Source organism: Clarias gariepinus, chromosome 15, assembly GCF_024256425.1.
Source record: "Clarias gariepinus isolate MV-2021 ecotype Netherlands chromosome 15, CGAR_prim_01v2, whole genome shotgun sequence".
Classification (NCBI taxonomy): Eukaryota; Metazoa; Chordata; class Actinopteri; order Siluriformes; family Clariidae; genus Clarias; species Clarias gariepinus.
This window is the reverse complement of record NC_071114.1, coordinates 9,370,029-9,439,897: the sequence shown is the minus strand read 5'-3', so window position 1 is coordinate 9,439,897 and position 69,869 is coordinate 9,370,029. Positions and strand designations below refer to the sequence as shown.

The 69,869-nt window shown below is 37.4% G+C and overlaps 7 protein-coding genes across 12 annotated transcripts in view; 3 read left to right on the top strand and 4 right to left on the bottom strand.

Annotated features, from left to right (window-relative positions):
• nwd1 (NACHT and WD repeat domain containing 1) overlaps positions 1 to 7,210 on the bottom strand; it is a 12,557-nt gene extending 5,347 nt beyond the window's left edge. Inside the window, exons 1-13 of the mRNA XM_053512410.1 lie at positions 7,093 to 7,210; positions 6,581 to 6,666; positions 5,557 to 5,673; positions 5,074 to 5,428; positions 3,722 to 4,979; positions 3,437 to 3,640; positions 3,155 to 3,314; positions 2,955 to 3,072; positions 2,711 to 2,875; positions 1,270 to 1,467; positions 940 to 1,062; positions 657 to 859; positions 254 to 532 (exon numbers count right to left, since the gene is read on the bottom strand). Of these exons, the coding sequence (XP_053368385.1) occupies positions 254 to 532; positions 657 to 859; positions 940 to 1,062; positions 1,270 to 1,467; positions 2,711 to 2,875; positions 2,955 to 3,072; positions 3,155 to 3,314; positions 3,437 to 3,640; positions 3,722 to 4,979; positions 5,074 to 5,428; positions 5,557 to 5,673; positions 6,581 to 6,666; positions 7,093 to 7,210 (3,384 nt within the window). The remainder of the gene's footprint in view (positions 1 to 253; positions 533 to 656; positions 860 to 939; positions 1,063 to 1,269; positions 1,468 to 2,710; positions 2,876 to 2,954; positions 3,073 to 3,154; positions 3,315 to 3,436; positions 3,641 to 3,721; positions 4,980 to 5,073; positions 5,429 to 5,556; positions 5,674 to 6,580; positions 6,667 to 7,092) is intronic.
• Positions 7,211 to 11,034: 3,824 nt separating this feature from the next.
• thop1 (thimet oligopeptidase 1) lies at positions 11,035 to 22,381 on the bottom strand. Its single transcript, XM_053512409.1, has 13 exons — positions 22,293 to 22,381; positions 20,403 to 20,609; positions 18,877 to 19,025; positions 16,520 to 16,627; positions 16,309 to 16,411; positions 16,044 to 16,204; positions 15,038 to 15,173; positions 13,910 to 14,276; positions 12,892 to 13,093; positions 12,613 to 12,799; positions 12,359 to 12,487; positions 12,115 to 12,251; positions 11,035 to 12,025 (listed from the first exon to the last, which is right to left on the bottom strand). Exons 1-13 carry the CDS (start codon positions 22,303 to 22,305, stop codon positions 11,864 to 11,866), a joined length of 2,061 nt encoding a protein of 686 aa, XP_053368384.1. The 5' UTR covers positions 22,306 to 22,381; the 3' UTR covers positions 11,035 to 11,863.
• Positions 22,382 to 25,095: 2,714 nt separating this feature from the next.
• Positions 25,096 to 33,693, top strand: sgta (small glutamine rich tetratricopeptide repeat co-chaperone alpha). Its single transcript, XM_053513779.1, has 12 exons — positions 25,096 to 25,166; positions 26,474 to 26,617; positions 26,707 to 26,810; positions 27,052 to 27,142; positions 27,264 to 27,363; positions 27,453 to 27,557; positions 28,131 to 28,269; positions 28,354 to 28,416; positions 28,824 to 28,861; positions 29,016 to 29,111; positions 29,203 to 29,322; positions 32,545 to 33,693. Exons 2-11 carry the CDS (start codon positions 26,518 to 26,520, stop codon positions 29,309 to 29,311), a joined length of 945 nt encoding a protein of 314 aa, XP_053369754.1. The 5' UTR covers positions 25,096 to 25,166; positions 26,474 to 26,517; the 3' UTR covers positions 29,312 to 29,322; positions 32,545 to 33,693.
• Positions 33,694 to 34,710: 1,017 nt separating this feature from the next.
• Positions 34,711 to 42,129, top strand: LOC128543457 (zinc transporter ZIP3-like). Of its 5 annotated transcripts, none has more exons than XM_053513894.1 (3): positions 34,711 to 34,827; positions 35,099 to 35,415; positions 39,138 to 42,129. In XM_053513894.1, exons 2-3 carry the CDS (start codon positions 35,209 to 35,211, stop codon positions 39,876 to 39,878), a joined length of 948 nt encoding a protein of 315 aa, XP_053369869.1. In that variant the 5' UTR covers positions 34,711 to 34,827; positions 35,099 to 35,208; the 3' UTR covers positions 39,879 to 42,129. The 5 variants fall into 5 exon arrangements, with proteins under 5 accessions (XP_053369869.1, XP_053369868.1, XP_053369872.1 ...); XM_053513893.1 differs by having other exon boundaries at positions 34,733 to 34,786; XM_053513897.1 differs by having other exon boundaries at positions 34,736 to 34,786; positions 35,107 to 35,415.
• Positions 42,130 to 43,099: 970 nt separating this feature from the next.
• slc1a8a (solute carrier family 1 member 8a) lies at positions 43,100 to 51,882 on the top strand. Its single transcript, XM_053513003.1, has 11 exons — positions 43,100 to 43,354; positions 43,915 to 43,994; positions 44,089 to 44,304; positions 47,083 to 47,125; positions 47,251 to 47,458; positions 47,541 to 47,640; positions 47,775 to 48,008; positions 48,561 to 48,755; positions 50,480 to 50,614; positions 51,192 to 51,288; positions 51,399 to 51,882. The coding sequence occupies exons 1-11, from the start codon at positions 43,124 to 43,126 to the stop codon at positions 51,561 to 51,563; spliced, it is 1,704 nt and encodes a 567-aa protein (XP_053368978.1). The 5' UTR covers positions 43,100 to 43,123; the 3' UTR covers positions 51,564 to 51,882.
• A 1,444-nt stretch (positions 51,883 to 53,326) lies between these two features.
• On the bottom strand, positions 53,327 to 59,951 carry elavl1b (ELAV like RNA binding protein 1b). 2 transcript variants are annotated; one of them, XM_053513004.1, is made up of 8 exons: positions 59,810 to 59,951; positions 58,925 to 58,984; positions 58,187 to 58,255; positions 57,634 to 57,811; positions 56,896 to 56,999; positions 55,874 to 56,027; positions 55,547 to 55,772; positions 53,327 to 55,124 (listed from the first exon to the last, which is right to left on the bottom strand). In XM_053513004.1, exons 2-8 carry the CDS (start codon positions 58,958 to 58,960, stop codon positions 54,800 to 54,802), a joined length of 1,092 nt encoding a protein of 363 aa, XP_053368979.1. In that variant the 5' UTR covers positions 58,961 to 58,984; positions 59,810 to 59,951; the 3' UTR covers positions 53,327 to 54,799. The 2 variants fall into 2 exon arrangements, with proteins under 2 accessions (XP_053368979.1, XP_053368980.1); XM_053513005.1 differs by lacking the exons at positions 56,896 to 56,999; positions 58,187 to 58,255; positions 58,925 to 58,984; positions 59,810 to 59,951 and having other exon boundaries at positions 57,634 to 57,793.
• Positions 59,952 to 64,637: 4,686 nt separating this feature from the next.
• The window catches only part of si:ch73-60h1.1 (calcium/calmodulin-dependent protein kinase type IV), a 17,504-nt gene continuing 12,272 nt past the window's right edge, over positions 64,638 to 69,869 (bottom strand). Inside the window, exons 8-11 of the mRNA XM_053513368.1 lie at positions 68,547 to 68,622; positions 68,293 to 68,419; positions 67,983 to 68,135; positions 64,638 to 66,517 (exon numbers count right to left, since the gene is read on the bottom strand). Coding sequence (XP_053369343.1) covers positions 66,041 to 66,517; positions 67,983 to 68,135; positions 68,293 to 68,419; positions 68,547 to 68,622 — 833 coding nt within the window. The 3' untranslated portion in view covers positions 64,638 to 66,040. The remainder of the gene's footprint in view (positions 66,518 to 67,982; positions 68,136 to 68,292; positions 68,420 to 68,546; positions 68,623 to 69,869) is intronic.

Below are 69,869 nucleotides of genomic sequence, written 5' to 3'. Positions count from 1 at the left end.
TGGAAATTCAGCTATGGAGACCAAAATCATTTTTGTACCAGGCTGTAAACATGTTTATTTTCTATTATAAAGTTGGGCATTTCACTATGAAGATTAAGTCATTTTCTTAGCCCATAGTGGTCATTCATGGAACTGCACATTTTGGCATTTGCTTATTCAACTCATTTTTTAGAACCGGTGGCATATAAACAAATCAGTGAGAAAAAAATATTATAATAATAATAATGTTGGTAATAATAAAACAGTCTTTTACCATATTCAGTGAGCACTCCTGAGATGCAATGAGGAGTTTTCCATGTCGGGGGAGTGAATGCACACTGGATACAGTGAAATCCTGAACACAGGGTAAGCTTATGGTACCAGTAAGCTTATGGTACGATTTTTCGAGGCCGGTGTCTGAATCAACGATCCAGATTTGGCCATCACTGGACATGACTGCCACTTCCACCCCCAGTGCGCTAAGGATTGAGCATTCCCCTTTTATGTCAACTTCATAAAGAAGCTCTCCAGTGTCCAAATTCCATGATTTGACCTACAGAGTGCAGCAATAGAAAAAGCAAATAAGTGAATATCCTTAATTGAGGAGTACTGTAGCATTTTTACGAGCAACTAAATTGGGGGGTTTTGTATAACAGCTATATGGAAAGATGTCTCACTTGACCCTGTGTGTTTGACAAGACCATTGCTTTAGGCTCAAGCACAAGGATCTGATCAGAAGGCCAGGGTTGTACCGAGACCACAGCTGGAATGCAGTAGAACTGTTTTCCAGTGAGCAGATTCCATTTCCTAATAGAGCCATCAAGTCCAGTAGATAAGCAGTGTTCACCTTTATTTAAAAGCTTCACTGACTGCACTGCACCTGCTCAAAGAAGGTGTGTAAATATCACAAAAGGTCATATTTTTACTTGTTTATGATGAGACGGCTAAAAGACAGCTAACCTGTGTGTCCTGCAATTGTATGTAGCATCTTAAGGCACTTTAGGTCCCAAGCAACCAACTCTCCATCGACTGAACCTGCTATCAGTAAGTCTGTCTGCAAATACAGATCTACTGCAGTAATCCCTTTGAAAAACAAGAAAGAAAGACAGGAACTATGTAGGGCAAGCAAAGAGTTATCAATTATACTGACTGAAGAATCATTATTTTGGATTTTAAAAATAAGTAATCAAAGGTACAGAAGTCATCTAGATCCCTTTGTGCTTAAAGGTATCTAGATATTTCAATCAAACTCAAAATAATAATCAACAGCTTAAAAAATCCATAATGTACCTTTTGCAGAACCACTGAGGGAGTTTATCAAAGGCCCTCCAGGGGGTTGTAAGAAGCCACTCTTGGGCACAAGCACAGGGTCTGCATAGGACGCGAACCAATCATCGCACTGCGAGCATAATCGTCCAATCAGCGAAGGGTACCCAGGAGCTAGAGCCTGAAGCCTGGCAGTGATCTCAGTAAACAGAATCGCTGAGTCTTTAAAAAGATCCGTTTGGGTTAGTGTACAGTAAGCAGAATCTGTGTAGGTTCTAATTTAAAAAGAAACACTGATGCCTGCAGTAAAAAAAATAAGATTACTAACTATAAGTAGGGATTCTTCATTGCTTCCATATCTAATGTCATGCTTATTTAAAATACTCTGTTGTAACATCCAATACCACATGAAATTCACTCTCACTCGCTCATTGTCTATACCGCTTTCTCCTGTATACAGTGTTGCGCTGGGCCTGGAGCCTATCCCTGGATACTTATGACACGAGGCGGGGAATACCCTGGATGAAACGTATACACGCCCATTCACGCACTAGAGGCTATCATTAGGAATATTAGGAATATCAATTAGCCTAATATGCCATGTCTTTTAACTGTGGGAGAAACCTTAGTACATGGATTGGCACCCCATACAGGATGTACCCCACCTTGTGCCCAAGCACAGGGGAACATGCAAACTCCTTACACACACGATCCTGAAGGTTCAAGGTGACAGTGCTAACCATTAAGCCACTGTGCCATCACTATAAAACTGTGTGATGTAAAATATATATTATATAGATTTTTTTTTTTATTTAAGAGGGGGGTGGTAACTGTCCTGGCCTGTCTATGCATAGTTGTTAAAATTAGCAAAAAGGAATATAAATCGAGTTTAGAGCAGGTAGCTGGGAACTGGGAAAACACTAAAATATGCATGGCAAGGGGGTCTTCAAGGATCAAGGTTCAGAACCACTTTTGTGGACAAGCTCTCATATGCATGAGAGCACTACGACAGATGCACTTCAGGTCTATGTATGGCTTGCAATGTGTCAAGGTGCATATTACAGACTCACATTAGTCATCTTGAAACACTCTAAGAAATAGTTTTAAAAAAACCATAATTATCATGATAAAATAAAACCCAGTACAAAAATGTATAGAAAGAAATATATGACTGCAACTAACAAATGGAGCTGTAGTACTCTATGCTTAATAATTTTGGTACAAAAAAAACATGCATAAAAAATGTTTTGGATGCATGCTTAATAATAATAATAATAATAATACTGAATGACTGAAACATCTTTCCATTTTTTTTCACCAGGTTAATATTTTCTAAGCATATTAGCTAGGTATTTCTAGCAATTTTAAAGGTCTGCTTCCTGCTATTATTTTTTATAGCACATCCCCTCGCCATCATGTTTCCTTCCTCTTATAAGCCCTCTTTGCAATCCAAATCAATACTTACCTGTGTGTCCATCAATGAAATCTAAGGTAGGCTTAAGCAGTAGAAAGCAGTCCCTGATCAGCTGGATCTCAGGACAGTCTATGATGTCAACACAGAGTGAAAGATCCTGAATCACGCTGACCACGCCACAGCTGAGAGTCTTACAATACAACCAGTCCAAATTGCCTGGAACACATATAACATATACTGTGAGTATATCTGTAAATTGCTTATTACATGAATCAGAGTCGGCGCTAAGCCTAACCGAGCAGAGAGTGACGCAGTTCCTCCCAGTGGCCTGCATGTGTAAGATGATAAGGCAGTTCATGCAGCATTCTGAGATTGGCTATTCCTTCAGCATACCATATGGGCTGATGAGGGACCTTGACGAAACAAAGTGATCAATGGTTAAATTCAGTTTTAAATTACACACTTTAGAATAATTTACAGTCCAGTGATGAGTACCTTTCTGTCAGCATTCAGTTGGGTACTCAGCGATGACAGAAGTATGGGTTTAAGCTGGCCTTGGCTCCACTGACCTAAGAAATATTCACTGAGTACGCTGTGCATTTGAACTCGGTGCTCCACAGATAAGTACCTTGCCTTCACAATGTCAGTAAACTGCCTACAGAGAATGAAGCTTATGATACTTCAAGTTGCAATTGTTAGACAGTTTTTAATTAGTGCAAAAAAATCACTCTGGCAAGTAATGACCACAGGTCATAACCAAAAGAAACTAAATCTTACCTTTGGAAGAACACTAACACAATAATGCCATTTTCCCAACGTTCCACTAGGTGATCTTTTAGATCATATCTGAGGCGAGCCCAAAGAAGAGGAGGAAAGCGTATTAGTGTGTGGCTCGGGGGAAGCCGGCTCTGGTAGACCTCCGCCAGAACATCATTATCTACAGACAAGATGTCACGTAGCTCTGCCTCTGACAAGCCACGTCTGTGAAGACACAGTGATGCATTGTTTCATTTATTAAACATTTTATTAGAGTAGACCAATAGAATTTTGTCAATAACCAACCTTGATAAGGTAATATAACCCAAAGCATGGTGGACGAGCTTCTCGCCATGTTTTTTTTCCAGTGTCTGGAGATACAATGAAATTAATTCCTGCACCGAGCTGCCAAGGTGAATATCAGATGTGGAGGTGTAGGATGACCACTGCTTTGCCATGTCAACCATAAGCCTTAGATGTAAAAGGCTTCCGCTCTTTTGGAAGCCACCAATGATAGCATGTGCTTGTTCAGGTGCAATTTTTCTCCCAGCAACATTCAGACAGTCATTAATGATGTCCTGCCCTTGATCACAATTCAGCGGTTCTACTTCAAAGAAACATTTATCATCCCGAAGTAAAGCTTTCAGTCTTTTTAAAGGAGACATGTCATGTAGGGTGGACACTACAAAATGTACATTTGGAGGAATTTCTTTAGGTATCCAGTGCAATTTATGGGCATTGTTTGCCCGTGAGAGGTCATCCAATGAGTCCAGGATAATAACTAATGTTTCTCCATCTTCAGACACTTTCTGTAGTATGGCATGGAAGAACATTACCAACTTCTCATGTGTGTTTGCAGTCTGTGGGCTGGGAGCTGCCAGTCCCAAAGCTCCACAAACCTGTAAACAAATTCCCTTTAGGACAGAGTCTACATCTGTGCTGATGGGAGATGTTCCGAGGAGACGGAGAACAACCACAGCTTGTGGATCAAGACCAGTCCGCACCTCATGGGCAAGTTTACACAGTAGAGCAGTCTTACCAACTTCTGGAGGTCCGTAGACTACGAGCGGCACATGCTGTATGTTTCTCGTCTCCCACATTGTGAGGCAGAGCTTTGCTAGTGGACCATCTCTTCCAGTGAAATTAGCACACTTGTATTTGCATAGCTTTGCATGATGATAAAGCTCCTGTTGAAGCCACAGCCACTCTGGAGCTATTGGTGGAGCAGTTTGCATAGCAATCCTGTCCTTAATCTGACATATAATCTGTTTACAGAATCTCTCCAAATACTCTTTGTGCTCCTTACGATTCACATCCATAGCATTTTTACTAAGCTCTAAGGTGAGATGACTTGAACTGGCACTGGAGATACGCAGTTTGAGATTGTTCAAGAGTTCCTGAGCCTCAGTATCTAAGAGACCATCAGCTGTAACATCCAAGAACTTGGCATGCTTATGGCTTTCACTTTTCTTCAAATGAGGTAGATCCCTGACAAAGATGACAGACGTTGTCTTCCTCTGGTCTTGTGAAGACAGAAAACTCTGCTCCATCTCCCTTTCCATCACTGTGGGACATGAAGCAAAGCAAAATCACTTAATGTATTGTGATTGTCATGAGTATTAGTTGTACTTTAACAAACTGACAAAACATTTTCTCACGTGACATGAAGAAATTGTGTTTCTGCTCTGCACTTAAGTCCCCATCCTTCTCAGCTTGCAGAGCTGCACTGCATAATAGTTGCAATAACCGAGCTTCAGTGAGATTCCAAGACAAAATATCTGCATCATGCTGTGGTCTAGCCTCAGGTTTTACGTCATTGTAATAAGGATAGTGTGTGGTGATTGGCTGAAGGACATATTTAGGGGGTACTGAGTTATCGTCCTTGATGAACCATTTCTTAAGTACTGTCAAGCCTTCTTGATCATGGGAAAGTTTTAAGAGCAGTAACTCAAACTCAGTCTCTGATATGAGGCGTGGAATGGGCCTGTGTCCATACTGACTGCCAACCAAAGCCTGTGGTTATAAAGCAAACAAACAGACATGAAGCTGCTGGTTAACGTGAGGCCAGAAATGATTGATTAAGTTATATAGTAAGTTAGTATCTAAGCTCTATATAAGTGCAAATAAATGACCAGACTTACAATAAAACAAGGTCCATGCGACACTTTCTGACATGATTGTATCTCCTGAAGGCATAACTCAGTTGTTAGATGATCAACAATGACTGAATCCCACAAACCCCACCGGAAATCCACAACCTTGCGGAATTTGAAATGTATAAACAGGAGATTTAAATATTTAATTTCTGGATTAATATTTCACAACTTAAAGACGCACTCAATAAAACAATTCTCATTCTTGTACTTTTTATTTTTGGAATTTAATATTTCTCACAATTACATAACTCAGAATAGTCTCTCTCAGCTCCATCAGAATGCGCAGTAAAACATACAGTGGGGTCTGAAACTTCCTTGTCATTAAACATTGGGTACACACTGATAGATTTAATCCAGAATATCAAGATTATAAAATTTTACACAAACTTGCAGGGACTGTACCAGCTCATGTGAACATAAAAGCTAAATAAGGGACCTTACAAGATCCTGACATTCATGTAAATATTTCTAAAATCCTAGTTTTCACTCAAGGAACTGCTTAAAATTAAATAAGAAGCACTTTCACTAGTGATCCCAGATTTTCACCCCTTGTAAATACAAGGAATGTTCATGTCAAACCGGGACTTGTGATGAATTTTTTTATGAATAAAGACATAAACTGATTGACATTTATAGAAGACTTCAAGTACAGTACACTGACGAGACAGCAGTAGCAAACGAATAGCAGTAAAACATTTGAATGGTGCAAACATTAACCAAAAGGATGTACAGCCATGAATAATGATCCTGACTTAGGTGGCTTGGAGCCCACTGCAGTCGTTGCAGTCAAGATTCAGCAAGTGGAACGCATGTTGGGGTGTTCCATGCATGACCTTATGTTACACTACTTGCACAATCAAAAGTTCCGGTTTGACTCGAATGCCCTTGCCCTTAAGGAATATTTTGCCCTTTCACTCAAACTCACAATAAGTTTTGTATTTGGTGTTCCAACCATGCAAAATCTGCAAAGTATTAAAATCTACCAATTTACTTAATATTTATTACAAACCTCAAAGACCAGGCCAAGACTTTGACAGTATCTTTGTAACTCAGGATAGACTTTTTCCCAAAAGGCATTTCGTTCAGTGTTGAGGTCTGGCAAAAAAGTGCAATATTAACAGAAATAATCTTGCTAAATACACTACATACAACAGAAACCCGAAATAAAAAAATGAAAAGCGCAGGTAGTGAAATAGAGCTAAAAAAAAAAAAAAAGATTATGACAAATTGGAAAAAATGTAATGTTAGTAACTAGAAAATGAGCTACCAGTTTTAAAATAAAAAAAAAAGTTCCTTAAATAGTGCAGATAATTTGTTGATACATTTGTGTATCCATTTCTATATCGTAGCCTACAATTTTTATAGGAATAAATTAGTATTTCAGTTTCTATGCTACAATCAATCACCTATTCACCCAAAAAATTGGCAAGTAAGAAAAAACAGGTTTTTAAAACCACTTACCACTTTTGTCAAAATACAAACCACTATAAATAAGAGTAAGTTTATCAGTAAAACCCCTACCTGAAATTGTCGAGCTGATGAACACGCGCACCAGGTTGGATGGGGGGTCCAGAGTGCCTGTGTCATGTCCGCGCAGTGCATCGACTCCCAGAGCCTCCCTCAGCTCCATCAGATCCATTCCTCAGCGCAAGACCTGCAAACTTCCTCCAATCTCAGGCCATTAGCTGCTTGTAGCAGCACTCTATTGCATAAAGACAGTTCTCAATTCAATACTACTCTTTTATTTGCACTGAATAGGCTTATGTACATGTGTAAACCCTAAGAGCTAAATGTAAAGCAGCGTCATTTGCTTATATTTGCATAGAGAAATTACATGCAACCTGGTGGATCACAGTCTGATAAGTACATCAGCAAGTGTTTGTGCTCTATGCTCTTCGTCATTTTATCCACAGAGATCAGGTATACTAGGAGGAACCTTTGTTTACCAGGTCTCCCTGGCTTGGTGATGGCACCCTGGAGAGAGGTAGCAGCTGCTGTTCCATGTAATTACCAGCTGTAGGTTAGATTTGCTAAACATCAATTTAGCACAAAGTGTAGCATTTGCAGGGTAGAAACATTGAAAATGATTTTGTGCTAAGGAATTATTAAGTGCTTAAACAGCACTACAGAAAGTGTACACTGATTAAGACCTTTTGTGTGACATTAATCCCAGTTTCCTTAAAGCCTTAGGACATTAAGCTTATTTTAACCTAATGAAGAGTTCATAAGGAAGCTTTATACTCCACCATTTAATCATTATATCTTTGCTGAAGTGTCCTAAAATTCACAGCTGGTTGGTTTCCTTACATTGGACCATTTAATCCATTGACTTTATTGAATTACTGTAACTGTAAAAGACAAGATGTCAAATAAGCACCCATCTGCTCCTCCATGCACCAACACAACCATTATGTCAATTAACTGTGATCATGAGCAATGTTTGTGTCTCACTCTTTCAGACAAACTCAAAGGTTGTAGTCCCGAGGGAAGCCATCAAGAGACTTAAATTTGTTTTTGAGGGCGTTGTGTGGCAAAAAAAAATAAAATAAATAAAATTTGCCTTACATATTTTTAATAATTAACATTAAATCATTTGCAATAATAGATTTTTTCAATGGACAAAACAGCTAATATACTACTTAAGATAACCAGGATTGTTGTTTATTTACAATTTATTGATGTCTCTACCCTCTTTAACCATTGCCCTTTAAAATACCCTCTTACCCTGGCCCAATCCCATGCCATATGAACATGCAGTCAGCATTTTGTTTGGAATCAAATGCTGGACTTTCAAACACTGTCAAATGATTTTAGAGTCAAACATGTTGATTTGGGTGGATAAAGCTGTGAACATCAGTGCAACTTTCTTTAAAATATTTATGTAATACCCAGTGACAAGAATCGGAAGAGATTGTGATTCTGTGTTTAGAGCAAGACCGGCAGTTTTGAAGTTGTTCTGACCCAGTTCCCTAGCCATCACAATTTGGCCCTTGTCAGAGTCACTCAAATCCTTATGCTTGCCCATTTTTTTCTGATTCCAACACATCAACTTCAGGGAAAAGGTTCACTTACTGCCTAAAATATCCCATTCACTGCCAGCCACCACTATAAAAAAAATATTGAAAATGTAGCTACTGTGAGACGGGCCAAATTGTAATGGTTAGACAACTGGCTCAGAGCAACTCCAAAACTGGAGCTTTTGTGGGATGTTCCAGCGGTCAGAACTGTAGCTCAAATGTTTTCTTTACTTTTGACACCAAGACATGTCAGCTAGACATAATCAGATGGCAAAGTTTGTGCATGTCCCTTTAAGAAGATGTGAGTTAGGTTAACCACGATAAAGTCATGCTCTGGAGCATAATGGTGATTTTACCTTATCCATGTTGTTAATGTAGCAAGGCAAACAAAATTACGAATTAGATGTTAGGTTTTCCTAACAGTGCCAATTTTTGTACATTTTTTATAGCGCAACGTTTCTTTTATTTATGAGTATACTTACTTTTTAATGTTTTTGTTTAGGATTGCTAAGATTTGTCAGAGTAGAAGACTAGACATTGCTTATGTATGTTTTATAATTGTTTGGTATCTAAGGGGCAGATTATTAATCATTACATAGCTGTATTTTGCCTCATTCAAGATCATCAGTCATGTGACCACCAGATATCAATCTGATTGGCTTGAGAGGTATTGATTTGCCAGTATCAGTTTTGTTTCAATCAGTAGATTCAGATCAATTTTCATGAACGTACACACATTGTATACATCACATGGTCGTTGGATTAATGGATGGATGGATGCTTTACTTATGATTCCTACACATAAGTAGTCCATTGTAGGTTTTTAAAGTACACTGTACACATTGATGGGCATAGGCTTTGCACAATTTATACTAAAATGGGAATCGCAATTTTTCTCTATGAGATTTGAAATTATAATCTCACACAGTCATAATTTTTATAACCAAAACCATAATTGCACTCCAAAAAAAAGTGCTGTCTAGGCAGGACTTTCAACTCTCCTGAAACAAAAAAAAGTTGCTTTTCCCTATTTTAGAACTCTTGAAAGCTGTAAACAAAAATAGAACGTTAACAGTAATAATAAAAATAACTAATAACACTTTATCAGTACTTTATTATCGCATGCCTTAGTTTATATAATTAATTTTTTTATTAGCATCAGTTAAATGTCAGGATTTGTTAGGTAGTTATGGTATATAACTTAATTGTTGTCAAAAGGTTTATCTTTTCATTTTTAACATACTTCTAATATACTTTTATGTAGATTTAGAATCTCTGTGTAACAGCTAGTATTAGTAACTAATACAATAAATTACATCCCAAAGTTCCAAAAGACAATCAGAAACAAGATGTCAGAATGTACCCTGCTCCAGATTAACCTGGAAAAAGAATTAATCTAAGGACACAAAACACAAAGGTGTACCCTCTGGTTTTTGGCACCAACTCCACCCAGTAAACTGAATAGTCTCTTTAGGGATGCCGCCTTGTTACATGTCTCGAATAAATGAGGAACTGCGATGAGAGAAGTGATTGAGTTGTATGACTGAACCTTTCGCTAATTTCTGGCCTGTTTGGTGAATTAGTAGTGTTTTGTTTTACACTGTTAAGAGTGACCAATGAGTGTTAGAGCATTTTGGGATTGTTGTAAAGTAAATAAATGAACATGTGAAGGCAGTGTGATTGCAAGGGTATTAAAGCAGTCATTTAGAATCAAGATTGCAGGTTTTTGTTTCTTTTTTTTTCTTCAATTAATCATCCGATCCTAGTAGGCAGGTCTACAGACTACTTTGCACAACTGTGCAAACTGTAACTGCACTCTGTACAGTAACAATGTTTAATCTAATGTAAAAATTGATCTAAGGCCAGGTAACATGCGCGCACACACATACACAATGGGCAATTTGGGAATGCCAGTTAGCCTAATTAGGCATGTCTTTGGACTGTGGGAGGAAACCAGAGTACCCAAAGGAAAACCACAAAATACAGTGAGAACATGCAAACTCCATGTACCAAAGCCCACAGATGAGAATAAAACCCAGATCCTGAAGGTGCAAAGCAACAGAGCTAACCAGTAAGTTACCATGCTGCCTCTTAAAATATACTTGAACCAAAAATAAAGCTATGAAAATTAATTTTGCTGTATCTTAAGATCAATAGAAAAATCCAAACAGTTTATCTGTTTGTTACAGTAATTGCTGAACTTTACATTTTGCAAACATTCAACTACTCGTTCTTGAGATATTATGCTAACAAGAATCTTGGATGGATGGACAGGCGACCCAAGATCATACATAAAATTGTAATTTTTTATCACATCACATCACACTGACTGTGTGGTGAAATATCAATTCGTAGTCTTAACAAGTGTTAAAAACCAGCCAAGCAAAATACTGTAGATTCGAAGATGGACAAACTCTGAACTGTATTCAACAAAAAAAATGCAACCTTGTACACATTGTGGATTTTATTCTTTCCAAGGGATGAAACTGGTGAAAACAGTCATGTCTTACAAGCTCTGTCATGCCAAGATAAAGTATTTCAGGAAAACACCATAAATTGTTCTTTGATTGTTGGAAGAAAACCGTTTTCACTGTTCCTGTTCTCGGAGAAATATTAAGGATGTAGGAAGTTTTTTTTTTTTCATAATTCTTAACAAGAAAACTGTACTGAAACTGAAAACCCTATGCTGGTGTTAAAGCTTGGGCTTTTGCTCACTCTTTCAAATACTGCAGCTATTTTGCTGTGTGCTTTAAGGAGGTCCCAGTTATAAAAAAAAAGAATAATAATTCAGCTATTATTTATACTATAGAAATTCACCAAGATTGATGAATCTTAAATAATTGAGAATTAAATTGTCACGCAAAATGGCATTAAATTCCCAGCTCTAGCTATTAATGTTTATGAACACATCACATCCTTTGACTGGTGTTTATTTTTTCCCCATATAGCAGGTAAAATTAATTAGTCAGATGATTTTTACAGGCGAGTCTTTCATTATGAAGTAACTTGTAACAAGAGGTTGTTAGACCTTTGTGGGTAACTGTTGCACCAGGGTGCACAATACAAAATAAAAAAATGTAATAGGCAGGTTTTAATCACAAAAAAAAAAATAAAAATCAATACTGGTGTGCTTAAGATACATAGCCTTTGATGATTAAAGTGAAAATTTCTGGAAGGTGTTTGACCAATCAGAGTTAATCAGTCTGTACTGCTTGTGTGTTTTAACGTTTCCCAGAGAGACACCAGCAACATTAGTGTAATAGTACTGTAACTCGTCAACAAGCACAAGGCGTGCTTGGCTCCTGCTCCACCGACAATCCTTTGCTCAAGAGGAACGCATCTTGCTTGGGCTCTCTTCCCAAGAACTTCTTTAGCATGTCGGATGCATCTTCTGAACCTCCGGGCTTCAGGATACAATTCCTGTAGTCTAGACCAATCTGAAAGACAGAGAATTTGTCATTATTTATACCTCTGTCACATTTTAACAGATCAGTTATATGTTGCTATTACATGACCATTTACTGACCTTAGGGTTCATGATGCCGTCTTTCTTGAAGCGGGCATAGAACATGTCCATGGAGAAGACCTCGCTCCAAAGATAACCATAATACTGAGCATCGTATCCACCTGCAAGGTGACCAAATGTGGCTGGCATGTTTGTACCTGGGGAGAAATTTAAGGAAAAGCCTTAAACCTAATGGCCCACTGAGGTCAAAAATAGCTCAAAATGAAAAATAACTGCAAGGGCATTTTAGTGTTAAAAGGTTCACCTGGTGTGGCTGGAATTCCCAGGATTTCCTGACACAGCTTCGCATATTCCTCTGCTGGATCCACTCCTGCTCTTGTGTGAAGGGCTTGATCTACTTTAGCTAGCACTATCTGCCTTAGGTTAAACAAACCTTAAAATATATACAGTAGAAGACACTGAAATTGATTGTCATTATGTGTGCTGTGGATTAACTGCAGAGTTAATAAAAAAACTAGCCAAAAAGCTAGTGCTAAGTTTAGGGAAGAATGTTATTACCAGCATTGGCAAGCCTGGACTTGATGAGTTTATCCAGAAGCTCTTCCGGGATTGGACTGCCTGTCTTGTAGTGCTTGGACATTCGCTGTAACGGCTCCTTCTCCCACACCCAGTTCTCCAGCATCTGGGAAGGAGCCTCTACAAAGTCTCTTTCCACATGGGTTCCACTAAACATAGCAAACTCTGACTGGAAGCACACACCAGAAAAACATTCAGCATTTTATTTTGTTGTAAGAAAATGTTAACCTATAAATAATAATATATAACTTGAATAAGGACCTGTGCACAAAGCTGGTGCATGACATGGCCAAACTCGTGGAAGTAGGTCTCCACCTCATCATGCTGCAGCAGGGAGGGAGCATCAGCTGTCGGTTTGCTGAAGTTAGCCACCATGGCTGCCACGGCCATCTGTCTCGTACCATCAGGCAGCAGACAACCAGGCTGCAAGCCGAAACAGGCAGCATGCCCATACTTCCCCTCTCTGAGAAAGGAAGGATGTTGATTTGAATTAAGCTGCTGTGAATCAATTATCGGTCCGAATAATAGAATAAATGGTGACAGTAATTCATAAGTGTTGTAATTAGTGCTACATGATAATGTGCACATGTTGCAGACTACTTTCTTTATTTTTTTAGCCAATAACCAAACTGCTGTAATATAACAAGTGCACAAAAAGTACAGGACTCAACAACAAAAATTCTAAAAACAAAACAGCCAGAACAATTTTAAACTGGGCTTAAGGTATATAATATCTGGTATTCTGCACCTACAAATCTCAACTTTAAAAAATTATAATAATGTTTCACTAAAAATGATGCAGAATTGCATTTGTTTACCTTTTAATATTGCTTAGGTTACATTTCTGTAGAGAACATATTGGGTGAGGAGCCAGGCAGAGGTAACATGCCTAAAGATATCTAATATCTAGCTCAGTGATTTCTTCACACGATTAAATGGTATGCCTAATCAATTCGGTTTGTAATAAATTATCTGATCTGCTTGTGCTGCAGTTAACAAATGCACATTTCAGTAGGCGAAATCGTGCCGTTTTCACAACAATGCTTGGAAAAATTGTCCGCAAAGGTTTTAGTGTGGCTGTAGGGAGCTGATTGGGTAAACAAGTGAAATCAAATGTTGCTCCTGCTTAGCTGGAATAAAGGTTTGCAGCCACACCAGCCCTTTTTTCGATCAGACTGGACAAGATAAAAGAATGCACTTGATACAGTTACAAATAAAATCATACTGTAAATTCATAGCCACACACACATCAGAAGTTCTCAAAGCATTTTATTCATACCTGGGGAAAAGGTCCAAGTAGAACTGACCCACCACCTGACCAGAGGTGCGGTCCTTAACAGAGTACAGAGTGACATCATCGTGCCACACGGGGGCTCCTTTCACCTGCTGGAAGGAGAGGTTCAGCAGTTCCTGGTAGATGTCGAGAAGCCCATTGGTCACCACCTCCATGGGGAAGTACTCTTTCAGCAAATTCTGGTCAACGGCGTACTGAGTCTCCTCCACCTGGGTCATGTAGTAGCGCATGTCCCAGGCGTGAAGCTCGTTGTTGAACGGCAAATTTCTCTTCTGGCACTCTTTCTCCTTCAGCTTCATCATGATCGCCCGCTCTTTCTCACCCAGCGGCTTCAGCTTATGGGACAGCTCATCTAATGGAGAAAGAGTTAAGGCCAAAAAACGCACTTAAACATTCACAATCAGGGCATCATAAATGAGTATGTAAATGGATATGAAAAGGGAATACTGGGTGCGTCTGCTTAAGCATAAATTTTCTGCACTTAATTTAATTACAGTTCAAGATTGCCAAATTTCAGGGAAGCGAGATAATTCCTAAAATGAAAGTTGATAGTATCTTAACTAAAAATGAATCAAATACATGCTTAGAATTGATAGTATAATTAGATAAATTTACACATTTAATGTGTGATACGAATTTATAATTGTAATCTATTTAGTTTATAATGTGCATAATGGTTATTTACCATCAACTCCTCAATTGAACACATTTTAAATACTTTATTTTAAAAAAAGTATATTAAATAAGCAGGCAGTTTAAACATAAAGAGGGCAATTAAGCTGTTATGTGGCCAAACCAATAAAGTCAATAAAGAGTGATTTCCAATTTAAGGTTCTTATTAAAAAAATGACAGTAAGATAAACTCCAAGTTATTATAAGGTGAAAGCTAAATTTCCAACCGATTACTGAAAAACAAATAGTTTTGTTTCTTTAAGCAAATCAATTTGTATTAATGAGTCAACAGCTTTTTTTTATATAACCATGCTATAAACTTATAATATTAATACTATATACTATATATGAGGTTAATATTATTATGATGTAAGTGAATAAGTCAGACATATGATAAACATATTTAACCTATTTAAGAGACCTTTAACTGTATATCCCTACCGAGAAACGTAGCAACCTTCTTGGCCACTTTGGACATGTTCATTTCCAGCACAAAGTCAGCATGAGTGCTGAAGCCCAGCAGAGCGCATTTCTGAGAGCGTAACTCCACCAGCTCCTTCAGAATAACAGAGTTCTCCTGTGAAGAAACAAAACAAATGTTCATGTACCAATTAGGTTTTGTTTCTTTCTCAACAATGTTTTTATTGACTTTAAACAGGGATATAACAGTGTAAACATGTAATGTTTCAATACAGATTTTATAACCCCCTTATAAACATGTGTAAGCCAGCCACTTTACATGTGTAAGAAAGGCTAGACGCCAAGCATATAAAAAAAAGGAGAGAAATAGTTTTGTTTCTTTGATTATGTTTTTGATTTCCCTTTTTGCTTTCAACATTATTTTTCAATGTTTTTTCTTCTTCTACGCTTTTTTTTAATATATAATTTTTAATTACATTTTTTTTTATATAATTTTTTTTCTGTGAAGGGTGAACACTTAACTCATTTACATTGTTTACTTCTCACACTGAAAATAAATGTATAGTGCAAAATTTATTTTAGTTGTTCAGGTGGGTCTCTAGTGTTTATGTATGTACAAAAACAAATAACAACAAAAAAAAAGAGAATTCCTGCTTTTTCCATTTTGTTTACTGTTTAACAAAGCCTATTGGATATTTTACCTACAGTATGTGACCTCATATAAAAAAAGGCCCTCCCCCATCTGGTTGCTCGGCCCTGCTGTTCTCTGGTGGGGTGTGGCTCAGAAGTAAACCAGACCTTTAAACTATGTGTTTGGAAAATTAGTGAAAAAGAGCGTTTGATGCATTTATAAAAAATTAAAAATAAATAAAAATAAAAAGCATTATCTGGGGAGAATTTCCACAGGAGTATTAACAGAACACTTTGGAGAACCTCTGAGAACTGTGTTCACTTGTTAAATAAATAGAACAATATTAGACCTTTAAAATTGTTTGTGAATAACCCCCCTTATTATTGGAAATCTAACCTCTTTACACCGGGAATTAAAAGCCTCCTCCAATTTCCTACGTGTCTCTGAGACATAGCATTTCTTCATGGTGGGGAAATAGTGAGGGTATTTGAGGGTCAGTTTTAGCTTTCCTGTTTCATCCTTCTCTAAGGAGTTGAGGAAATCTTCAGGAAGGCCACCTGTGATAAAGACAGTTATCATATTGCTATAGCTAAGCACATTACAAAGTCAGACATGTTATTAAAGAAGATACAACGTTTTTTCACTGTTTTATACACCGTACCCAGCTCCTCTCGGGTGAAACAGAGATTAGTGGTGTCCTCGTTCAAGTGCTTGCTGAAATCAATACACTGAGTGCTAAGTTTTTTCTTGATCTTCTTGATCTCCTGTTACAGGAAATAAAATCCCTTTTAGGCAATACATTTGCTAAGCTGGTTTTCTTTTACGATTCATAAGTAGTTAGAAGCATATTCGTAAGATGTGTAATGTCAGACCTCTTGTGTCTCCTTGGGAAGATGGAGCCCGTTTCTCTTTCCCAATGTGATCAGTCTCTCCATGTATCTCCTCGCCTCCGCGGTAAGACTTTCACCCTGTAGTTTCTCCTGAGGAAATTAAAGTTGCATAGGAAATTAAATAAATGTTCATCATTATACACTTATAAAACTTATTATATTTATATAAACGTATTATATTTATAATTAAGTGTACAGGTTTGCACACCTTATTGGGAAAAACGATTTAAGTGTAACTTTCTCTTCTCTACATGAAAAATATAATTCCAAAGACAACAAACCAATATGCAAGACAAATTTAACAGAAAAATATGTATTTTTGCTATGACCATCTCAGGTTCTAGACCTGGGTCTTTTCCTTTAAACATAGATTAACAGGATTGGATCATTCATGATTAGACATGACCCTGGGTTTGTTTTCTTCAAACCTATTGCCAAACCCTCACCTACAAATTGCAAAATCAGTCTGGTTGTAGTATTTTGTTAAGCACTGAATAAAAAAATATCTATATAATAATAAAAAAATATTTAATTACTCATTTTGTATTCTACTGTATTTCGCCTCACAGACACAAAAAAAGGAAAAATGTTGCAGTTCTTCTATAATCCTACAGATGGTGTGGTAGTATGGAGTTAATTTTGTGCCAAAATTTAACAAAAAAACAAAATCTGCTTTGCAAAAAAAAAAAAAACGACTTTCTCACAAATGCAGCGTTTTGCAAACAAACACAATCCGATTTGCAAAGAAAAAAAATAAAACTTTCTCACAAATGCACGCTCCATATTCTCACAAATGCACCCAACCTATTTTCTCACAAATGCAATGGAGCAACTTCCTCTTCCAAAACAGCAGATGGCGCTATCGGTCAATTTACTCTATTCTCCCGAGACCTCAAACAACGTGTTTATATGGTTTACCCTTATGTCCCAGAGGAATATGAGTGGGGAACAGTTTTGAGGTGTCCATTATATATCCAGACAGCCAGAGATATTAACACTCCACTATCTTTAGGATAGAGCCCTGTAGGGGGATACAGTTATATCAAACCACAGTTGCATTTTAATTAACTATTGAATTATTAACTATAATTAGTGATCATATCTACATTTAAATAAGCTGTGTCTGTGGTACAATCATACATTGTAGACAGCTGTTGCAGCTCGAGGTGTAGATACAGTAAGATGCAAGAATCATTGTATTAGACTGCATGAAATTTGTGAAACTTTTTACAAGCAGGTTTGTAATAGAATTCTGTCTGTAATTCAGTATGTTTACTGTTCATTTATAGCTTTTCCCCCTTATCACTTTGTTAAAGATTATTTAAATGTAGATATGATCACTAATTATAAAAGATTTTGATGCATCATGTCGCATACGTCTGGTATGGATATAAAAAGCTAAACATGATGGCAGTTCTTTCAGCCTTCAATAGTTAATTAAAATGCAACTGTGGTTTGATATAACTGTATCCCCCTACAGGGCTCTATCCTAAAGATAGTGGAGTGTTAATATCTCTGGCTGTCTGGATATATAATGGACACCTCAAAACTGTTCCCCACTCGGAGGGTGCATTTGTGAGAAAATATGGAGGGCGCATGTGTGAGAAAATACGGAGGGTGCGTTTGTGAGAAAGTTTAATTTTTTTCTTTGCAAATCCTATTGTGTTTGTTTGCAAAACGCTGCATTTGTGAGAAAGTCGTTTTTTTCTTTGCAAAGCAGATTGTGTTTGTTTGTTAAATTTTGGCACATAATTAACTCCATAATGGTGTGCTTCAAGTTTATATTGATACATGCACATAAAATTTTGCAAATATATTTTTATAACAAGTCATTCACAGGAAGTTGTATGGGAGAAGACTTGTGCAAGCTAAAACTAGCAATGAGTTTGTGTTATTTAAAAAAAAGGGATGTGTTTAAAATTCATGAGAGAGTCTCTTTTAAAAAAAAAAACAAGAAACAACTTGTTTTGCAGAAATATAAATTAAAATATTAACTTTGAAATTAATCAACTTTTTTAAATTAACCTCCACCTCAGATCATGTTGATAACAGTGGGCACCATTGTGTAAGAATCTTTACTATTAATGTAAAAACAAGCATAACACCTAAGGAAATAATAATTTTGATAAATTAAACCCGTTTTTATTTTGTTAAACAAACCTTTGCTATTAAATGTAGATTGTAATCAATTCGATAGCAATGAATATAATCATTTAGAATTAACTTGCTCTAACAATGGCTATAACAATCCACACATCTTCAAGTTATTCATTTTCCTATTCAATATATGGACTACAGATTATCTATGGACTACAGCACCAGAGGCTCAGAGAACCAACCTTGAGAGCAACAATCCTCTGGTACACGTCCTCCCTCATGCTCATCTCTACATCGAACTCGGAGAGCTTCTTGTCAGCATCGGTGCTGGCCGTGCGCACGTCCTTACAGGAGGACACGTGCTGAGGGAAATCCAACATGTTCCGCTGGACTGGGGAAAAAAAAAAAAAATACCAGAAACGTGAGGGTCACACCTTGTGTGTGTTTTTATGCTTATGGTGAGAAGTTTAATGGGTCAAATTTTATAGCTTGAAAATTAAATCTAAAGCTTGTATTATCAATGTTGCGTTACTGGTACAAATAAAGTCACCATTTAAAAATGCAGTTTTATTTGCTGACCTGTGGCACACATACACAATGTTTGCCCCAAATAAAAAAAAAAAAATGCACAAAATAAACCACACCAGCTAGATAAGACTGAAGTCCCTTATTGCTTGGAAAGAGTACTAAAGCCTGAGAAAAATCTTCCTAACATGTTTATTATATTAACATCTATGTTCATCTTTTCTAGTTTTAATTCATCACTTACTGCTATTCCATTCAACAAGGCAGAAAACATTGCTGTGTGTCACCTGGTTGGCCATCCTTTATGTAAAAAGTGCTGAACGGTGTATACCGCTGCATAGAGCTCTCCTGCCGAATCAGCTTTTTTGTTTTTGTACTGATTAGAATTGTGACTGATAAACTCCATCTGTAACTTGGTTTTAAATATAAATATCTCATACAAGCTAAATTAGAGAGCTTCAATCTTAAATCTAGAAGAGTGGTTCTAGCATTATGGATGTGACCAACACTTACATAACTAAAAACACAATCCTCGGAGCATGGCCAAGCTTAATATCAGAGATTTTATTTGTTCATTATTTATATTAATAATTTTTACTGTAATCTCTTCAGATGAGCAAATGAACAAATCCTTAAAATTTGTACTATCACTTACAAAAAACAACAATATTTAATCTGTTTTATGGATGTGAAACTGAAAAACTTTTTTTTTTGAAAGACAACTGCAGAAACCACTACATTTGCACCATTAAAGAGACTAGAATGAAGATCTGAAAATGTTTTTCACTTTTTGAAATAAACTATTTTAGAGAAACTGGTGTTATGGACACGTGTTATGATGTTATAATCTCAATCAGTCCTCTTTTCCTTTCACATTCTTTTTTTTTGTAGTTTTCATTATTTGTCTTCTTTTTGACACTCAGCATTGGACTTTACTCTTTCATTTATGAGGAAACTTTAAAAAATACTACCCCTGTTATATTGACATAGTGTACTAGAGTATGGTTCAGTAGGAATCTATGAACGATGGATATTTTCTTTCCCATGTTATACCTGACTTTTGCATGGAATCTCCCAGAAATGTCAAATACTTTATTAAGAACCAAGTCATGAGCAAGTCATAAGTCTGCTTCTAGAGAAAATCTGTCTTGGCATCCTCATAAAGTTAGCCAGCACAAACAGAGTATTGAAGCAAGGCAGGTCAATAAAGAACAATAAAGGACAATAAAACCTAAATGATTACCTGTGTACTCCACCTCTACATCAGCAAGAGCCTTCAGCGTGTTCTCATAAGTGACACTGGTGATGTCCAAAGCCCCGACCTCGTCGTACACTTTCTTGGTTTTGGCAATGAGCTCATCTGTAAGCTGGTGGATCTGATCTGGTTTAAGGTCCCAGCGCAGCCGATTTTCTGCGCAGACTCGGCTGCTGTCACCAAACACCACTTCACCTGACAAAAATTTTTGAAGTTTTATTTAACCAGAAGGATTTTATTACCAAACAAAATATTTAGTTAAATAAAATCTAATAAAAAAAAAAAAAAAAAAAAAAAATATATATATATATATATATATATATATATATATATATATATATATATATATATATATATAAAACTGACCATACATAGAATAAAAATTAACTTAAACAAAGCAAGCATACATTTTTGGTTTTAGTCTTGATTAATTTAGTAAAAGTAGGACCTTTTTTTATTGTGAGCTAACACAAACTTCAGCGTAACAGGCATCAGTAATATATCAATACATTAGATTAGATTTATTGTCATTGTGCAAAGTACATATACCATGCCAATGAAATGCAGATAGCATCTAAGCAGAAGTGCATAAGTGGCCTACAGACAATAAATAAAAGTGAGGTAAATAAGTGTATAGGTTCATATGTACAAGGATGAGTGATTAATGTACCAAAGGTGCAGTACGTAATACAAGCTGGAACTGAATGTCACTTATAAGCCTATTAAAGAAATAGGAAAAACCCTCATGGAATATAAACTATTCGAACTTTTAGGTTAATTCAATTCAATTTTATTTATATAGAAATTCAACAATGGTCATAGTCACAAAGCATCAGATCTTTCCTAATGAGCAAGCCGAGTGCAACAGTGGCAAGGAAAAACTCCCCGAGATGGCAATAGGAAGAAATCTTAAGAGGAACCAAACTCAACAGGAAACCCATTCTCGTTTGTTCAGCAGTCATGCTGAGTGTTAGGTGGTGGGAAGTTCAGTATAACAGCAGAGGTTACTTGAGGCTCAGGTACAAAACTGTTTTTTGGACTCTCGTTTCTGAATGATAGTCATCAGAGTACAGCTGTCTGCATCAGCCCAATCCAAGACCATCTTCATGGTGTAAGAGTAATATACAGTATGGCCAAATATTTTTAAAAATAGGTTTTTGAATGAAAAAGAGGCTAAAAAAAATATATAAAAAAAATTAAAGGTTTTAGATAAAACAGCTATTTAAACATGTTTATTTGTGCATTATAATTTATGTTTGTTTTCAGAGCCATGGATCTTTTTAATTCAGAACCAAGTTCTCTCTAAACTTATCTTCACCTGACATGAGCTACCTTATCCACCTTCATTTCACATTTTTTACAAAGGTTAAGGTTAATAATTGATACATAATTTCTGTAGATCGACAGATAGATAGATAATTGCTGTATTAGTATCCATTATTGGTCTTTTTTTTAAACATTATTAAGTCATTAACGTAATTAAAATTTAAACACAGAGCCGAGAGAGCTGAAAAAGGAAAAGCATAAGCAGGAATGGATGTTAAGAATGTTTGCTGCATTAATAATAGTATATTAGACAACTTGAACCTAGATATTATTAAAAAAAAATCATAATTACGGATATGTTAGAACACCGTTAATAAAGCCGGTTATCGGTTTCCGCATGTTTTGTTCTGTTGCTAAGCTAACTAAATAACTAGCAACTGGCTAATCCAGTAGCAGCAGCTGATAGACAGCACCAGAGCTCTGACTCGCCGGCTGCTCTGTTCAACTTCTCCATATTAGCCATCATGGTGATTCACACACCAATGACCAAGATGAGCTATTTCTATAATTCACATTTAGTCATATAAATGAAACAAGGGCTGGAATACTCACCAGTTGGCGCCATTATTCACACGGATTAAAGGCTAAATCACCCTGAGACGTTACACTGTCAGCGTGCTCAAATTCAACATACAGGCAAGCTCCACCCACTCTGCGGTCCAGTCCTCTGATTGGACCAAGTACGCATCAATCACAGTTGACGCACAGTAGAGTGGGCTGGAGCTAATTGTTTTATAATTTATACAATGCACATATTTGTGATTCAGCTGTTTTTATTTATGACCCTAACCTTACTACATGGCTTATAACAAGAGAAAAAGCAAATAGTTTAAATGCAATTATTAAATTACACTATTCACCGGGGTAAAAATATAATCACTATTATCTTCCTATATAATCAATATTATCTGCCTATATATTAAATATTATCTGCCTAATATATCCGCTGTTAGACATGTGCCACTCTTAGTAAATTAGATATCTTGTTAGAGTGGTACGTGTCTAAAGGGTGGGACAGATTAGAAAGCAAGTAAAAAAATAGGTTCTCAAAGTTGATGTGTCCAAAGTAGGAAAAATGGGCAAGTGTAAGGATTTGAGCAAATTTGATTTATGCCTTGTTGTAATGGCTTAGACGACAGGGCCAGAGCATCTCTTATAGCAGCTTAGTGGTTAGTATCAACCAAAATGGTCCAAGGAAGGACATCTCTTTGCATTTAAGAAATAACAAACAAACAAACAAACAAATAAATGGTCCAAACCAATCGCTTGGCCAATCTGAGCAGATGGGAACCTGTCTATTGGTGAGTTAAAGTTTCGTGTCCCCTTTGAACCTAACAATATACTACAAAACAATACATTAAAGTGTAGAGTGCAAAATAAGTGTTCCCTACACATCACATCACTCACAATTTCATGATTTTATAAATTTCGTGTATTATGGTATTTTTGCATTTACTCATTTATATTAATCATGAAGGATTTCTCTTCACATCCAGCAGTCAAACAGAAAGAGGAGACATGACATGCAACGCCCCCTAGTGAGCCCTTGTGTTGCTGCTCTGGGTTGCCATTTGTTTAAGGAGAACATGTTTGTTTGTTTATTTTAGTTAATTTTGTTACCTGAATTTTATTACCTGAATTTTTGCTACCTGAATTTTGTTACCTGAATTTTGTCGACCTGAATTATTTGTAAGATTGAAAAATAATAATGATTGTATTTTTAACACTTGAAAATATTTTTTAACTGCAATGTAGACTTAAATATTTTTGCATTGAATTTTAAATGCTTGGATTACATTTTCACTTGAAATATACAACCACGATAAATTGCAGTGGCGAAATTTTCGAACATATTTTTTTTTCCTTGTAGAAAGAAGTATGTAAGAAAAGTATGTAAGAATTTTTTGTGTGTTTTTTATTTATTATCATTTAAATTGTTTCTTTAAGATTTAACATGAGCTGCTCTTTCTGTAACTCTGCTCCTGAAACAGTTGTGCATTTGCTTTGATTGTACAGATATTCTTGTTTTTATCCAAAGTTTTTTTTTTTTTTTTGTGTGTGTGTGTGTCCTAAGTTTTGTTTTTTCTTTTAAAGACATTCTTTTGGGTACAACTAATCTATTTTATAAAATAAAGATATATATATATATATATTTATAAAATATCTTTATATATTATAAAAGTTTTTTTATAATAAATTTAGTGTTTATAATAGTACGTTTTTATTAATGAATGCAAATTTTATAATAGTATACCCCCTTTCTTGTATTAAAAATTATATTTAAAAATATTTTAAAGTATTAAATAAATAAAAATAAAACTCCAGTTTTACATTCATGTGCATCATATGGTATAGATTTTTGTTGCTCCTTCACATTAACCCTTCTTTTATTGCTTCATTTATCATCTATACCACTTATTCTGTTTTATGAAGGTGCACGGTGACAGTGCTAACCACTACCCCACCGTGCTGCCCTATTTAATATTTTATCTTCTTTTATTGGCTTGTTTGTTATTTGCTATTTACTGCTCCTTCTATCCTGCCTGACTATACTGTTTTGGACAATGTGTTGGTTAAAATAAAGAATTAACTAAAACAAACAAACAAACAAACAAACATTATACAGTATATACTCACTAAATTGCCAAAAGTATTCCCTCACCAGCTTTCACATGCATATGCATGAGTACCATTGAATTTTTTTAATCCATAGGGTTTAATATAATGTTGGATGAGAAGGCCTGGCTCGTCTCTTCGCAGCTATAACAGCTTCAACTTTTCTGAAACGGCTTTCCACAAGATTTAGGAGTGTGTTTATGGGAATTTTGAACCATTCTTGCAGAAGTGCATTTATAAGGTCTGACATTGATGTTGGACGAGAAGGCCTGGTTCGCAGTCTCCGCAATAATCCATCCCTAAGGTATTCTATCGGGTTGAGGTCAGGAATGGCAGGCCAGTCGAGTTCTTCCACACCAGACTCGAACATCCATGTCTATATGGAATTTGCTTTGTGCACTGGTGGGCTGTCAGGTTGGAAGTCCAAGCTGGTGTGGGGTTGTTTTTCAGTCAATAGGCTTGGCCCCTTATTTCCAGTGAAGGAACTCTTAATGCCTCAGCATTACAGCAGTAAGACATTTTTGACAATTTCATGCTCCCAACATTGTGGGAACTATTTGGAGATGGCCCCTTACTCCAAGATGACTGCGCAGCACCACTTTTTGAGGAAACGACCAGGTGCTACTCCACACCAGAAGGTGGCGGCGATTGACCGGTCTGTTGTTGTTAGTGTAAGCAAAAATAGAAGAAGGGAAGAAAAGATGACGAGGCGATGATGTTTGTGTAAAGAGGGGCGGGGCTACGTGTGGCAGGGCCAACTCGCGCAGCATAGCGGTTAAGCGGACAGGAGCGCGTGCAGTGGGACGTTGAGTAAGTGTTGTAGTTTAAGCTTTATAAACATGAGCTAGCCGTTAAGACTTATCAATAAATTAGCAACAACACGGTGTAGGTCATGTCTAACTCTTTATGGGCTGTATTTTATAATTGATATATAATAGTCTTTCTTTTGTTGTTGGCTAACAGCGGAACGCTACGAAATAAAGGTCGCTAGCCGGCTAGTTAACAATGCCAAGCTCCTGGTGTACTGCTAAGGCAGGTTTGCTATTACTTTATCAGGGGTTATCTGGACAATTACTATATTTTAAATCGGTAATAACGTTAATTTGCATCAGTTTGTAGCGTTTAGCTGACGCCGGGACCCGTGTTTGGTCACCCAGCATCAAAACTAGCCGTGTTTACTAGAATGTTCTCACGGCTCAGACCAGCAGCAACTGTCGTGGCATTCCTGTACACTCACTACAAGTGTGTTAAAAGTAGTTATATTTTGCTGATAGTTGTAATATTGCGATCTAGCACTGGATTTAACTTTCCTTAACTGGTGGGTATTGTGTTATGTAGATCACGTGTAGCTGTCAGTCAAAATATTGTGCTCAGAACTGCTTTAAAACACTCTTTAGCTCAATAAGGCCGTAATGATTAGATTTGATTAAAGCCACAGGGACTAATCAATGATGAGATCAAACACGTCTAGTTGTAAATCCCTGATGATGACCATGATTAGAATCATCAGATCTCCAGGAACACCATGCTTTCCTGCTGCACTCAGGATCATGGTCTTCACAATGATATCAGTATAATGATGTTAGAATTAATTTGTTACTTTTTAGACGACATAGTGGTTAGCACTGTGGCCTCGCACTTTGAGGGGTTGAGGGTTCGATTTGCGTCTTGGGTCTGCCTGTTTTTGGACAGTAGGAGGAAACCCACCAAGCACGAGAAAAACATGCAAACTCCACACACACACAGACCTGAGGTGGGATTTGAACCCTTATTCCAGGTGGCATAGTGGTTAGCGCTGTAGCGTTCAGTTTCGTGGGTATGATTCCTGCCTTGGGTCTGTGTGTGCGCAGAGTTTGCATGTTTTCCCCATTTCTCCAGGTACTCCGGTTTCCTTTCAAAGTCTAAAGACAGGTTAATTGGGTTAATTGGTCGTCCCACATTGTCCGCAGGTGTGTTTGTGTTCTGTGTTGGATTTTTACCCTGTGTTGATGGATTGGCACCCTGTCTTCAGTTCGGGCTCCATGCTGTTCGCGACACTGTAACAGTATAAGCAGTATTGAGGATGAACGAATTAATAAATAAATGATTTCTTTATCTGTTATTGGTTTGTCTTTCAGTTATTCCTATAAATACCTGGAGTGTTCCTAACCTCCAGCTAACAATGACAGATACAAAGAGACTTGCGTTCTCCATTATCCAGTTCCTCCATGACCAGCTGACGTCTGGGGGCTTGTCATCAGATGCTCAAGAAAGTTTAGAAGGTACTTTCTATAAGAGGTGTAAGTAAATTTTTTGAATATGGCTATAATACTAATGTGTAATTTCTCTTCCATGTTAAACTGCTTTCTAGTTGCCATTCAGTGTCTAGAAACAGCCTTCAGCGTCTCGACTGAGGACCAGAGTTTAGCAGTTTCTCAGACTTTACCAGAATTATTTGCAGCAGCAACTGTCAAGGTAATATGCAACTTAAAGCCATAAGTCTGTCGACGTATGACTAGAGGTGGATGTGTCTATATATATATATATATATATATATATATATATATATATATATATACACACACACACATCCACTTTCACTGCGATAATTGGGTGTCCACAAGTATTTTGTCTCTAGTTTGTAAGAGCTGTTTTTGCAAAATCATGTTAGAAATGCGGTTAACAGACAGCATGAGCTCTGTATGTGGTTTTGCAGGTAGCAGATACTCCTCAGGTTAAAGTCACCTCAGATAATAGTTCGCCTACAGTCGATCAGATAGCAGAGGCAGAACAACTGAAAAGTGATGGTATGGACATAAAATCTGTTGTATAATTTTCTTTAATGGGCTTTGTGTAACATATTATGTAAAATAAAAATGTAAAATTTTTGTGCAAATTCTGTTTATGACGGAAATGTATTTTATACAGGAAATGACCAGATGAAGGTGGAAAACTTCAGTGCAGCCGTGGAATTCTACTCCAGAGCCATTCAGCTAAATCCACACAATGCAGTTTACTATTGCAACAGGTAACTGCTGTTGCTTCTTTGATTTACTGTTGGTATAAGTCAAATTGTGCGCTTTATAAATAGCGCTGTGCTTGTTTCCTGGTCCGCAGAGCTGCTGCATACAGCAAACTTGGTAACTACGCTGGAGCAGTTCAAGATTGCGAGTGTGCCATTGGAATTGATCCAAACTACAGTAAAGCATACGGACGAATGGGGTAAGACAATAAATCTTCAAAAGTAACTAAATATTAGTACCTACATATATTAGGGTCTATATATAGTATGTATATTATGTGTATTACTGAATCATCAGGTCATGCACCTTTTTTTATTTGAATAATTGTTGCAATATTTGGCCTTGTAGTGCTTGCCAAGGATATGTAAATCATGCATTTGATGGAAATTAACATGTTAGAAACTGTGTTCTTGAGCATTATTATTGTTATTTGTTTTCTTCTTATTATTATTATTAAATATATATTTTTATAATCTTTTTCTTGTTGCTAGATTAGTGAGCAACCATAAATCATCTGTAGGTTGATTCAACCTCTGCCTTTTCAAAATGCAGATTTGCGGCAGATTTCCTTTGCCTATCAAGCGCTGTAGGTTTCATAAAAAATAATAAAAAAAACACTTAATCTACACCTGTGATGCTCGTGTATTTGAATGGTTTGTTATTTCTGTGATGAACGTTAATTCCTTGGACTTGTGTCTGTCATCTGAATTGAGGATTTGTATGGTGTGAGATTAATGCTATAAGATCTGTTGTATTTTCTTCTTATAAACAGACTGGCACTTTCAAGTTTGAACAAACACACAGAGGCTGTGGGCTACTACAAGAAAGCTTTGGAGATGGACCCCGAGAACGAAACGTACAAATCAAATTTGAAAATTGCTGAGCAGAAAATGAAAGAAACACCAAGCCCAGTGAGTTCTTGTCTACCATTCCATTCGTTTACTGGAAATTAAAAACAAATGTTAAATTCTCTTGTCTTGATTTCGGTCTTGCAGACAGGCGGTATGGGTGGAGTTGACCTTGCTGGTTTGCTCAGTAATCCCGGTTTTATGAGCATGGTGGGTATTTTTCCTTAGTCAAAAATATACAATATGGCCGAAAGTTTGAGAAGATCTCGCTATTAAATATGTAAATTGAGTTAACTATCATGGTCCAGGTTTAATCCTTGCTATGCTGACATAATAACTTTAATTTTTTTGCAGTTGTATGCACATTTCTTCTCTGAGGTGTTTAATGGGGTTTTAGGGTAGGGCTATGTAGAGGACTTGCGAGTTGTTTTATGTCTTTCATAAAGCTCGCCTTGTGTTGTGTAAAGCTACATACCATTGCGTGCTTTAGTGTGATATTCACATATAGTGAATGTGATATTCACTCATATATATGTCCACATACTTTTGGCCAGTTAGCATATATCAGTCTATTGTAGGCAGCAAGATAATCAGATTACTGCCTTTTTTTTTTTAAGGCTTCCAATCTAATGAATAACCCACAAGTACAACAGCTGTGAGTATGATTAATTTATCTTTTAAGAACAGATATTTAAGTTGAAGTAGTGTTGGAATTGACTACAACATTGCTTTTGTGATTGTTGCTGTTAATATATGCTTTCTTGTGGGTAACACTCAGGTTTAGATTTTTTTTGTACCTTTCTCGTCAGTGTGTCAGGAATGATGTCCGGGTCTTACGGGCCTGTGGGTAGCACTGCAGCTCCAGCCCCAGGACCTCCAAATGACATATCTGGCCTTATTCAAGCGTAATGTTCATTTTATCTTTCTTTTAAAGCCAACATAAAATTGCTCACGTATGGTTAGATGTTTAGTGAAACATTTTCTATCTTTACACAGTGGCCAGCAGTTTGCCCAGCAAATGCAGCAGCAGAATCCTGAGCTCATCGAGCAGTTGAGGAGTCAAATCCGGAGCCGGCCTCCTAGTGCAAGTAACGAAGAACAATGACAAATAAAGCGGTAATTCTCAATTTTGTTATTGGGAATGAAACATGCTGTCAGCTCTTTAATTATTGGTTCTCTTATTAAAACAGGTAGTCCCAAACTTACAAACTTTCGAATTACGAATTTTTGCAGATACTAACAGACTGTGATTCCAATGCCGGGTTCAATCATGGAAGTTGCTCACGTGTATTGAACAAATAGACACTGCAGTGCATCAGATACCAATATTTACAATTATATACAATTATTTCAGTGTGTAAGTGAGTGTATAGAAGAATTTATCAAATGTCCGGTATATTGTATGTGTGTGGCTGTGCGGGAGAAATGAGTCAGCCTCACCGGTTTCGCTGAATCAGTTCGTAAGCATGGTGATAGAAAATTGCTGTCCTGATGGTGAGTAACCCTTATTCCGGAAAATCCTCAACACAACAGAGTTCACAGTCCAATACAGTGGAAAACAGCTCTGAGACAAAATGGTATTCGGGATTCCCCTCGCGATTTAAAGACACGAAGACAACAAATTGCGTTCCTTAGGCACGGTGATGTTTTTTTGCAGTGTGGGGAAAGGGGACAAATTTAGTCAAGTGGATTGGTATTCTTTACATCATATATTCGTGACAAAAGTGTAGAAGACTCACTTTGTCTGACTTAAGAACAAATCAAACTTACGAATGTGCTCTTGGAACAGAACTCCTACTGTAGCGATTACCAAAAAAGTTTTTCCATCCAAGTAATTGGCTCTGTCAATAATATTTGTAATTTAAGTAAATTTAATATAGGAAAATTAATTAAAAACCCTTAGAAAATTGTAACAGTAGTTGGCACCCCTGACTAGATTTATTACGTTGTGCAACGTGACTTACCACCATAACAGCACAGAGTCTCATAATGCTTAATTAGAGTGGAACATACAGAACAATTAAGGAGGAGACTCCTCAATACAGAATTTTACCTCCTCCAGGGTTATTTGACTGCGTTTTGGAAGGTCCCAAGTTCAAATCCCACGACTGCCAAGTTGTTTTCCCTGTTGGGGACTTGAGTAAGGCCCTTAACCCTCAACTGCTCACATGTATAATTAAATACAAATGTAAGTCGCTCTAGATAAGGACGTCTGCCAAAAGCCTAAATGTAAATGGATTATTGAGTTGCTGGACGATCCAGTTACACCTAGCTTCTTGCCAGATGCAAGTCGAGTTTCTTTTATTTTACTTTCAGCTTATTTCTAAGAGACCTTGTACTATATTAAACATAAATGTTCCCATCTGAGGTATTGTACCAGAATTAGCTTAGAGATATTTTAATCTGCAGTCTCTCAGACTTTCATTTAAAATCTTTGTTCTGCAAGAAATTCATGGTGATGTGTGTCCTAAAAAGGTTAAAAGGTCATTTAAAGAAAAGCCGCAGGTTTTCCACCGGACTAAGACCACCTTTGTATGTTATTCTTATCTGACACTAAATTGTAGTGTCTGGTAAACTTTAAATGCAGGCATTACTGTTCAGATGGGTTTTAATTTCCTGTCATGGAGGTGGTGTCTAACTGTAGATTTGCAGCCCCACATCAGTTGGTGACCCAAAAATGCTGCCATTTTCTGCTAATTTCCTGTGAGTCTCACCTCCTTGGAGAGATGTTTTCTCTTTAACTATCCTATTCACTCAGCATGAGACAAGATATGTTTGTGTCCTCTTTCAGGCAGATTCATTACAGCTCTGCTTGTTTTAACCTTTTTTAATTGTGAAAGTAAATATCAGCATTTTCATTTTTCTATTTTTATACCCGTAGTCTGATTTTTATGAAGGTAATTTTTTTATTTATTCACTTTTTTCTTTTTTTCATAATTTGTGTATCTGAAATTCTTTCCATGCTGATGAATAACTTCATGTTTAGGAAATTTGATATTAAAATCCCAGAAAAACTTTAATTAATGACCGATTAAGACTTCATAAACTTTTACGTGAACTTAATGTATACATTCTAATTAATTTAGTTTGTGTTGCCATGAGTGCTACTTTTTTTTCTATTTTTAATTTCCATTAAGTAATGTGTAACCACCAAAAATTTTTCCATAACCTTTTTATGAAAAAGAGCTTTAATCGGCTTACCAGGTTTGGGAATATCTAGAAAATATGTTTTGAGATCACGTATAGCATTTGCATCAGAAGATTTGTGATTATGGTTACTGAAATTTAAAAACAATAGAAAGATTAGATATTGGTTTTATTTAATAGTCTTAAAAAGGTTAATAGTGCTCAGGAACGATTCAAAGATTTGAAAAAGATTAACTTGTAGTAATGGAATAAGGATATAGTGCAGGGAACTTCTGAAGCATATCCTGTATTGCTAAACGTAGAAAGCCTTGCAACTTGCAGCACCAAAAATATCTAGGGCGAACATGTGAACTGACCATGTGTTACACTTAATAAAGTAGGAAATTTATTTGAGCTCTGTATATTTATTATTTCCATGCTTTAGGAACCTTTATTATACAAGGTTAGGTTTAGAATGCCTCCAAGTAAAACAGATGCTGTATTTAGCTTGACTCGTCTTTTATAACAATTTACCATAAAAATATCTCCACATGAATCCTTTAAAGAGTGACGTGTATATATTTTCGCCTTCAAACAGTGATAGATTTACCAAGTGAACAAGTTTGTATTTCTATGGATTTAAAGAAAATACAGTCCCCGATTTACAAACATTCTAGTTATGAATTTCCGCAGATACTAATGCACCGCGGCTCTTACAAACATTTGTAGATGCAAACAACTCGTGGAAGTTCCTTAGGGGCTGCTATCACCCCCCCATCCCATCAATAGGATCAATAGTCTGTGACAGTGTGTAAAAGTTTTAAAATATCAGTTTTGCAAATAACAATTAAAAATTAATACAGTGTATGTTTTTGACTGTTTATCTATGCATACATCAAAGTTTAATTCCAAGCTCTGTTTGGGGAACAAATGAATTGCTGTGCTAGAAGTAAAGGTTTAATGAGGTTTTAAAAATGATGTTAGAGTTCAATAATCTGCAAGTTTTAATTTTATCTTATCATTTTTTTTTTTAGAGGAGCCTAAAATAAAATGGAATAAATAATTACTAAAGTGCATTTTGTTAAACATGCATACATATCTGTCACATGACATGCTGTTTAATTATCAAGTTTTAACTGTGATTATATATATATAATGTCTAAAACCACCCTTTATGATCTCTTCTGCTTTTCTTTTTTTCTCCCTCAACAGAGACATCGTGTGGGACACATGGAGAAGATTGGCTCGTGTTTTCTTTTTATCTTCTTTTTAAGATCTGTTATATTTCCAACTCCAGGGACTAAACCTAATCAACATCTCGAGGAGCGCATGCGTGTCCACCCGTCATCCTCCCCAACATTGCCTGTCTTTGAAGAAACCAATGTAGCCAAATTTTTTAGGTTTTATCTGGCCATTTAGATGCCTATAAAAGTCTGTACGGATGTACAGAAACATTACCCTGGTTTATTATCATCATTTCTGTGTAACTAATACATGCTAATGGGTCGCCATGAGTCACTACTTTATGGACTGGAACAACACAAAGTGATTACAATTCTGCAGTAAAAAGCTGGCACGAAAAGTTTGTAAAAGATATGTACACTGTTGATATGAAAATTAAATGTCAGATTTCAAGTAGGATATAATGGTTGTGATCCTCTGGTCTATGGTATTTTTGTCCATAATCATGCTGTGATATAATTATAATTATTATTATTATTATTAATAATATGGCCCAAGTACTAGTAGTGCTAATGGCCCTCTTGTTCTTATAGCCATTTTTTTTAAACCAGGGCTGTTTGGTGGTCGTAACATGCTCAAAAAGCCATGAAAATCAGCACACAGGTAGGAATCTGTGGCCAATAGAATGAGTTGGGCCTTCCACAGGAAAATCTTGCTGCATAGCTCATACATATTTGCATGTATAAACGTAAAACTAAGTAACTTTCTTTCGCCTGCTCCAGTCAAGGTGAACGTGGTACACATTCAGATCTCCTTGAGCTGAATGATGCTGTGTGTCATGGTGTTCTCAACATGAAGTCTGTTATTTTGAGGTGTTTGCAAAAGGCACCCAATGGAATTTACTATATGCCACCAAACCAGGCCAGTATGATCTGAGGACATTGAGGATGCAAAACTGCAATGGGTTTTTTGTATCTCAAACATTTCAGATGTAGTATGGCGAATAAAAAGAAACTGGAAGAGGCTATAATTTTTTGTTATGTATAATTATATAGTAAATATATTTTGTCATAGTGTTGCTATGACATGATAAGCATCAACTTATGTCAAAGGCGTTTGATATTTGAGTGTACTTATAAACAAATGTCATTCAGATTAAAGCCTTCATGTCTCAGTTAATATGGCTAAGTCACTTCATTGTGATAACATGCATGCATGTGATAATCTGTGTTTTTGATGCGTCTTTGTAGAGATAGTGCAGGTGCTTGGCCCCGATAATTGTTGTTTTGGAACTATATTCAGGGCCCAAGCACTTGTGACATTAACCCCTACATCATCATAATAATGGATACTGTGAAGGGCCCTTTTGTTCTTCTAAGTTTTTTTTCCCCCTACATCCAAGGGAGATCTTAACATGCTCAAATTGTCATAAGAAATCAGCACACAGGTTGAAGTCTACTGCTATTAGGATGCCTGAGCGGCTGGGCCCTAAGCATGACAAGGGGACATGACAAGGGGACATCACAGGTAAATCTTGCTGCATAGCTCATACACACTTGCACATGTACATGTAAAGCCAGATCCCATGTTATTTAGATTTCATTAAGGTGAACAACTTTTGCGCTGCATGTCATGGGCTCCAAGTCAGTTATTTTGGTTTGTTTGCAAAATGCACCCAATGGAATTTGATGTTTTACTCTTATGTACTTTATATGATCTCAGGGAATTGTGGACGGCAAGGCCTTAAAAGAAAGTGGTTAATAACTTCCTTCGTTATATAAAAACTGGTGATAATACTACCTACTGTTACAGTCAGTAAGAAACGCTGTAACACGTTTAAAGTAGGAGCTACACAATGTCCCCAAGCCCTATGTCCTACTGGGGATGGCACAGATGCTTGGGCCCGATCATCGTTGCTTTGCAACTATATTTATTATTTATCATTTTTATTATTGAAGAATGGGCATTTTGCATTAAATGTTCCCTGGACACGGCTGCTAAATGATCGGACAGGCGAAGAGTACAAGGGGGCATTACTAATCCTCCAGTAGCACCTCACTCTATCCTAAAAACGTCCTGTAGTGTAGGCTGGGTTTAAATCTCTCAACACTACGCGTTTAGGGAGCTACATAGGGTGCAGAAAAACATTATGCTCTGTGGTCAGTTAGTGCCCCTACATAGGACACAGGAAGGTATTCGGCATTCAGCCCCACCAGCAAATAGAAACACGACAGGTGATGCGTACAAACGGAAGTATCCGTTAAAATCGCAGGTAACGGCGGGGACGCGTTTGTATTGTGAGCGATATTTACGGTAAATTAATAACAATTGAGTAAAAATGTGTCGAGGTTAGTGTGTTGAGCTTGTTTAGCTGTTAGCATTTCGGAAGTCAAACCTGCTAGCTAGCGAGAAGTGTAAGAGCAATGTCTCGTGCTAGCTTCCTTGTTGTTGTTTAGCTTAGCATTAAACACACGAAAACATGTAAGAGTGATTTTAATGTCTGTCTGCACAGAGTAAGGTTATTAAACAAGCGTTGTCACAACACAAATGTATATAAGCCGCTTTGCTGTTTCTTCCTGCTCAGTGAGGGAGTGAGTTCGTGTCTGAGGTCTGATGGATGGAGGAGGCTGTTCATATCCGAGTCATGCTGTTACTGTCCTGATAAACTGCACGCTGTGAGTGTAAATCAACACCATGGAGCTGGTCGTAGGTAAAATCCTGTGCCTTCTGGCCATGTTCGGCTTGATGCTGGCCGCTATTCTCACCCCTGTGCGGGTGATGCAGTCGGACCTGGACAAGGCTGTGAGGTACAGGAGGGCAGTGGCGTTCAGTAACTCTTTTGGGGGCGGCGTGTTTCTGGCCACCTGCTTCAATGCCCTTCTGCCTGCTGTTAGAGACAAGGTGAGTGTTTGTCTACTACTACACCACAGGATCCCTTTTTGTTTGGACCTCCAGACCCACTGGTATCTCATGTACTGTGCACAATGTCACACAGCCTGCCACAAGTATTCACCACTTTTCATATACATCAGTGTTCAAAATAATAACAGTGTGTTAAAAAAAAGTGAGTAAAGCTCAAAAGCCTTATTAGGACCCAAGCAGTATGACGTCATCGTGTGTGAAGGGCCTGCATGGTCTTCTAAGGATTCCACCCCCAGATCCGGGACTTTTCGGAGGTCTTGACCTGCTGAAAAGTCATGCAGTCACCGGCACACGGGTTGGAATCTGATGCCATTAGGACTCTTGAGCAGCTGGACTCTGGGTGTGGCACGGGCCCTTTAAACGAGATTTTACCACGCATCGGCGCACACGTAAAACTGGCTACACATTTAGATCTCATTGAGCTGAACAACTTTTGTGCTGCATGTCATGGGCTCTACTCAACAGCATGACAGTTATTTTGGGTTGTTTGCAAAATGCACTTTTGGTGAACAGATGTTAAGATAATCCTCCCAGGGGATTTATATGATCGCCACCAAACCAGGCCAATATGATCTTAAGACATTGGATACAAATTTGTGAAGGTATTTTTGATATCCTAAGCGGAAAGTGTATAATAACTTCCTTAGTTATATAAATGCTGGTGACGACGCTGTCTGCTGTAACAGTCAGTGAGTAACACCTGTGACCAGCTCACAGTATGAGCTACTGATATGTCACATTTCTGGTGCTCCTACTACACCTACAGGTCTGGTTGGTGATGTTGGACTGCTGTTATATTGAACACAACTGTGCGTGGAATAATAGTAGACTTTCTTGAGCTTACCTAATAGCTACTTTATTAAGAACACCAGAACAGTACTGTGTAGGACCCATGCTGGCTCTTAGACCAGTCCAAGTAGTTCTTTACATGGTTTCGACAAGGTTCTCTGATAATTGCTGCAGATCTTTACCAGCACATTCATGTGTGAATGAATCATCTTCTACCACATGCCAAAGGAATGCTATTGGATTCTGTAAATGTTCTTTTTTTAATTGTCCATAGTATGTGAGTGTATGCTTGTGTGCCCTGCGATGGATTGGCACCCCATCCAGGGTGTATCACGGCTTGTTCCCTGAGTTCCCTGGGATCGGCGTCAGACACCACATTACTCTGAATAAAATAAGCGGTATTGAGTGAGAGGAAGAGGGAAAATAAATAAGCTGGTGGCAACAATGGCAAAAAAACTCCTGAGAAACCTTAAAAGACATGATAGAGACCACCTGATCAAATCAGTCAGTTAGATTAATATTGTGAATAGTTTATCATTTTTAGAATACAGAGGAACCTCGGATTACGAGCTTAATTCGTTCCGGAAGTGGGCTCATATTCCAAAACACTCTTAAACCAAATTTAATTTTCCCATAGGAAATAATGGAAACTTAAATTATTCGTTCTACAGCCCAAAAAAATAAATACATAAATATAATTAATACAAAATATAAAGTAAAAATAAAACAAATTAACCTGTACTTTACCTTAAAAAAATTTGTAAAATTAAACCCCGACAGATAAGGGTTTTCGTTTGTGCATGTAGAGTGTATGTGTGTAAAATGTGCGCGCATACACACACACACACACACATTAACGGATAGACCGTTTTTAAAACCATTTAAAAATTAGCAAGGAACATTCCTAGTCACACTCATGTGAGCGCATACTAACAGGATCACTGCTGTAAGTAAAACAACAACAAAAAACAAATTAAACAGCTCCTCACCTTTGAAAACAATCGCGGTAGAGAGAAGTTTGTGTGTTTATTTGGCAACCTGAGAGGAGGGGTGCTGAAGGGGGGCTCGCTCGCGTTTACAGCCCCCTTCTCTCAGGTTGCCAAACAAACACACAAACTCTCTGCCTTACACAGACACAAACACACACACGCACTTAAAAACACTGCAGGCACTAAGACCCAGCAGGGGAGACGATAGGTCTCGGCTTTACAGCTCCCCTTCTCTCAGGTTGCCAAATAAACACACAAACTCTTCTCTGTCACGACTGTTTTCAAAGGTGAGGAGCTGTTTAATTTTTGTTGTTGTTGTTTTACTTTACAGTAGTAATCCCGTTAGTATGCACTCACGCGAGTGTGACTAGCGATGTTCCTTGCTAATTTTTAAGCGGTTTTAAAAACGGTCTCTCCGTTAGTGTGTGTGTGTGTGTGTGTGTGTGTGCGCACACGCACATCTCACACACACACACACACAGCGCGTGTGTGTATTCACCCAGCAGGAGAGACGATTACCTACAATTCTGCTGCAAGAGAGAGAAAAACCGTTGGCTCACTTGTGATGACGTAACGCTCGTTGTTAAAACAAGAAGCGCATGCGTGAAACATGATACTCGGTGCTCGTTAACTAAGACAATGCTCGTTTTTCAAGTAAAAATTTATTAAAAATTGTTGCTCGTCTTGCAAAAAAATCGTAAACCACGTTACTCTTAATCCGAGGTTCCACTGTATTATGTGGCACTGAGTTAAACCTCTAGCTTTGTATAATATTAGGTGAATGAAGAAGGTGCTAATTGGCATAATGTTAAGCAATATAGACAAAGAATAAACACGAGTCATGACCAGGCTAATGATCTGAACTGTGTTTACTGAACTGTGAAAACATAGCTTACGAGAAGGCAGTATTATAAAACGCCACAAATACGGGGTTATAAGTCATAGCCTAATTGTATTTATATTGTATTGAGTGAGATACAAATAATTTTTTATTTTTTCACATACACAGTATATGCTGTGAAATGCTTATTGACTGTCCATGGCCTAAAAAAAAAAAATTAACTACAAATCAAAATATTGAACTAGAGGATACAATTAAAATAAAAGTTTGCAAAAAAAAAAGATGGAAATTAAGTTACATAATGAAATAGAATTAAAATAGAAAAGTAAATTACACAGGAAGAGAATGTACAAAATGAAAGTAAACTGTGAAGGAATCAAAAAAATGAATGTGTAGGTGGGTTTAAAAGCAGCAATATGATTTCAAACACGAAGTATGAAATGATATAAAATGTGTGTCAGCAGGTGTGTCAGGGCGATTGTCCACGTGCAAGTTAATCCGTCATTTTATGTTCAAATAGAAGGTTATTATTAAGCAGGTAATTATTTATTTGCTTTCACAGGTGCTCATATTTATCATACCCACACTGAGACATGTCAGTGTCTGTTTCACTTCGCTTGTCCAAGTTCACCAAGGTCATACATCTAGCCCTGTTTCAAAATGGTGACATCATCAGCAAACATGGCAAGCGTGGTATATAACTTTGAGGTTAAAAAAATGAAAACCTTTCAGTTAAAGATACAAAGGAAGGAGGGAAGCATTTTTAATACAAATGGACGAATTAATGCACACAAGCTAGCCAACGTGCCATGAAGTGTGTGTTGCTTTTTTTGGGTCTGTTTCTGCTGGCAGAGCAATTTGTCATATTGTGTATAAAATGATTTTTTGCTGATTACCCTCACAATCATGCTGTATATTGGCACAGCTGTGATCACCTACTGCCAAATCACTTTTGTGTTGATATTAAGTTTGACCAGGCTCTTGTTCCTTTGATATTGCTGAATTACACTGAGGTTAGAATGTGTTTAGAACCTTTATGCCATCAGAAAATCACATTCTCAAAATGTTCTGTTTATCTCCAGGTGGATCAGATCTTAACACTGCTGAAGATCACCACTGACTACCCACTGGCCGAGACCATGATGATGCTTGGTTTTTTCCTTACTGTGTTTGTTGAGCAGACTGTGCTGACCTTCAGGAAGGAGAAACCACCCTTCATTGACCTTGAGACATTTAATGCTGGTGGCTCGGAGGCAGGCAGTGACTCTGAGTATGACACACCGTTCATCGCTCCAGCACGGAGCTCACATCATCGCTCACATCACCACTCTCATCACCACAGTCATTTCAACCCAGCAGAACTAACACGTGCAGGACCTCTGCGGCTTGCGAGCCTCGTCCTGGCGCTCTCCGCTCACTCTGTCTTTGAAGGCCTTGCCCTCGGGCTTCAGGAAGATGGTGCTAAACTGGGAAGCCTTTTTCTTGGAGTGGCGATCCATGAGACGCTTGCAGCCATGGCTTTAGGAGTGAGTGTGGCTAAAGCAGGACTGCAGCTCTGGGATGCCAGCAAACTGGGCATCACAGTCAGCCTCATGATCCCCATCGGCATTGGCCTGGGAATGGGTATTGAGAGCGCCCAGAACCTGGCAGGAAGTATTATTTCTGTGGTCCTCCAAGGTCTGGCAGCAGGCACATTTCTTTTTATTACTTTCTTTGAAATCCTCTCCCGAGAGTTGGAGGACAAACATGATCGGCTACTGAAGGTGCTTTTCCTTGTCTTAGGGTATGGTGTGCTGGCAGGTCTAGTCTTTATCAAGTGGTGATTAATCTCAGTGGTCCCCAGAAAAAATGATCTTTTAGGGTTTTCCTTTGTGGAGTTGTTAACCCTCTTCACTACCATAACCAAAGGGGAAGAGTTCCTTGAATATATGATACTTTAAATAGTTGTTTCCTAACTTGTTACAACCTAAATTTCAATTTCTATGAAGTACACTGGTTATACAGAAATCTAAAAGAATATTAAGTGCATTTTAATTATAGCTAACTGATTTTATTACTGTAAATGTTGATTAGAAATGTTATATGTTACTGATTCATGTGATGCTGGAGGACTTGGTGATTAATATTGGAGATGCAGCCCCCATTTTATCTGTTATCGAGACAAAAATTTTGTTTTGAGCACAAAAATTTTACACGCTACAGCGGGGGTTCTTAAAAGATTTAAACCTGTTTAAATGTTTAACTCAACATGGATTTCTGCATATTCAACTATTTAATAGTATAATTAATTGTTTAAATATTAAATATTAGACTTAAATTTAATCCCAGATGTTTAAAAATGGTGTTATTTATTGACACCTGGGGCAGTGGTGGGGGTAGTTTGTTGAGGCTCTTTGGTGCTCTTCAGAGCATCACTGTTGCTATAAAAGAAATTGAATCTGTCACCCGATGTGCTCAACAGCACACGAGGGAGATAAAAATAAATTGATCTTTTGCATAAGCCTGCTTATTTTCAAGTTACCCACTCACTCCAAGTCGAACAGGATAATATGCTGTATACACTGCCTGACCAAAATAAAAAATCTGGCTCAAATACGCCTTACTTTAATTCAAGTCCACTTACCACTTAATTTAAGACCACTTAATGTGTTCAATTACAGCAAGCAATTTGATGACCACTTAATGTGTGAAAAGTGTTGCTCATTCTCCCAAAACCACCCTCTCTTGGTTTGAGTCCGATTCTGGTCAGTTCTGCTGACATCAGCTGATTTCATTTTATTGCCTGAGCAAATGAAGCAATCCTTGATCATACTGCCTCCAGAGGCTTGTTTTAATAATGTATTGAAGGATTCTTTTTTTTTTTTTTTATATATATATAATTTTAATGTTTTCATTGATTGATGCAGGCCATTAATTTGACCCTTCTGAAATTTTGGGCAGGTAGTGTATCTACAGTATAATATTGGAATATACTATATGGACCCCATAATACATTCACCAACGTTGGTAATATAGGTTGGGATATCTACCACTTTTACATTTTTTATTTTTTTAAATTGTAGTAACCCTAACTGTGCTTCACAGACCCCACTTTGAGACTCACTCTACCGGCATATAAGGTCATGGCGCTACAGAGGTTACCCGGAAATTTAAATGAAGTAGGTGCTTAGATGCAGTTTTACATTATTTTATATTTTTGTACATTTACATGGTTGTGGTCTTTTGTTTATAAACAAATCTGTTTTGGTTTGAGATTATTTCTTTTACGAATTTGGTGTGGATTTTAGAGGTTATTTCATTTCTACTGCCATTTTATTTTAGTATAAAAATGGTTTCTATGGGGTAGTTTGGGCTATAAGTTTCCGTAAGGGAAATATTCTGTTGTAGAGGTTTATATAGAACTCTTTAAGGGTTCTTGTAGCACGTTAGACTGAAGAACTGTCTGCAAAAATATCAATGTACATATGGCTTATATTGTATTACATTCTACCAACAAAGGGCTGTCTGCATTTCTGTTGTTAGTTAAGTAAACATAAAAATTCATAACCCTCATTTTGAATCGTGAATGAAGTCTGTTTTTATTGTACATGCATCAATACTTTTTACTGGTTCACATGTTTTCCCAGAGATACATTAAAATACATGTCTAATTCGTTTTAGCAGCATATTAACTTAATGCAATGTGCAGTGTTATTGACAGTATGATTTGCACGTCACAGCAGGGATATAGTCATGCTAACAGTGTAAAAAAAAAAAAAAAACTTAAACATGAAACAGTTGTAGGTAGGAGTCGAAAAAAAAGCTGAGAATTGGATGAAACGTTTGCCTCAGCTACTTGAAGCAGATGACTGTGCTGGTGGTCGGTGTGTCACTGTAAATTAATGTAAATGTATTTATGGGAGTAGAATCAGTATAAATTATCTTGCTAAGATGTCTGCCTTTAGACACTTAGTAATTTTAATAGATTTTCTACACTTCATCTAATCAGTTTACTGTTTAAATTACAGTATTTTTTTTGTCATAACACATCAAATTGCTGGACTGTATCTCTTAATAAATCATGTTTGATAATGAGTTACTGTGTTCATTTATTTCTGTTTTTTTTTTCATGATAGTGTGTGTGTGGAAAAAAAAAAAAAAAAAAATATATATATATATAAGCTACATTTATATCGTGTTGTACGTTTTACCTTTCTGGACCTGTTTTGAAAAATTTCTTTACTTTCATTATGGCCATCATTAAAATTTCACTTTCAAGGACAAGGCTGTTGACTGAGCACAGGCCTTTTACAATTTAAGACCAGCTTATGTACAATATATGATGCATGCTGTACACTGTGGAAGTGAATTATATTAGAGCAACTTTTACCAATCTGAAGCTTAAGGCCAGAAAAGTATACAAAATATATAAGTAGTTCCCAATAGTGATCACTTACTCACTCACTCACTATACCGCTTTATCCTGTACACAGGGTCGCGGGGTGTCTGGAGCCTACCCCAGGAGACATAGGGCATGACACTCTGGACAGAGTGCCAATCCATCACAGGGTGCACACAAAAATACACACCCTCTGGCCCGGTTTAAAGTCCTGCGGTCACCCATCACACAGATAAACAGTGTTCTGTTATGATTAAATCTGTCAGAGTCCAAATTACTTATTGGACAGTTGTGAATTATCATTGAATAACTTTCTCACATTGGACTCAAAAATAAACATGCTTTTAAACAAATGCTCAACTGATCTGGATAATGATCAATACTAGTGCTAGATCGCTTGACTAAATACCTATTTATGAAGAAATCTTAAGCTTAGAGGATTTTGAAGCTGAATCAATAATAGTAAACAGTAATTGCATGAGTGGACCCCTGAGCAACCTCAGCTAAGTGTTCAGTGCAGTTTGACACTACTCACTACTTACTTCTAAGGTCGGGAGTGGTGGCAAAGAGCAAACAGGTGGTAGATTACATACACTGAGCTGTAATCCTCTTAGCTCCTTAAGAGCACTGTGTTCTCCCAGCTGTATGGAGTCATCTTGGAGTAGTGAAGGTTCCTTGCAGCAATACAGCATGGAGGAGTTCCTGATCCCAGAGGACGCCCGCCCTGAGCACGGCTTCTTCTCTCCAATCGGCTCCGGGAAAAACAGACTGGACGGTGTAAAGACCTTGCTGCGTGGTGCCTTCAAAATATATATTAGGGGATATGTGAAACGAAATGGACTGCTGACTCTGTCTGTGCTTGGAGTGTTCACGGGGTGCATCCTTGGCTACACTCTCAGAGGGTGTGAACTCTCCGTGCAGGTTTTGCAAGATATTCAAACCTTCCAGATCAACTACATTCTATGATATTGAAAGATATTGATAGTGAATTGGATAACTAAGATCTACATAGTTGATATTATACTACATCAGTGTTGAATTTATTTCAGTGTTTAGCATTTTATTGAGATCTGAAGCAGTTGTTCAAATTCCTTACTTTTGATTTCTGAAATTTTCAAACCCTAGAGTCCGGCTCTGCTTTTAACATCATAAATCATGTATAGCCAAATGACTTATACTTCTAACAACGCTACTTCATACAATTTGTCTGCAAATTGCAATTCATGCATTTCTAATTAGGTTTAATATTGTGAAATGTTCTCTCTCTCTCTCTCTCTCTCTCTCTCTCTCGCTAAGTTAATAACAATTGGGTGTAATGAGTGATACTACATTTAAAACCAGTGTTGGTAATCTAAAGCAGATTTTAAGGTATAGTCTTAGGTGTTTTATTCTTTTATACTTTTTACAAAAAACACATACTAAATCAATTCATCTAGAAACTACTTCACACTTATCAAAATGCCCTTCTTGTTTTTTTAAAGGCAAAGATTTATCTCTCATTTCCTGGTGAGCTCCTGATGAGAATGCTAAAAATGCTCATTCTGCCTCTGATCACCTCAAGGTAACATTCACTTAAAAACCTAGCCCATCAGGACTTATATGTATATATGCACGAATCATTCTTATACACTGATTTGAATTTGTCCTGTCTTTAGTTTAATGTCAGGCCTGTCGTCGATGGAATCCAAGGCCTGTTGTCATATAGGCTTGCTAACTGTGACCTATTACCTATGGACCACCTTCATTGCTGTAGTTATTGGCATTGTACTGGTGGTGATCATCAAACCTGGCTTTGCAACGGACATGGAGACGACCAGGCTGGGTGGAGGTCCTGTGATGACTTCAGCAGACGCTCTGCTTGACCTGATCAGGTATAAGGACTGGAGAAGTTTAGTTTTGCATAGATTTTTATTTTCATTAGAGAGAAACATATGGGACATATGGACATGGAGTGTATACTAGCTAGCTAATGTCAGAGGCCAACACAAGCAGAATAAAAAAGAAGAAATTAAACAATTATATAATATTATGTACACTAAATAACCATAGAGTATGTACTGTAGCTACATGTATCTCTCACCCATATGTGGAATTTCTCCAAACAGCTGCCACAAAGTTAGAAGCATTTAATTATCTATTTATCTTATTTAATTGTCTTTAAATGCTGTAACGTCAGTGCCGGACCTGACTCATACTCCTGTATCTGAAAGAACATACTGTAAATACCCACATACACTCCACTATTGAGATGTTCAACAAGCCCACATAGGTGTGATAATCATGTGTGAGCAAACATTTGTCAATGTACTGTATAGAATTGTGTTAAAGGGGTCCAAAATAGTTATACCATTCACCTTATGGTGTATTGTAATGTTAATTGATCCCCAAAATTTGATGTATTAAAATAAAGGCATGGCTTTTTACGGGTGCATTCTATAAATAAGGATTTCAGTTTTAAACAGGATCTATAAGGACAATATAAACGCTTTAAGGGTTCCTTCATACAGTCAACTGTACAACACTCAAGTGTTTTAAATTGTCAAGTTCTGAAAAGAGAACTGAAGATTCAGGATTTTATTTATAAAAAAATTTATATTTTAAAATAATCAGAATTTTAATCCATTTAGAGAGGTGGACAACATTGTCCATTAAAGAAAGAAAAACCCACAATGGTGACTAAAATAACCTGAACCTTACACAAGTAATAATAATAAAAAATACTGAAATTGAATCATTGTGTTTTAATTCAATTCAATTCAATTCAATTTTATTTATATAGCGCTTTTAACAATGGTCATTGCCTCAAAGCAGCTTCACAAAAATGAAGGAAATTCATTAAAAAATAATTAATAAAAAAAATATATATATATATATATATATATATATATATATATATATATATATATATATAAATAATAAAATAATAATAATAATAATAATAAATTGTGTATGTGTGAGAAAAATGTGTCTAGATAATAATAAGATGAATGAATGAAATTTCTCTGATGAGCAAGCCAAGGGTGACAGCGACAGTGGCAAGGAAAAACTCCCTGAGATGGCAATAGGAAGAAACCTTGAGAGGAACCAGACTCAACAGGGAACCCATCCTCATTTTAGAAGAAGCGTTTTCCAAAAACAAAAACCTAATAAATCTGACCTGGACAAAATTTATGGTAGCTCTAGAAAAGTTTATATATAATTTGACAATAGGAACATCCTAAACTAAAGTGTGTCCTATAATCATCATCACAGATGCCTTCAAACTTGTAACCAGTCAGTCTGTCTATTTAAAGGGTGAAAAGTCATCACTGTGCTGTTTGGTATCACGATGTATCCACACTGAACATGAACCACAGAACACTAAGGAGAGAGTTGTCTCAGTAGATTAGAAAGAAAATTATAGACAAACATGGTAAAGGTAAGACCATCCCCAAGCAGCTTGATGTTCCTGTGACCACATGTGCACATGTAATTCAGAAGCTTAAGGTCCACTGGACCTCACTGGACGTGGCTGCAACAGAAAAAGTGATGACAAATTGAAGAGACGGATAAGAGGAATGGTAACCAAAGGTGCATGGACAACTTCCAAAGAGATTAGATGTGAACTTTAAGGTCAAGGTCCATCAGTGTCCGATCAGAACATCCGTTGCTGTTTTGTTTGAGGCAAAGTGGACAATGGAACTGAGGACGACTCAACTGTTAAAAGCAAATTATAAAAAAGCTAGACTGGAAGGCATTTTGACAAGCGACAAAGCTTCTGGGAGAAAAGTCCTTTGGGACCATAAATGGAGGCTCAGGTTATGTTCTGGACCATCTGTGCAAACAACAATAAAATCTCAAGACTGTCAAGGCATTCTGGAGTGAAATGCACTATCCAGTGGCAGAAAGCTCGGTCTCAGTCACATGTCATGGGTCCTCCAACAGGATAATGACCCAGAATACACAGCTAAAAACACCCAGGTGGCACTTCCAATATGGAGTCCAAATCCTATTGAATATCTGTTGAAACATACAAATGAAACATGCGGCGGTATGGAGAAGGTACGCTTCAGACCAGAGAGAGCAGAAGCAGTCTGCTCATGAGGAGTGGGCCAAAATACCTGTCAACAGGTGAAGACGTCCCACTGAGTGTTAGAGAAATTGCTTGATTGCAGTGATTGCCTCACAAGGTTGTGCAAGTTAAGGGTACCATCATCTTTGTCCTGGCCAGGTTCATTCATTAATTATTTTTGAAATGCTTCTTTTTCATTAGTTTATAATTAGTACATTTTTATTTATTATTGCTTTCGTGACCATTGTGGGGAGTTTACTCGGAAGAGTACCAACAATTTCGTCCACGTGTGTAGATCTGAGGAGTACATGGCATTCTTTCCTACACAATCCAATTAAAGCAGAAGGGTGGTTAAGTTATTTTTAGTAATCTGCCCAGAGAACACTTAAAGGTTAAGTAAATGACGGCGAGCACTCCAGAGGTGATCTTCCCATGATGGCCAAGGAGGAGGTTTGACACTTACCACACAACTTTTATCCATATGTGTGCGCATGGCCTTGCGTGTCTGAACTAAATGTTCAAGATGTTTTCTGCTCTTCACTTTCACTTCAGGGGCTGTTGTAACATCACTAATTTGTGTTTATTCCCATTGCTTTAGGAACATGATTCCTTCAAATCTCATAGAGGCCACATTTCAGCAGGTGAGTGTACTGTATGATAAAGTAAAATAATAAAGTGATATAAAAGACTCTTTACTACAGTATACCTACTATTTCTACAAATTGAGGCCTCTCATTATATCTATCTCGCTCATGTTTTTGTTCAGTACAAGACAGATCTAATTCCTGTCATTAAACCACAAGCCAGCAACAAGCAGCACAGCTTTGTTTACCTGATGCCAGACGAGGATCATCCTATGGGTCACACGGTGTTACTGGATCTCACTCCACCTCCTGATGTTCACTACAAGATGTATCCTGGAAGCAGCCACCAGATGAACGTTCTCGGGATCGTCATTTTCTCAGCGACTATGGGTGAGACATTTGGTGGGGACTCCAAATAAACACAAGTACCCAGAGGAAATACAGAATAATAAATGAACTTATGTGCCTTCAGGGCTCTTGCTGGGCAAAATGGGTGAGCGGGGTGCACCTTTAGTCAGTGTCTGCCAGTGCATCAATGAGTGTGTTATGAAGATTGTGAATACAGCGGTGTGGTAAGACAGGCATAAGCCGTATCTTAGCCATATCAATATCTATAGTGGTGTTGACATCCTTCCAGCATTTCCTTCATCTCAAAACAAAAGTGTATAAATTTGTTAGGATTTGACCAGCACCATTTTTTCTCAAGGTATTTTCCCTTTGGGATCATCTTCCTTGTGGCTGGGAAGATCCTGGACATGAGTGACCCCTCCACTATGGGGAAGAAGCTGGGCTGGTATGCAGTAACAGTTGTGACTGGACTGTTCATCCATGGCTTCATTCTTCTTCCACTATTTTATTTCCTTCTAACACGCAAGAACCCTTTCACGTACATCAGAGGACTGCTGCATGCTATGGTCATTGCCTTAGCTACCTCCTCAAGGTTAGAAAACACATTCACTAGTTTATCATTATATTAGATTCACTATTGATCAATACCCCACTGACCAAATTTTTTAAATTATCTTAATGATAATATTATTAAGAATTTTTGTTTAAAACAATAAATACGGCATAGTGGTTAGCACTGTCGCCTTGCACCAACAGGGTCAGGGTTCGATTCCCGAGCCAGACTCGATTCCCATCTCTGTGTGAATGGGGTTTGCATGTTCTCTCCATGCTTGGTGGGGTTCCTTCAGGTACTCCGGTTTTCTCCTACAGTCGAAAGACATGCAGATTAGGCTAATTGGTGTTTCCAAATTGCCAGTAGTGTGTGAGTGAATGTGTGTGCTCTGCGATGGATTGGCACCCTGTCCAGGCCCTAAGTCTCCTGATATAGGCTCCAGTCCCCCCGTGACCCTGAATACAGGATAAAGTGGTGCAGGTGATGAGTGAGTGAGAGTAAATGACAGATTTTCATTAACTGGTTTTTAAAAAAGTTTACCTTTTATGTAATTATTTAATTGAATGGCTTTGTGTAATATATTCTTGCCAGTTCCGCCACGCTGCCCATTACAATGAAGTGCTTACTGGAGAACTGTCATGTAGAAAGACAGATTGCCCGCTTTGTCTTGCCCGTGGGTGCCACCATCAACATGGATGGCACGGCTCTGTATGAAGCGGTGGCAGCCATCTTCATCGCTCAGGTTAATGAGTACGAGCTTGATTTTGGACAGATGGTGACAATAAGGTAAATTTTACTGCCGCCTTGTTCAGTAGACATACAGTACCACACTAATTCACACAGCGAAAGTGGACTTTATTTTAACATGAAGAGTTTTGCCATTATATTCAACTTTGAGTCTTATAGCACACGGATTTATGGTCTGACTACTTCATATCACCCAAATGAGAATGTATTCCCTATTGAGTCTGAGACCTGTAAAGGTTTATTCCTATTGTCAGGGGGTTCTCCTTGCCACCGCCACACCCGGCTTGCACATCAGGGACGATCTGATAATTATAATTCATACACATTTCCTTACATTTCTTAAATTTATTTTCATATGTTTTAAATCCCATGAAGCGACCATTGTTAAAAGTTCTATGCAAATACTGTTTAATTGAATTTAATTGATTTCCATCAAGTGAATAAGAACTTTTTCTTAATGCAGATTTAGCTCATCTCATGTAGTATTCAATTATCACCAGTGTGGGACATGTCTAAAATGTAATGTGTGTGTAAAAAGAGTGGTGTAGAACATTGTTTTTTCCAGGGTTCTTTGAATGGTTTTAAGTTCTGCTGCACAGAATTGTTATTTATTATTATTATTATTATTATTATTATTATTATTATTATATATAGCCAATTCACACCATTCACATGACAGCTGTCTAAAAGGAGAGAGGGTAATCACGTGCTTCCTCCAAGACATGCAACCAACTTTATGCTTTACAGAAATAAAAAAATATTAGATATAAGAAATTTATCAATTTATGGCTTTATCATTGTTAATGAGCAAACCTGATGCAATGTCAGCAAGGAAAAACTTCTTGAGATGACATAAGGAATGAAATATACATATATATATGGGATCCTCTCCTTATTTAGGTAGCACACTGGAAGGGAAAAGTTTGGCCACTTTTTTCTATTGCGCAACATGGGGGCCTAACTGCACAGAATATTCCCAAGAGATCCCCAAGAGGCACTACTGAAAAAAGTCCCTAACATTTTTAATCTAAGGAAGATTACGCTGTATAGGAGCTACAACTTTTCTGGTTACCATGGAAACCACTTACTGTATCTGGCAAACCCACACTTTACAGTACTAAGTAATTGGCTTAAAAACACACACACACACAGTAGGCATGAAGTAATTTATAGCACATATTGTGTTATACCAGCTACTCTCCTATGATCAAGGATGTACGAACAAGTTAAATGTGTTTTTTAGAAGTCATTAATGAACATGTAAATGTGCTTAATTGCAGCTGAAGAAAGAAATATATTTCAGTTCAAACTTTAGAATGGACAAAGTGTACTCTTTAATCCTTAAACAAACATTTCTATTAAAAAAAAGTCCAGCCTTATCAGAAATGCTATAAACTGCTAGAATATTTTTGTCAGATGAGCTGCTGATCAATAAATATTGAGATTTTCTAATTGTCTCAGTGCTGGGCTGTTTTAAATAAGAATAAATTGTCTGCAATGTACTATTAGTTGCACTAATTCGGGTTTACCATTTTCACCAGTTTAACTTGTGCTTTGGTAGCACTGGAGTTTTATTACTGGAATAGACATCTTGTGCCATGTTGAGTAATTCTAATAACTGTAGATATCCGAAATAATCCATGCTTAACCCACAAAATATTATGTACAATCCGATCATGGGTTAAAAAAACACACAATATTATGTACATTTTCACTGAAAATCTAGCTGCCTTTTAGTGACTTTTTTTTTCTTTACTCTACAGCATTACAGCCACAGCTGCAAGCATCGGTGCAGCAGGCATCCCCCAGGCTGGCCTTGTTACCATGGTGATAGTGCTCACATCTGTAGGATTGCCACCAGATGATGTCACACTAATAGTGGCCATTGACTGGATCTTGTAAGTTGAACATAACTTCTATTGTATTATTAAAGTGATGTAAAATGATAGTCTTGGATAGGCTGTGATGGTATGAAAAATGCCACGCCACATAACAAAAAAAACATGGTTGATGAACACCTCAGGCAATATTTAATACACCTCTGCGGTACAATAAAAAATGAGAACACATATATAAAGTAGAGCATTAGAAATATTCAAAGATTTAGTTTTCTTGTTTAATTGTTATGAACATTATACTTTCTAATATTACTTATACCAGTGTGCTGTTAAATGATAACTCCGATACTTCGGAGGGTGTTGAGTTATTCTTCTAAACCCCTTTTTTTTCCCACATAGTAACCCAATTTTTAACTCATTTTTAAAAAAGATAATGTAAAACTTGCTCTGCTCTAAAATACCCCACAGACAAGCTCTGTATTCACTCCGAGCAAGGAATAAACAGTTTTTCAACATCTGCCGTTTTATTCCTTATACAGAAATTTGCCAATACATTACAAAACACGCACTGCACGTGCACGCGTCCTAGACTACAATATTTGTGTGTGTTATCTGTTTGTACTTTTTTCGTTCAAAGGGATCGATTTCGAACAATGATTAATGTACTAGGAGACTCCCTGGCTGCTGGAATCGTCGCCCATTTGTGTCGGAAAAACTTTGCTTCTGACACCAGTGTATGATGAACCACACTGCAGTCTAGTGCATCCAAACACGTTTTGACATTTAATTTTTATTCTGCTACCAAAATAAAGTTGTGTATCAAACCCACATTTACATTCCCCAGGGATCAACCAGTGGATCATGCCAGAATAAAGATCATGGCCGAAACATGGAGAATGTTCGTTTGACTGAAGTGCCGCTGCTTGCTGGAAAAGACTGCATGTATGAAGTGGTTGGAGACATGGTTATTGAGCGACCCACTGTCTACTACAACGTCTGTCAAGTTTAACCTCGGAAGTGCCTTATTCTCACTACATTTTCAAAACTTTTCTGTCTTTGCTGGTAGTTCACTGGCCGCAAAGACCAAATTTTCGAAATGAAGATGAATTAGTGAAGAATGTTGCATCCAAGTAACAAAAGGCCCAGGTGCATAAATGCTTAGACTTTACACGAGTGATGCATCAAATGTATTGCCTTAAAAGAGAGAGCGGACTATATTTTGTGACAAAAGTATTTTTTCTATGGTGTAAGATTTTCTTACCTATATATCTGCTAAGGAATGTTCCTGTAGGCTGCCTGTAGTAAATACAAGGTTACGATTTGCACAGAGATGGAAGTGTCTTTACATTGTACATAGTCACATTAAAAATCTAGTAAAAATATTACATCCACCCAAAGTATGTATACCTCATTTAAAGCAGATTGTTTTGTTTCATTTATGATATGTGCTTATTGTAGGGTTTGTACCCATGAAAGTTGGGTAGGCAATTTTACACAGGCTCATAACCCTGAACAACACAGGAACACCTAGTTTATTTAAATTTTCTTTCATCCAGTAATGTAGCGGAACACATAAGATCCTTCTGAGAGACTTAAAAATCAGTTAATGTTCACTTCAAAGACTTAAAAAAAATTACTTTCAATTACTTTGACCATAGCATGTGCAACTTTCAGCCAAGTGATGGTGGTGGGTTTCCTCCGGTCCAAGGACGTGCAATTAGGCTAACTGCCGTTTCCAAATTGCCCATAGTTTGTAAACAAGTGTGAGTGTATGTTTGTGCCCAGAGATGGATTGTACCCCGCCTTGTGCCCCAAGTCTCTTGGTATAGGCTCCAGGCCCCCCGCGACCCTGAATACAGGATAAAGCAGTATAGATGAGTGAGTGAGTGTAAATACTGATATCTGGTGCACTGCAGTGTCTATTTTTAGTACAATACATGAGCTACATGTACCCAATTTGTTCGCATCTCCGAATGATTCGTGGAAGGTTCGTATCTGCGGAAATATGTAACTCAAATGTTCATAAGTCTGAAACATGTATGTCGGAGACACATCAGATGACCTTGTTGGGTTTCACTCTGAAATGTGTGGCCATAGTTTACACGGGTTCAATGAAACTGGGCAGGAAAAGATTTGAAAACACAAGGTCTTTTCAGTATTTAACTACCCATATTTGAACTGACCCATGTCTGCATGATTTTATGCACTGTGCTGCTGCCATATGACTACATCTATAAATGTACAGATGTTTCTTGGAAAGTGAATATATATAGGCTGGGTATGTAACTAGGAATACAATAACTTGCCGAAAACTCTCAGAATTGTTACATCCTTTTACACTAGAGGCCATTAATCCTGGCCAGACAGGGGTGGTATGTCTAGGTTTTTTCCACCCAACCGAGAAGAATTCAGCTTACACCTGATGAACACACAAAGATGAGCTACTGTATGGAAACAGATGTAATCAGATATGTCCTATAACTGAAATGTGGCTTTGAAGATTATTAGATTCCTCTTTTACACATTTTTACATTAAGTAAATTGGCGGATACCTAGTTAGAAAAGAAGATGAGGGGTAAAGGTTGTCTCACAATCACATTTTGCCAACTAAATTTTAGATGAAAGTGTATTAAACTATTTTTTTTACTGGTTTACAGTAGGTTAAAAAGGTGAGTCATTTTGTCTGTAAACATTGAGCTTTTTGGAATTCTATTTTTAACTAAATGTGCAACAATTCAATTTTTTAGTAATGAAATTACTTGGACAGACAGGTAGCAAGAAGCAAGAGCTGCAGATTTAATCAAATGGAAAGCAAGTAACAAGCCAGACTTAGCCATAAGATTCTAAATGCAGGATGGATATTAATGACACTTTAACCATTAAATTTCGTTACACAAATACTGTAAAAATCCCTAGAATTTAGGTAATTTACAACAACAAAACAATGTTTATTTGTAAATACAAAGTATTCATACCACAAAAGCTTTGTAGCATATTTTTGATGACAATGTGAAACATGCTGCAAAGCTTACAGCTAAGGAAGATCAAATGAACATGCATATGAAAAAAGGATAAAGACCTACACCAGACAGACATGACTGTCTATTGTGAGCATAAACCTTGATGTGTTCATAAAAAAAAAAAAATCAATAAAATTTTTATATTCCATGTGTGATTCAGAGTTCTTAGTTATATTAAGTTATACCAAGCTGAATCCAAGAACACCAAGCATGGCAAAAGATTATGTACAGTTTGTGTAAGCAGACTACACGACATTACAAAACATGTACAAAAAAAAAATGATTAAATAGAAGAACAGCTTCCCCCAGGGCCCTCATCGAAGTACATGAGGCTTGTGTGAGGACAACAGTGCTGTCGTACATTCTAAATGAAATGGTGACCAATTCCACTAAAGAGAGTTGCCCAACACTGAAAGTTGTCTAAAAATGGTAAATCCAGAAAATTGTTTACAACAACACAAGTATTTTAAAGTAGGAAAAAAAAAACCTGGGTGCAAAACAAACTAATATTACCTGGAAAATAACTAAATTACCAATATAGCAAAAAGGCTTTAAATATATTTGCATAAATCATCAAAATAAGGCATACTCTCCAGCTTCTTTGGTCCTTCAAACTTAAATCACTTCAGACAGATTACTAGTGGGATACACAGATAGTTAAACGAATATTTACAAAAGGTCTGCACTCTTTCAAATCAGATGGAATGAGCAAAAGCAAAATCGAGCCAAGAACGTGGTAACATGTTTATATTCAGAAAAAAATAATTATAAGCTACAGAGATGTACCAATCATCTGGTTTAATCAAACAATTGTCTAGCTGACCCAAGGAAATAACCAACCACAATAATAAAAAAAAAAAAAAAGTTAACTCACAGGAAATGTTACAGTGATAAACAGTGATTGGTGATAGATACAACACCAACTGCAACATAACTATGCTATGTAACATCTACTCAGGGTTTGATGCTGCATGGTATCATTTTGATTAAATGATATGGTGATGAACACTGCCAAAACTATTTAAACATTTGAAGGTGCAGTTGTTAGACCATGTAGCCCATTTGACTGAGCTAATTAGTTTAATCCCAGGTTAATACAGGACGACTACTAACCTATTTAATTTCAACAAAGTTACACTATTTTTTTAGACAATCATGGACATAGGAGGCAAAGGACCAAAAAGTGTGCAAGTTCTTTGAACTCAAAAGTAATACTTTGTCCTTTTTATTTGTGAGACTTGCTGGTTTTGAAGGAGACCTGCAAGACCTTGTCTCCCAAACGATATCCGTTCAGGCTGGCGATGGCCATGGCCGCCTCTTCATAATTGGTCATTGTGACGAAGCCAAAGCCTCTACATTTGTTGGTGTTGAAGTCACGGATGACTTTGACGTTAGTGACCGCGCCAAATGGACCGAACATCTGCCACAGCAGGCCTTCATCACAATCTTGACCCAGGTTGTAAATGAAAATGCACCAGCCAGAGGTCGAGCTCCCAGATACATTCATGCTGGAAACACTACTCATGTGGTCCACACTCATTGGTGAGAATCTAAAAAAAGAGGGGGGAAAAAAAGATATATCCATCATTACACTGAAAGGAAGATGTGTAGCTTTAAACGTTGTTAGCTTTCGTAGCCACAGCACTAAATCTAGTAGTCCTCTCCACCACTGCTTTCTATTGAATACAAAATAAATATTACCCAAAGTTTAGTGATACAAGATGACTAGACTGTTGGTATGAGAAATTTTCTCCAAAGCAATAAACTTACTGGGATAACCACCCCAAAAAAACCCTTATTATTTTACTGCATGTGGATAAGGGTGGTCAGACTTGATGTGCGTGGCAATGCGCTTGAACATTTAGTGACTACATTCATACACTACTTACACGTAACCTAACTGTATGAGCAGCCAGGATAAGTCATAATTTTGGCAGCATCGTGCAAATATATAATCTATGTCAGCACTGACCTGAACCTCTGGGACTGGTGGTGAACAGGGCCTCCGAAGCGCCGAGACTGTGTGTGGTAAAACTGGGACAGCAACTGGGAATTCTTTGCCTGGTTGGGATTTGCTGCAAACTTTACAGTGATGGGTTCAGATGCTCCAGGGGGCTTCTGACCATTCAGACCTTTAATGGCATCTTCTGCTTCAATTCTCTTGTCAAACCGTATGAATGCGACTCCACGTGACAAGCCTGAGAACGGTATAAATCCTTATAGGTATAAAACATTAAGGGGGGGGGCGCAGGGGGGTGTAATGTAAGAAAATTGTTAAACAAATAAATTGCTCCCTTACCTGAAGCCTGATCGACTAGGACCCTTGAGTTTATAATGCGTCCATACTGTGTAAACAAGTCTTCCACATCTTTCTGCGTCATGGTCTTGGGCAAACCACTAATGTAAAGATTGGCATCTTTTATTGTGTCAGAGCTTGGCCTGGCAAAAGAGACCTAATAAAGGGAGAGAAACTATTTAAAAAACACCTAAACTCCTCAAAAGGACTACAGACTTTTTAAACAAGACAAAAAAGGCAACAAAGCAAAAGGTCAGAGGCAACAAACATCCCAATAAATAAAAACACATTATGTTTGTACAAAAGATTAAGAAGGGAAGAAAAAAAAGGAAAAAAAAAAAGACATTTTTCCATGAATGACAGTTTTACAGGCTAAATCTAAAAAATAAATAAATAAATAATAAAAAAAAATTTCATTTTGAAAAAAAGGGACAATTTTCCACACCAAACAATCCCATAAAAGAAAATATGGAAAATAAACAAATTCAACAGGGATTGCTTCGCTGGGCTTTTGTTCGGCACAATGTCATACTCAAGCAAATGACCACTCCTGCCTCTCTTACCTAAAACAAAATCTCTTATATTAAAAAAATTATATATTTATAAATAAAATAAGTAAATAAATTTTTTTTAAAAACATGACACATTCAAGTGTTGGAGGCAAAACATCAGTCTTAACATTAAAAAACAAGTCCAAAAATTTCAGTATAATTCTGTACCGAAAATAAAACCATGCCAGATCAATAAGGAAAGCCAATTGTTCAAAATCATAGGGGTCAAAGTCTTATAACTTTAAAAAACAAACAAACAAAAAAAGCTGACCAAAAAAAAAAAAAGGGCAGGGAATGAAAAAATTAAAGAAAACAACTAAAATTCTCATACCTCTAGAAAAAAAGTGCATTTCTGATTGAGAAACACACTAGATAGTATTGGGATTTTTCCTCTGCTGCCTAGCAAACTACTGGAACAACAGGTCATATCTATCAGTTTACACATGGATACAAGAACAGCTCTTTGCACGTTACCTTGATAGTTTTAGACTGTAGTCTCAGCCCATTGAGAGTACTGATTGCCCTTTCTGCATCACTAGGGTTAATATAGTTAACAAATCCGTACCCTAAACTGTGGCCTAGAAGAAAAAAAAAGGAAAAACAAAATAAAAACAACAAACGATTGTCCACATCCTGCAGACGAAATCAGTTTTCAGAAAGGAATAAATCAAAGGTTACAATACAGTGTCATCTTGGATAAAAAAAAATAAAATAACAAAAAAAAAAGAATACAACTATTAAACCTCAAATAAAAATATTACATTTTAGATATTAAACAAATCAAAAGCATCACACATGGAAAATATTGAACAGCTTTGATAGTTTAAACAACTAATTTTACATTTTTTTAATTAAAAACAAAATTTCACATGAATTACAAACTCAAAAGAAAACGCATAAATTACACAATTTTACCTCATTTATGGTTAGCCATACAGACAGAGATAAAAAAAATAAAAAGTACTGAGGGCTTCAAACCATGCCATATATACACACAAAATGCATACAAGATACCCAGAAAACGGGTACATAATTTTACAATAAACATTTCAAGACTCAAGGTTCCCAAGTTAAAGCAAAAGATTAAAATGTTTGCTTTAAAATGTAACAAAATAAATAAATAAATTGCAAGTGCATTTAAAACAAGTCACAATATGAAACATAAGAGCACACTTACTGGTAAGGTTATGCCTAAATCTTCAGAAGACTTACCTCCCATTTTGTCCCGAATAAGTTTAGCAGACTCGACTTCACCAATGCTGCTAAACAGACTGCGCAGCTCGTCCTGCGACATGTTCTGTGGCAGGTAATTAACTATCAGGTTTGTTTTGGCGTCTTTTGGCTCATCTCCCAGTGGGCTCTCAAATCCGTTGGGAAGGCTATAGGCATCCTGCTCAACAAATAAAAGAGAAAATCGTTCAGTCAGATCGCATAAACATATTGGCCATTGAAAAAGCATTAGGATTCACATCACCACTGCTGCAGTTAAAACACATGTCACTTCAATTAATGGTTGGGAAAACATTACATAGGACACATGTTCTCCTCACTGTGACCAATGACAAACAAACCGTGTGACCGCAGTGTGCTTTGAGTCAATAAAGGGACAGGAGACAAGCAGTGGCTAATGCTTAAAAGTATTATTCAAGTATCATTTCGTTAAGTATTGCTGTCACAGTAGTCATTTTTTTTTTATGTACATAAAACAATAGACTTTTGTTTTTAAATGATAAACAGTTTGTAAAAATCTTATCAGTGTACTTACCTTCATGCTGGCACCCTTGCTAAGTTGCTGCAGTTCTCTATCATTACCAGGGTTCTGCACCTCACAAACCTACAGGAGACAAACACATTAAGAGAATTATCAAAAAGGCTAAAAGCTGATTTATGATTCTAGATTCAAGTCTATGGCGTAGGTCTCACATAGGCACTTCATATCTGTGAACTCTATGGCGTAGCCTGAAGTACCCGTCTCCAGAAATGTAGAGTGTCGACATGTGGCGTAATGTGTGTAAATGTGGCGACACAGACCAAAACAGTAATTGGTCCACCTGACAGCACTGCGCTTTAGTCGTCTCTCTATGCCTCTTTTTAAAAATTTAATGTCTACTGAATGTGGACAAAATCAAGAAGGGACTAACCAAAGAAGCTCAAACACATACATTTGTATGATTGACCTTCTCCACACTATAAAGCCCTTGAGATGATGGCAAATTCTTGGCGAGGGTTTGCCACAAACATCAGTTTGTAAAAAAATTGCTTGTCGCTCACCATTGTTTGTATTCATGTGATTTTTTTTACTCTATGCTTACTCCAAAGAATGACTACTTCTTTGTTTTTCAGCTGTTTCCTTAATGACTTAAAAACCATAAAAACTGGATAAAAAAGCTCAAACACGTGTTGCACCTAATAACACTACCTGAGATTTAGATATAGGTTTACTGCCAGCGTAGAAAATAAATATGAAAAATAACTAATACTACAGTGTGTATATGTTACTCACCTTCAGGTATCTTATGTGTCCCCTTCTAACAGCCATGTGTACAGCAAGCCAAATCAAATACTAAACAAGGGAACACCCAGGGAAATAAGTCAGCGCAAAGTACAATACAAATCGAGTAAATACACAATGCGAAATCAGTTAAAAATAACTTCTCTGTACGTTTGACTTGCTTTGGGGGTAAACGAGAACAAGTTAACTTTGAACATACCCCAAAATAAATAAGCATGAATTCTAGACACTTACGAGGTCAAAATGTCGTTTTCTTTCTGAAATTCATTCACGGCCAACTTGTATGTAATATGTCATGTACACATGAACATGTAAATGACCGTTAGCCTACTATTTAAAAATATCTTAAGCTAGTTAAAGAAAAAGGTAGCACTATTTTATTGCTAACAAACCCTCGTTGGGCTGTTCTTAGAGTTAGTCGACATATAAATTGAGTCCCCCCTTCTCCCATTACAACTAAATAATAAAGCATTATAACGCTTTGTGTATCGCAGTCTTTAGAGGGCTAGTCAGTAATAAGCTAACAATCCACTTTAGCTAGCAACCACCGGATCCCAAACGCTACCGCGCAAAAAAAAAAAAAAAAAACGTGGATATGCGTTATTTACATAGCGCTAATAATCACACAGAATTAGGAAAAATAACCAGAACAATAATAGTAGCTTTCATTCACTAATGTTGTTTAAACATCTGATAACGTACGAATAAAACAGAAGCCTGAGTTAGCTTCAGCTAGCAACACGCGCACACAAACCGGGCCTCGCGCTATAGCCCGGCCTCGCGCCGTGAAAAATTATTATTTAAAAACAAAACAACGTTTTCGCTCGAGTAGAAAATAGGTTTGATAAAATAAATAATAGGGATAAACCCCCATACCTTATTCTCCCAACACTAAGTACCGGACACTCGGTATGACAAATTTATACTGCAGCGCGCCGAACAATGCGTTGAACAGAAGCCGCCTGGAGCAGATGTGGGGGTGAAGAAGAGCTCTACACTCAGGCCCAAACCTAATGACTTCCTTTCGGACTACGGTCACATGACCGGATGTTAGCATTCCGCTACACTAAGGGTCCAGAGACAGGAAATGCGTGCAGACAGGGACATCTTACAAATTATATCAGAATTATACCACAAGGGTATAAGAAACACTTTCCTGTTAATACTAGTAGGGCTAAAGGGTAAAAAGAAACAGACACAAACTGCAGAAAATGTTCAAATTCATGTTCAAAAATTTGAATTCTAATAAAAAAGTAGAGCAGAAAATTCAAGAGCAAGTAAAAAATAAAAAAGGGGAAGTATGTGGCACAAACAAAAAAAGGGGAAATCGTTACAGCAAGGTTAAGAATGGGGTACACAGGACCAAATGGGGTACACATGGGGTACACAGGATCACCATCTTAGTAAAACAATGAAAGACCCAACTGGAGAATGTGGATTTTGTGGGCAAATGGAGACAGACCGACAGACATTACATACATACAGTACACACACACACACATACGTACTGTACATACATACATTTATCCATCCCAAAGGAAAATGTATTGTTACAACAGCCAGTTCACAAATTATACAAGTAAGCGATAAGCAAGAATCGCAATAAGAAAAAGGTCAATAATAATAATAAAACATACAGGGTTTACATTTTAAAAGTAAGATTATGATTCAATTAATTTTCCTTTGATTCTGTAAAGCTACTTTGCGACAATGAACATTTGTTAAAAAGAAAGCTGGGTCAGAGCACAGGGTCAGCCAGGATACAGCACCCCCAGAGCAGAGTGCTAGGGTTAAGGTCCTGGCTCAAAGGCTCAACAGGGGAAGCCTGGCGGTGCTGGGACTCAAACCTCTAACATTCTGATCAGTAGCCCAGTAACCCACAGCCTTAACCGATTGAGAATGATTGTATATACAGGCAGAAACAAAACTGTACATAAGGTGCACCAGCAAGCTGAAAAAGTAATAGAATTAATGAAAAAAAGTTGAAATATTAATAAAAGAGAGGATGAAATGAATGAATATCTATTTATTGTGATGTCAGAGAAGGAGATCCCTCTTAACCTCTTAACACAGAGCAGAGCTGTTGTAAAGTCCAGTTGCAGTTGGCAGAAATGACTTTCTGTAGCGTTCTTTGTCGCAGCAGATCTAAAGCTTTCTCTTCCTGAAAATGCCTCTTTGTTTAGCTAGGAGGTTGTGGAGGGGATGTGAGGTGTTCTCCGTTATGGTTAACAGTTTGTGTAGTGCCCTTCTCTTCACTACCAACTCCAAACACTCCTGGTGAGTGCCTAGTACTGAGCTAGTCTTTTTGATGGGTTTAATGAGTATCCGATCTGCAAAGAACTTTGCACAGGTTTTAGCCAGATGCCTTTATATATTAATTAACTGCAATAAATATGACAAGGAAAGACACAATCACAGAGAAACCATGCAAGAAGCTGGCCTAGAAATGATGTTAGAAAATATACCAGGGTAATGACCTGAAAAATATATAGTTGCCTAATTAAGTATCTAAACAAAACTGGTTTAGTACATAAAATCTATTATATATATTTTATTCCTGACAACCTAATTTGCCACTCTCCAGTCTAGTAGGTGGTGGTATTGCACCTATAAGCTGTGAGCTGCCAAAAAACTCAAAGTAAAAGAAGAAGGGTCCCATGATGTAACTCTTTGGGATAACAAAGGTGATAAACACTACATATGTAGAATTTTAGGATGATTAAAAATAACTGACCCCTTGGGTCTGAAATCAGTGAAAAATCACTCCACTGACTTGGAGTGTTTGTAGAGTGTTTGACAAAGTGGTTTGTAGAGTGTACATACACTGAAAAAAAAACACTTTGGAAAAGCTGCCATCCTACACTGATTTCTAAAATATCCACATGATATCAGACAACTTGAAAGCATCTTCTCTCAAACAATCTAATAATCAAAGCTCTATCATCTACAGTTCCTTTGATATGAGTAAAAGTATCACAGGAGTGCAGTTGGCTTTGAAGTTTATGCTGGACACATTATCTATGCTTAAGGGGGAGTTACTGCCTGCACATGGCCCAAGTGCACCCACATGCACACACACACCCTGATATCACAGGCAGTATACAGACTCATATCTCTGTAATTGCATGGACTAGAAATGAGCTGCTTTTGGTGTTTTGCTAGGGAAAGTGGTGTGCCATCGCTCCTCTACTTCAGAAGGAATGTTATCTAGTTTATATCATTTTCGATTACAGTGAGGTTTTTGCCTTCATTTATGCAACATCATGACATTTAACATTGATTTAGGACAGAGTTTCATAGATTTTTGGACAAGATGCTGTACAGATGATCTGAGAGTCAAACAGCTTTGTAAAATCTTCATTGTCACAACACAAAGACTTTTAGTTATGGCCAGTACATGTGTGAAAATGTTTCCTGATGCTCACAGAACCACTCTTTCACAGTTCCTGAAATATGACCCCTGGCAACAGGGAAGAAAACCATCCATTTATAGGAAAACCTGATCATTCAATACATTCAGGTAGTCAGCTGACCTTATTCCATTGCCTTAAAGATTAAGATAATTTGATCATTTTAAAAGATAAAATAAAGATTAGTTTGGTAGCTCACAGAGATCAGCAGCTATAAAGAGAATCTAAGAATTAGACAAAACGATAATGCCACTAAAAATATAAATATAACAAATTCTATTTTTAGTTTAATTGTATTCTCTAATGCAATATTTTTATGGTATTGAAATTTTTCTATTTAGGTCAGGGGCAGTTCTACTGCATTTTATACAGTGCATGGTTGTATGACAAATTAAATTTGAATTTGATTGATTTGATTTAAATAGAATATATGTGCAGTGACAGTCAGGTGTTGCAAACAGGTAAAGTAGGAAGACAGTATTGCACAAATTATAGCAATCGTATTTAAAAGCATTTAATCCTTGATGATGTTGCTATCCCTCTTGGGTAGAGAGCTAGCATAAACTATGTCCAGATTGGTTCCCACAATCCTCTGTGCAGTTCTAACTATCTGGGCCAGGTCTCTCCTGTTTTCAGTGGTGCAGCTGGTGTGGCACACTGTGATGCAGTGGCAGAGGATGCTCTCTATTGGGCTCCTTTAGAAATTCATTAAGAGCTGAGTGGGTACTTTGGCTTTCTTGAGCTTTCGCTGGAAGAAAAACCCTTTGCTGAGATTTCTTTCAAGTAGGAAGTGTTAATGGTCCATGTTCAAATCCTTTGTGATGTACAGACCCAGGAATTTGATGTCATTAACACATTCAACCTCTTTACCATTTATATGCATATATGTGTACATGTGTGTGGGGGGGAGGGGTTGTTTTTCTGGTTGTCCTGTAACAACGATCTCCTTTGTTTTAGTGGTGTTTAGAACCAAGTCACAATCCGAACACCACTTAAACAAATGTTGAACCTCCTTTCTGTAGAGTCTCATAATTTCCCGAGATCAGTCCCATTATCGTGGTGTCATCAGCAAACTTCACTATAGAGTTAGAGAAGTGGATGGGTGTGCAGTCATGTGTAAATAGGGTAAAAAGGGCTGGACTGAGAACACAAAATGGTGGGAGTGGATGATGTGCACCCTGAGATTTTGAGGTCTGTTAGTGAGGAAGTCCAAAATCCATGCGCATGTGCGGGTTAATCCTGGGTTGCTGAGCTTGTCTACCAGTTTATAGGGTAATATTGTATTGAATGCTGAAGTAAAGGCAACAAGATAACATAAATCATGTGCTGGCTATACGACTAATATGGCTATACAGGCACTCAACCAGAACACCACAAAATAAAACAATCTGATCTGTTCTCTCACAGACTCGCACATGTCTTACATGTATGAAAATGTAAAGCAGATTGTGTTTGTGTGGTAAATTTTGGCACATAATTAACTCCATATACATGTTACACACCTCTGCACATTGTTCTGCTCATGTCTGGCACACAAATGGGGACTAACTGCACTCAACTGCAACTTATCATGTATAACTTATATACTTAACATCTCATACACTTCCATGTAGGATTTGATGTAAGACAGGACAAGCACTACATAATAATTGGTGTCAGGGCAACTGGGTGACATTGGTAGTAGATTTAGACATTTGGGGACTACAGCTTGCTACAAGGACAGGTTGAAGATATTGGTGAACACTCCTGCTAGTTAGTCAGCATAAGACTACATAAGGCCTGACACTTTGTCTGGTCCTGCTGCTTTGGTGATGTCAATCGTCCTCTGAGTGGATCTCACCTGATAGCACTTAAAGATGAGTGTAGGCTCCTTCCTGGATGGTGGTGCTGACTGACTTTCCACTCTGCTGGTGTGGTTGTCAAAGAACTAGTGCATGGTGTTCCTTAATGGCACATTAAGGAAGTTTATGCTTCATAACAGATGTTTGGCTCCATATCATGTTTGGATTGTGGAAGAACCTGAAGGAACCCCACAAAGTAGAAGGAGAACATGCAAGCCCTGCACACAGACAAGAGTAAGCCACTGTACCGCTGGAATACCAGAGAACAGAATAGCTACTTGTACTTATTATTATTTAGTTTCTTCAATTAAAAAATAATTTTAGGTTTTTGATTGTAAATTATCAACACTGAGAAAAAACTGAACCATAAAACAGAAGTTAAAAAGAATGGCTCTGCAATCCTTTGTGGATTATATACAAAATATAATAAGTTCCACATTCCACACAAAAACATGAAAGATATTAACTCAATTTTATTAGTCTTGGAAACACGATTCCCAATCCGACACAATTGGCATCTACATTGGCTTGTAGGCTCCTTACTGAAGTCAGCATATCTAAGTGATGTATATTACTTGTAAATTATCACACATAATCATATAGATGTATTTCAGCGATGACAATTTCGGCGTGCATGTCAGCAATATGTACAAAGCTCCATTTCCACAACATAATAGTGTGGTATTGTTGGAATGGTTATATAATCATGACATAATAGTTTTTTTTTATAATAGTCAGTGCATTTCCACAGAAGCAGCTCAATTTCCTGCAACACATGCCAGGTGTCTATGTTTCCACTATACCGATAAGATCTATACTATTACCCCCTTTACTTCCTTAATATGAAGACTTTTTATCTTTTTCCAGACAAGTATTTGGGAGGTCGTAAGCCCCTGCACAGAAAGAGGTAGACAGTGTGGTTTAATGTATGTACTTTACATCTGAAAAGAGAGCAATGTGACGCTTCATGCCAATAAAATACAACAGAATATAAACACAGTGGCAACATGAGTGGAGCTAAAGGCTTAACATAATGTACACAACTACAGTCTTACAATATTATGTAGCCGTGTTATTTACACCCTTGTACATGGTTATGAGTAAATAGGTCCGGCAGAAAGGTTTTTAATCATTTCCTCACTTCCATTCAATATACTATTTCCTTTAGAGGAAAATCAGGAAAAGAAATACTCAGAATTTGGCTGAATGTTCTATCGGAATGGGTGATATTCTTGCCCGCACATAGAGTGCACTAGGCAAATTAGCATAAGGATAATTTTAAATGTATATGTCTACTTTAAAAGAGTACTGTATATACAATATAAACTTCCACATTCTCTAACACAACCTATAAAAAAATACAGAAATAAATTCCAAGATAAGAAATTCACTTTCATGTACACAGGTACTGGCATGCAAAGCAAACAGGCTCATTGCAGCATCTTAACTCTATCAGTAACATAGCATTAGGGGAAATTTGAAAGTTGACGTTTTCAGAAAGAGTTCATTTTTTTTGGAGAACTAAAAGATCAGTGTTAAAATTTGTAAACAGGAAAGAGAAAAGAAACATTACAAACATCCATTTTCAGGCCCCGGTCTGTTATATTGTGCCTTTTCTCTACAGTATGATATATATCCACAAATGTGCCATCCTCATAATAATGCCATTCATTCCAACACCGGCTGTGTCTTTAATGACAGATTTCCAGTTGATTTCAAATATCTAGTTGTAGTACATTAAGTAAGCTGGACTTATTTCCAAGACACATAACTACTCATCTGAGAGGCTTCCTCAGCTTGACTGAGTAGTGAGATGATAGCTTGTACAGGATGACAGTTTATTTGCGATCCCACACTCATTGACACTCTGCTGTGCTGTTTCCCGTCTCGACAAATCCATTACTCATGCTTTTCGGGCTGGGTGGGCTGGCGAGGACAGGCAAGGGCTCATGCTTAACCCCTGGATCCACCGAGCAACTTTTCTTTGGCACCCTGGGCCGGACCACTGGAGCCATGGCCATGACTGAGGGCTGTCTCAGTCCCTCTGCCTTTAGCGGTGGCCTAGTTGGCATGGTTGCCATGGTCAGAGTGGAGGTTTTGGGGCTCAGGGGGGATTGAATAGGGGAATTTTTGTCATGTGATGCATCTTTCTTTTCAGTCTTGTCCGTGCCTTCTTCATCCAGCATGGTTTCGCTCTGGGTGTCCATGGGCACGCCTTTTGCCATGCTGCATTGCCGTGAATTCTTGTCAGAGTTGGGGATCTCACAGCTGTCAGTGCGGCGCCTCGAGCCCTCATGCATGCGGCTTGTCGCAACCACAGCTTTCATGGCAGCCTTAAGAAACAAAGGATTTTGTGTAAATTGTTTCAACATTCAACCAAAGCTTATAGTTCTTTTTAGGTAGACTGGTGTTTAAAACCAGATTCAGACTGCAGTTGCAAGTCAACAGATTTTTGTAATAATGGACTTAATGTACTATGCACCAGTGGTGAGACAAATTACACTAAATTAATACGATTAACAGGATTCTCAAGGCCCTCTTGGGTGTGCAATCATCTCAAAATGTGCATGGGGAAAGCATTGCTGTAATTGCAAAAAGCTTTTTTGATAGCCTTGACAATTCCAGCAACAATTAGGTGGAGAGAACATGCCCTGGTGTCCTTTTTTCTTTTTTTTTTAAAGAAACTATGAAAGACTATAAGACACAGAAAAACCTGTAATATAATAAGAGACATAACCAGACACATGTCATTAACATTGTAATACAGTTTAGATGAGGTCTAATTGATCATTACTGGGTCCATGCACTGCCAGGGGTCTGTAGTTGTGTAACCATTATCAAAGGTATATTTATTATGGCAATCCTATAGTAAGTACAGTAGATCCTTGAATTGAATAAATTAAACTCAAAACTCAATAACTTTAAAGCAAATAGGTGTATAAAACATTTCTAATATTCTGATCTACTAAATATATTTTTTTAAATAACCAAAGATTTATAAATCTGTTGGTATTTGACAGATGCATGCTGATTGTCTATTGCCAAAAGCCTAATAACTGTTCAAGTGATGATTAGTGGGGCTGCCAGATTATTCGAATAAAAAAAAAAATTCTCAGCCAAGATTTTGTTTTATACCAAGTAATTTTAATAAAACCTAATAAAATTTCAGCAAACAAACACACAGTCCAAGTCGATCCATCATGTCTATGATGTACCCAAGAGATTAAGATTGGGAAAGTGGAATTATAGAGTATATAATGTGTGTATATCAGACATGCATGTTCACATGGTGCTATCTCAGCAAAGGTCGAAGACGAAAAGACAAATGTGTCTTATTTTTCCAGTTTCAGATTTTGGGATGTAGTTAGGCTGGGAATGTTGCACAAACCTTGCAACCCTGGTTAAGCTTTCTTCACTAAGTGAAACATCCCTGCTGTATTAATGTCACTCTGCCCCATCAAATCCTATGGCCATGAGCTACACATTTAAATAATGAGGATTATGTTTGACTGGATGATAAATAAAAAATATGCAGTGATTTATTTGACATTTAAAGTGGTCATTGGGGTCCTGCTGTAGACGATCTGTCAATAGGATCAAACCGAGGCTTTTCTTTTATTAATTTAGGAGATGTGACCAAGCGAGACAGAATCCAATCTAAATTCATAGCTGAGCAGTGGAGGAATAAGGTCTCAACAGTACAACAACCAAACCAGAACTGTGAGGCAAATCATAAAGTTTCATAATTGGGCACCTATTTGCTTTAATTGCTGTAATTCACACAGAGCTGTATCTAACCTTTAGTTTGCGGCGAGCGTTAAACTCCTGCAGTTTCCTCTGCGTGGTGTCCATGTGAGAGAAGCGTGCTGCTTTGCCAAGCACCCACGGATGCTCTAGCGCTTGCTGCACGCTCAGACGCTTATGAGGGTCCAGAACTATAAGCTTACTGACCTGTACAAGAAAAAAAAAAGCAAAGAGCAATGCTGTCTTTCTAGATCGCTATCACAGAAACCAACTGTTAAGATCTGTTGTATATCATAAAATACACAGTGACATACGGTATATACAGTTTTATACATATATAGACAGTAAACGGGTTGAACCTCACCAGATCCTTTGCGTTGAGGGAGACCTCATCCCACCAGGGGGAGACAAACTCATAGTCACAGTTAAGGATGCGGCTGTACATATACTGGTCTCCTCTCGGATCAAAAAACGGTTCGAACCCACACAGCCTGGGGGAGCAGAAGGGAAAGAAACATGACAGATTTAGTGTGAATGTCACTTTATGCCAAAGGCTGCACTGCAGGTGGATATGATGTAATGTGTTTGTTCACAGTGCTTGTTTAGTTGTTTACTCACAGTATATACAGGATCACTCCCACGGACCACATGTCTACCTCTGGGCCGTAAGCGTTGCCTCTGAGAATTTCAGGAGCTGATGGAAAACGAGAGGACAAACAGGAAATACACCTACTGCCCAATCTGTTTCCAAACAGTGGGTGCCATTTTCAATGACTGATTTTTTTTAAATAGAGTTTTAATTATGTTATGTCAAACATAGAAATATGGAAAAACAATCAGCAATGCACAACTACAGATATTAATCAGTATCCTGTATTCGACACTACTATGAAAATAAATAAATAAATAATGCTCTTGTTTTTACTGTTAGACATTGCTGTATTAGACATTCTACTATGGTGTTTTTTTTTTTTTTGTTTTTGTTTTTTTAAGTCTTGATTCCACTAAGTGATCTCCCATCATGGTCATTTAGGATATTTTTCCGACCACATTTCTTCCTCGAAGATGATGGTTCATCGCTATCCGTCCAGGTTTTAATAATGCGGTTTTCAGTCCCAATTTTATTAGGTACAGCAATCTCCTTAGTTGTTTTCTTTTCTTGAAGCACGGCAGTAATTTGGCCCTTATGAAACAGAGTTACAACTTTGCCACGACCACAGGATATGCCTTCTGGCATGGTTGTTTAAAAAGTGAGAAGATACCTACTGCATTAATTAGGGTTAAATAATATGAGGCCTGCTGATCCATAATAATCACTGTAATTATCAAATAAAAGGTTCTTAATTATTATTTTAGTTAAATCCAGGGTGAGGACATTTTCTGCCAGGCAGTGTGTGTATGTGTGTGTATGTGTGTGTGTAGTCAGCTAGCTACTCTCTGGGCATAGGGATATAATTTCCTTCTATTTCTAGTAAATCATTAAGTATCCAGTTTTAAATACCACCACCACCACCACCACTCCTATACTGCTTGGAATTTAATTAAAAGAGCTTGTTATACTTATCATTTTTAATGAAGCGATCTCATGACAATTTTATTTTGTATACTTCCACTCCTACCTCACTCACTCTCTCATTGTCTATACCGCTTTATCCTGTATTCAGGGTTGTGGGGGGCCTGGAGCCTATCCCAGGAGACTTAGGGCACGATGAAGGGTACACCCTGGACAGGGTGCCAATCCATCGCAGGGCACACACACATACACACTCTACAGGCAATTTTGGAACACCAATCAGCCTAATCTGCATGCGTTTGGACTGTGGGAGGAAACCCACCAAGCACAGAGGGAAAACATGCAAACTCCACGCACACAGACGGGATTCGAACCCGGACCCTGGTGGTGCAAGGCGACAGTGTTAAGCACTAAGCCACAATGCCACT

What these genes read in the sequence shown, in the direction of transcription:
- LOC128543457 (XM_053513894.1), top strand. Translation starts at nt 35,209, where the DNA reads ATGGAGCTGGTCGTAGGTAAAATCCTGTGCCTTCTGGCCATGTTCGGC. An exon ending in TGCCTGCTGTTAGAGACAAG is followed by an intron (nt 35,416 to 39,137) that starts GTGAGTGTTTGT and finishes GTTTATCTCCAG; the next exon opens with GTGGATCAGATCTTAACACT.
- thop1 (XM_053512409.1), bottom strand. An exon ending in TTAATTCCCGGTGTAAAGAG is followed by an intron (nt 15,174 to 16,043) that starts GTTAGATTTCCA and finishes GTTTCTTCACAG; the next exon opens with GAGAACTCTGTTATTCTGAA. An exon ending in GGGAATTCCAGCCACACCAG is followed by an intron (nt 12,252 to 12,358) that starts GTGAACCTTTTA and finishes ATTTCTCCCCAG; the next exon opens with GTACAAACATGCCAGCCACA.
- sgta (XM_053513779.1), top strand. Translation starts at nt 26,518, where the DNA reads ATGACAGATACAAAGAGACTTGCGTTCTCCATTATCCAGTTCCTCCAT. An exon ending in AGAACAACTGAAAAGTGATG is followed by an intron (nt 27,143 to 27,263) that starts GTATGGACATAA and finishes TATTTTATACAG; the next exon opens with GAAATGACCAGATGAAGGTG. An exon ending in ATATCTGGCCTTATTCAAGC is followed by an intron (nt 29,112 to 29,202) that starts GTAATGTTCATT and finishes ATCTTTACACAG; the next exon opens with TGGCCAGCAGTTTGCCCAGC.
- elavl1b (XM_053513004.1), bottom strand. Translation starts at nt 58,960, where the DNA reads ATGGCTGTTAGAAGGGGACACATAAGATACCTGAAG. An exon ending in GCAAGGGTGCCAGCATGAAG is followed by an intron (nt 57,812 to 58,186) that starts GTAAGTACACTG and finishes TTTGTTGAGCAG; the next exon opens with GATGCCTATAGCCTTCCCAA. An exon ending in CCTAGTCGATCAGGCTTCAG is followed by an intron (nt 55,773 to 55,873) that starts GTAAGGGAGCAA and finishes TACCGTTCTCAG; the next exon opens with GCTTGTCACGTGGAGTCGCA.
- slc1a8a (XM_053513003.1), top strand. Translation starts at nt 43,124, where the DNA reads ATGGAGGAGTTCCTGATCCCAGAGGACGCCCGCCCTGAGCACGGCTTC. An exon ending in GGTGTGAACTCTCCGTGCAG is followed by an intron (nt 43,355 to 43,914) that starts GTTTTGCAAGAT and finishes GTTTTTTTAAAG; the next exon opens with GCAAAGATTTATCTCTCATT. An exon ending in GGACAGATGGTGACAATAAG is followed by an intron (nt 48,756 to 50,479) that starts GTAAATTTTACT and finishes TTTACTCTACAG; the next exon opens with CATTACAGCCACAGCTGCAA.